We start from the raw sequence: 72089 nt of genomic DNA, 5'->3' as shown, positions 1-72089 counted from the left end.
CCTACCCCTACAGTGACACACTTCTTCCAACAAGGCCATACTCACTCCAACAAAGCCATACCTCCTAATAGTGCCACTCTCTATGAGAATATGGGGCCCAATTACATTCAAATTACCAAATGGTCCTATTTTCATTTTAATTTCTTTTATGCAAAAGCAAAAGGTTCCATGTTTTTGTATGAAGCTGAACGAACAAAATGATCTCAAGCATATCTCATATTGGAAAAGCAATTCTATTCTATGTATATATTTTAATATTAAACCAATTTTCCCAAGAATTACAATTTTGAAAGTATTCCATAGAGCAGAAAAAGTATGATCATGTTTATAAAAGCAACTTATTAAACTAAAATTTGTAGCAATTTGAAATTAATTTTAATGAAAAAAAGAACTTTAAAATTGTTTGTTTGCAGTTTTTTTTGGCGTTGTATTTTGATGGTCTAAATATTATATAGTAGATTTGTTTGATAGCTGAATGGTTCCATGGCCACATATGATGAATTTTACCCTAAGATACAGGATTACAATTATATAGCTTTTTATTATTCTCTGTGCCTAGACTTATTTATCCTAGTGATTCTGATTTTAAGAATCTACATTTTAAATAATATTTTATTTATTTTTTGAAAATTTCATACATATGTACAATGAATGCAGTTTTATCATATCCACCCTGTAGAGCCTTATCAACCCATCAAATCCCTCTCAGGGCTTTTTAACACATTTTCTTCCTAATTTCATGTTCCCTCCCTTCCTCTTCCTCCTCCTCTTCCTCCTTCTCCTCCTCTTCCTCCTTCTCTCTATCTATCTATCTATCTATCTATCTATCTATCTATCTATCTATCTATCTATCTCTATCTCTCTCTTTCTAAAAATTTGTAATGCACTGAATCCAATTAGGGCTGCCAACATGGGTATGAATGTGAGGTCATCCACTGGAACAAGAATAACCTACCAGTGGCCATGCCACAAAAAAAAATAGTTATCCATCCCCTAGAATCCATCAACTGTCATAATCTCCTATTATGGGTGGGGACTCAGTAGACCTTACCATCCATGCTGGGATTTTTAACTGGCTTGATCTGAGTCATATCTTACATAGGTAGCTATAGCAGCTGTTCGTTCACATGTGCGTCAGCCATGTCATGTCCTGTTGATATTTTTCAGCACTCCTTCCCCAGTCTCCTCTTCTTAGATTATTTTTCCCCTATCATCTTTAATATTCTGAGTCTTGTGGAGGAGGAGTCAATGTAGATGTCCCACCTGTGTCTGAGCAAGCAAAGTAACTTATTCTAGGCACCATGAACAGTTATGAATCTCTAAAGTAGCCACTACCCACTTCAAAGAAAAGCTTCTCTGGCCAAGGTTTAAAGCAACATAAATCTAGAGGTATGAACAAAACTGTTTAGAATAAAGTTTGACAGCATGACTATTTAACAAAACAGTAACAGTAGGTTCCAATCTACTGCCTATGACCTCCCTTACCATGGAGTTTTAGAAGTTTTATGCTAACAGACAGAAGTTTCTTCTTGTAGAGAAGACTCAAATGCAATCAGAAAGTTCTTGGTTGCTGTTGCTATTGCACCATTGGGCATATCTTGTCTGGCAGGATGCAACATGCAGGAGCCAATACCAAGTCATCAAGAGCATTAATGACTGTCTTCCAAGCACCATTCCTGGAACATTCTAGTATTATGAAATCTATACTAGATTCACATAAAGAGAAATATACTAGATTCATATTAAGAGAAAGGGCTGCAAACACCGTTCAAGCTTGGTTTCTCTATGTCCTACATCGAAAATGTACTGTATCTTCAACAAGTGTCTTAGCTTATAGTTATGGTGGACAACCAAAAACAATGGTAATAGCCATTTCATAAAGTCTCTTCATACAGCCTGAGTTTTGGTTAGATCTCCCCTATCCCAGCCTTTCTTTAACCCCTACCCACATATCTTCTTAAAACTTTAATCACCAGTATTATACCATATTTGATATCACATGTGTTTTACGTTCTAAACCCTCTTACTATATTTTCACTTGGTTTTGAAGGTAAATTTCTGTTAGTTTTCATTTCATTTATATTTTACCTGCTCCATCTTTTTTTTGTACTTTCTTACACTATTCATTGCTTGAATCCTTCTGTCCTCAGCATTTCCATACTCAATTTTCATTTTACTTATACTCCCCTCTCTTACTATAGCCCTCATCCCAGTGTCCAAGGTGAAGTATCCTGGCCTCTGCATGTACACCATATTAAACACAGAAATCAGAAGTTTGAAGCTAGGACCAACAAATGTTAACCATGAGAAGAGAACATGCAGTGTTTACCTTTCTGTGCCTGGGCAATCTCACTCAGTATAATTTCTTTTCTGTTATCTATTTGACTACAAATTTCGTAATTGTACATTTCTTTACAGTTGAATGACATTCTATATTTTCCTCATACATTCATCATTGGTCAGCTGATAGACATCTAGGTGGATTCTATTTCATAGCCATTATGAATACAACCACATTGAAAATGATGTGCAAGTATCTCTGTAGCAAGACATACAGTCTTTGGGGTATATAACCAGAAGTAAAACTGGGTCATATGGCAGTTTTTCTTTTTTTTTCTGTAATTTCCAGACTGAGTTTCAAGGTATTGTATTCATTTCTACTCTTACCAACAGTGTACATCATGACTAGCATTTGTTGTCATTTTTCTTCCTGAATATGGCAGTTCTGACAGGAATGACATGGAATCAATTTAAAGTCATATAAGACATCCCATACACACAGATTAGAAGTAATTCTTAAAAATGTCTACCCTACCAAATTTAATCTGTAGATTCAATACAAACCAATAAAATATCAGATCTTTCTTCATAGACACATGAAAAACAATCTCAAAATTCATAGAAGAAAAAAAGACCATTGATAAACAAAGCAATCATGGACAAAACAAATACTGCTAGAGGTATCACCATATTTGATTTCAATAGAGTTGAAATAATAAAAACAAAATGTTATTGGTACAAAATGGGACTAGATCAATGTAATAAAATTATATATATATATATATATATATATATATATATATATATATATATATATATAATCACCCAAGTACGGTGGCTTAATTTTTGACAAAGATGTTAAATTACATACTGGAGAAAAGACAGCATCTTCAACAAATTGTGGGAAACCTGGATTTTGAAGTGCACAAACAAAAAACTATATACTTATCTCTCATCCTGAACAAAACTCAATTCTAACTGGTTCAAATACAACAACACAATTCATGAACCATTAAAACTTCTACTGGAAACAGTAGGGAGTGCTTTTCAAGGTCTAGACATAGGTGAGGATGTTCTGAAAAAAAATTCCATTTTTTAAGGACTCTCTGAACCTACTAGGGCAGATAGTACTGAGTTTATTCAACTTATAGGCACACATATGACTTTCTGAATGGGACGCAGTAGCATAGTAAGTAAGTCCAAAAATTGACAAATAGGATCTCAGGAAACAAGAGCCTTCTGTACAGAAAGTTAGAGAGCTGACTAACAGTAACTAATTCATGCTTCTCTTCTGGAGGACCCTTGTTCACTTCCCATCCCCATATCAGGAAATTCATAACTACTTCTAATAGAGGATCTGAGTTCCTCTTCTCAACTCTGCTTGCACCTGCACTCATACCTGCACCCCCCCAACACACATACATGTGCACATACACATGCAATTTTAAAAAAATTAAAGATATTTTAAAAACTGTTGTATTTGTATGTGGCAAATTCAGAGAAAGTGTTCTATTCTCTATCCTGTATTAGTGAGTCCAAAGTTTTATATCTAAACCACTTTCTATCATAACTTGTATTACCATTCTAAAAAAAATCTCTTTAGACCTTAAAACATAAACAAACAACTTAAGCTTTTATGTTTCTCAATCTTATAAACCTCACATGTCTTATGTAAGTTTATTTTCTGAATTTTGTAAATAGGAAAATTGTGAACTATCTCATCTTCAACTCCATCAGAGACCAGAGAAGGATACAATATTATATGAATAAACATGAAGTGCAGAGCAAACAGTTTCCCAACTGTAGATATGACAGAAACAGCTGACTGTCTGGAAAGTAACCCAAGGTACCTCTGCAACATTAGGGCATCAGTCTTCAGCCTATAGACGTAGAATATCTGACAGACTTTTCTGTGAAGCAGGAGCTTTGAAGGACTGTCCTACCTTGTCTTGGCAAAGTTTGGCAGTCACCTTCTTTTGTGTCCTGCTTGTCCAATTTGAACAGTATATTGTCAGCAGTCAGGGCAAGAACAGTTTATCACTCAAATGGCTAGCTTCGCTCCATTGAAAGCAAACTCCATATGGAGGTTTTTCAATGCCTATCATCCTTTTATGAAGTAAATTGGTGATGCAAGAAGCAGAAGTATATCACTGTCATGAAATGCCTTGTGTTATTAAAACATTCAAATGCCATGTTCTGTAGATCTTTGAAGTGTTTGAAGACCATCTATTTTAAATATATCTCTGACCTTAAAACATACCTAACATGACTATAAGTTTGATTGCTATAGATGACTAACTACTAACCCATATGTAATAGCTTTCAAAGACTAAAATCTTATATTACATGGTTGAATGAGCTTCATAGGTATATAGCTTTAAACAAGAATGGAAACATTAAATTTGTATCAATATATAAAAGTTCATACCAGTGTAATATACTTTAGATTAATAGTTGTTTTACTAGTTTAAAAGTAGATTTAATAGTCTACCCTTTATCCTATCCTTTCTATTCTGTAGCTCCCTTTTTTCCTTCAGAAAGAGATTCCTGAATCTAATATCCTTTGTTTATTTTTTTCCCTGACCATGATCAACAACAATTTGCAATCAACCCTCCCCCCAACAATATCAAACATCCATAATCCATTGAACAACCAAAAATCACCTACCCCACATCTTGGGAAAGTGGGCGTCATTTTCTCTTGACTGCTTCCTGTTTTTCGGGGTTCATGGCCTCTTTGGGGGACCCTGAGAAATTTGAGAGAATGGTCAAATCCTGGGAGAGCTAGCTATAACATTTGATGTCCAGTCCTTGTGTAATGGGAAAGTGCAGGGCTTATCTGAAGTCCTGGCAAGAGTAGTCTGTGAGGCTGGACCATCAATCAGCAGCCTTGAAGTTGTTTTAGATGCAGAACTTTGAGGAAACAGCAATAGAGGCACTCTGAGAAGCTGGATCACCTGAGCTACTTGTCTTTATTGATGTCTGGTCCTTAACTGAAAACACATAAACTTTTAAAAGTTTTATATATATATAATGTGTGTGTGTATAGTGCAGTATGCACAAGTCAATTAATGATGATTTTTTGTTCTCTGTTTGAGCAGATAAAAAGCATCTGCAAATTGTGTAAGTCTATTTGGACTGTATAAGCAAACCTCTGTCCATGCCATATGAAAGGATGACATGTAATAATGAGTCATGAGGACTCTGTAGCCAACAAGATTTATCATGTCTCATCTAGTCTCAGAGTTGTTCCCATATAGAGGGACCAGTGTATGCATCACCTGTCCTGTAGTCTTTCTTGGTTTCATTTTTTATGTCTGTAGCCAAGATTTTCAGGAGGTCATCCCCAATCAAATCTGGGATTCATTTATCTTAAAGGAATCCACAGTTTTTTGTTTCCTCTGGAAACAAAAGCATAACATCCCCCCAAACCCAATACATTTTTTTGACTTCTGTTCTAAAGTTAAAACATTCCTAAAATATATAGGCTGGTTTAATTCGGCGGTCCCTTCTACAATCTAATGTCTCTGAGTAGTTGCTTTTTTCTGTTTATCAATATTTTAGAAAAATTCAAAATTAACAATATACTATACAAGGTCCAAACTCCTTGTGTTACAGTCTTTCCCATCCTTATGTGGCTTATCCTTTTTCTATTATTTTACTCCTTTTTTAAATACTTTGCTATTATTTTTAAACTATTTATTTTTCTATAACTGTCTGTATTTATTTTCTTTCTTCAGCACCTAAGCATATTTTTAAGCATACTGTATCTGTTTAGAGGTTTTCTTGGTCTGGACCTGACTTTTTGAGCATCTGCTATGTTCTCTGACGGTATGAGCCAAACCTTAATCTGCTAAGTGTCTAGGCCCTCTGGTGTATGGCTGTTTTAGCACATAGCCTGGTGGCTGGCTCTCCTTCCTTTGGATCAGTGAGAGTGGAGCCTCATGCCTGTTGGCCCAGGCATAAAGCCAGTCTATCTGTTTAGCTCCTGTAGGTGCTTCTACGTAGTCTCCCACCACTGAGTAGTGCTCCGCCTGTGCCTGCTGCTCATAAACTCCATTCAAGTGTTCCATAGTAGGGCCTCCTAAACGATCCCCACCTACATATGCTGAAAGGACTGAACCTAGTGGGAGCTTTTTTATCAGCTTTTTCAGGCCCTATGTGGACTTCCATGCAGCACATTGGGCACCAAATATAACAAGTCTTTCTCTTTCCAGCCAGCTCCCAAATAATGATGTGGAGACTTACTAATTATGAAAGCTCAGGCTATAGCTTAGGCTTGTTTCCAACTAGTTCTTATAAATTAAGTTAACTCATCTATATTAATCTACATTCTGTCCCATGGCTCATGGCTGTTACCTCTCTTCCTGAACAACCTGTTTGCTTTGTGTCTCCTGGTATCTCCATCTTTCTCTTCCCAGAGTCCTTGCTATGCCCAGAAGTCCCACCTGCCTGCCTAGCTATTGACTATTCAGTTTTTTATTATACCAATCACAGCAATACATCTTCACACAGTGTATAAATATCCTAGAATGTGTGTGTGTGTTTGTGTGTGTGTGTGTGTATGTGCATGTGTGTACATGTACATATGATGTGGTTTTTGAGAGTTAGTCCTCTCCTTCCCCCCTGGGGAACCATGTATCTGGAAGTTTCCTGTGTCCCACCCAGCTCCCTCAGTCCTGCAGCCATTCAGACCCAAATAAACACACAAAGGCTTATATTATTTACAAATGATATGGCCTAATGGCTCAGGCTTCTCAATAGCTAGCTCATATCTTAAATTAACCCATTTCTATAAATCTATACTTTGCCTCATGGCTTGTGGCTTACCAGTACTTTGCATCTTGCTTCTATTGGTGGTAGCTAGCAGCATCTCCTCTGCTCTGTCTTTCTCCTTCCTCTCTCTCTAGTTAGAATGTCCCACCTAACCTTATTCTGCCTCACCATTGGCCAAACATCTTTATTTATCAACCAATCAGAGCAACACATATTCACAGCATACAGAATGACATCACCCATCAGAACCAGAGGATCAAACTCAATTCACCATGCTAGTTGGTTAGTGCCTTTACCTGAGGAGCCCTCCTTCTATCCCAAAACAATACTCTTATAAAAATCCCATAACTCAATGAAGAAATACCAAGGATTTGTCTAAAATTTGAATTAAATGGAAATAAAAATATAACATACTACAACACATGTGATAGAAAATAATCAAATTTTACACTAGTAAGTGGATATACAGCATAGGATAAGTGCAGGTAAAAGTAGACATTTTAAAAATCGACATTTTGCCAGGCGGTGGTGGCGCACGCCTTTAATCCCAGCACTCAGGAGGCAGAGCCAGGCGGATCTCTGTGAGTTCGAGGCCAGCCTGGTCTCCAAAGCGAGTTCCAGGAAAAGGCGCAAAGCTACACAGAGAAACCCTGTCTCGAAACCCCCCCCCCCCCAAAAAAAAAATCAACATTTTGAAATTGATGAAGAAAAAGTTAAATATTATAGAAAGAAACATAAAAATCAAGTAAATCAATAGTATTTTTTAAAATATTTAGCTTTGAAGACAACCCAGAAAAAGAAAAAAACATTAAAAATAAAATGATGATAATTTATTATTGATCCACTATATAAATAAAATGACAAAAACATAATTACTGTAGACAGGGTTAGAGGAATGTCTCAGTGGGGGAAGGCACTTGTTTGTGAAGACTGAGGACCAGAGTACAATCCTTGAGACACTCATGTTGAAAGAAGAGAACCAAGTATCAGGAGCTGTCCTCTGCCATCCATGCAAATGCAAATGCATTCAGGCAACTTCCACACACATCCACACAAATATAGTAAAATAATTTTAAAAAATAAATAAAAAACTGACTGTAAATTACATGAAATTAAAATATTTTACATGAAATTAAAAAAAATTACATGACTATAAATTTCATGTTATCTGAAAGTGAACCAAGTCACTGAAAAATGCAAATTATCAAGTTTATAAAAGTAGAGATAGGTAAGTGGAAATTTACATTAAGAAAGTAGTTTGATTCCTGCAGGTTTTTTGTATGGGATTTAGGGCTCCTGGACTTCCCTCTGCACATGTCAGCATGTCTATTGATATTGTCCTTGTTCAGCTCATGTTAAGGCAGTGATGTTGGTGAGACTTTATAGGTGTAGCTTCTAACATTCTTAAGAGACTACAAAGAGCTATAGGCAGCTTAGGAATACCAAGAGCTGGAGAAATAGTCTTCTGCAGGGAAGTGCACCAATTGGTTGCCCAATACTAAATGGTCAGCCCTAAAAACATACACATCAGTAATATGAACAGGATATATATATATATATATATATATATATATATATATATATGGCCCAGGCATAAAGCCAGTCTATCTGTTTAGCTCCTGTAGGTGCTTCTACGTAGTCTCCCACCACTGAGTAGTGCTCCGCCTGTGCCTGCTGCTCATAAACTCCATTCAAGTGTTCCATAGTAGGGCCTCCTAAACGATCCCCACCTACATATGCTGAAAGGACTGAACCTAGTGGGAGCTTTTTTGTCAGCTTTTTCAGGCCCTATGTGGACTTCCATGCAGCACATTGGGCACCAAATATAACAAGTCTTTCTCTTTCCAGCCATGTCTATATATATATACACCATATATATATACACCTTTGTTGCATATATGTATATAACAACAATTAATGAAAAATATGTCATAAATTTGAAAAAAAGCAAGGAGAGGAATATGGGAGGGTTTTGGAGGAAAGAAAGGTGTAGACGAATTTCTAAATAGTTTTATTGAATAAGAAACACAGAGCCAAATAAAGGGGTGAAAGCTGTACAGATCAGAGTGATAGCCACCAACTAACCTTAGTTCACCACGTTGCTTTAGTTTTCCGGGAGAGAACCAAAACTAGCTTCTTCCTGTCTAACATGTGCCTTTATTGCCTTGCTGTTCTGACTTCTCATTGGCTCTTAGCCCAGCCACCTCACTTCCTCATCACTGCATGTCTATACAGACCTCCAGGTCTCTATGGTTGGTACTGGGATTAAAGGCATGGGTCATGACACTTGTCTGTGTCCTTGAATGCACAGAGACTCTGCCTGCCAATGTGTGCTACCACAGTCTGACTTCTGTTTATGACTGGCTATGACTTCTGATCTCCAAAAAAACTTTAAAATATCACCACAGAAAGGGCACAATGAAATTACATAATTATATTATATTCTGAAAAATAAAAGAAATAAAAATAAAACTGTGACATATCTGTTGGGATTGGACTCCACAACTCTGCATTTGAATTGGTTGAATTGGTCTCCATTGTTGCAAGGAGAAGTTTCCTTGATAAAGGATGAGGATTACACTTACCTATAGATTTCAGTACAAATATTTAGAATTTAGTTGGGGATATGCTCATTTTTTTTTTGAGTGACAGTCATTATCTTTACTCCAAGATCCATGACTCTACTAGTCCAGGTTAGTTGGCTAGGTTTCCAGTTCCTGGCATGATTTCTATCTTGTTGGGTATGTCTTAAGTCCAATTACAGAGGTGTTGCTTACCTCCAAGGTATGTGGGCTACTACTGCAGCCTTAGGGTTATTCTGCCATGCTGGATTTTGTTCTGATTCATTGGAATCATAGATTGGTAAAACTGTTGGTTGCTTCTGTCCTTTAGAAGCTTGAATGATGCTGTCTAGTACTATTAAAGAGAATTCTCAGGGAGAAAGCTTTAAGGTCAGTTCCAGCTCAGGGGCCTGTGTTTGAAGGGCATGGTGTCTTCATCAACAGGGACTTACTTTCCATTTCTGGGGGGACAACCATGGTAATAGAAAGAGCCTATATTGTTTTATGAGTCTACTGGACAACCCTACAACTTCTGCTCCCAAAGCTGAAGGATCATTGTTGAAGAAAGAGCTAGAAAAACAAAGTTTGCTGTTACATTTTGTCTCCAAGGAATGTCAGACTATAGCCAAAAAGTCTCACCAATATATCTGCCTAAACATGAATTGAACATGAATGATAACAATAGACATGATAAAGTGGATGAAAGAAAGCCCATGAAACTTCAATCCCACACAAAGAACTATAGGCAACTAAGGAATAATAAGAGTGGGAGAAATAGTCTTTGACAGGAAGTACACACTCATTGTTCATTCATTACCAAATGGTAAATTCTTCAAAATATACAAGCAGCATTATACAGCCTAAGTAGTATTTATTTATTTAAAAATATGTATGTATGTGTGTATGTGTGTATACAACCATTGCAGAATAATCTTTTTGTATACTGTGAAGATGTGTCTTTGCCGAAGCACCTACTGATTGGTTTAATAAAGAGCTAAAAGGCCAATAGTTAGGCAGGAGGTAGAGACAGGACTTCTAGTCACAGAGAGGACGCAGGTAAGAAGAAATTCAGAGAAACCAGCCAGACATGGAGAGGAAACAGGAAGTGCAAGATGAAAGAGAGTAAAAACCATGTGGTAGAATGTATATTAATAAAAATACAGGTTAATTTAATTTATAAGAGCTAGTGGGACAAGCTTCAGCTAAGGCAAATAATAAATATCATTATTTGGGAGCTGGTGGTACAAAGAAAGACTTGCTGCATACAACAATTAGTGAAAAAAACAGGCTGGAAATTTGAAAGAGAATGAGTATTATATTATTGGTCTGATTGTGTTTTGAAACACAGGTTTCTCTGTTTCTTGGTTGATATCATTATCTTGGCATAATACATGTTCTCTGAATTTCTCAGATAGATGGTAGGAGGAAAATTTCAGATTCAACATGTATAAAAATTTTTCTGATTGATTTTTGGCCAGGTATGGAATCTCTAACTCAAAATGAACATTATTTAGCATTCAGAGGACATTTACCAGACTATTTTCTGAATTTCTTCTGTCAGTACTGAGCAATGTAATGCCATTTCAATGCCTGATCACTACAAAATTGTTGTTGCTGTCATTGTCCAGTTTTTCTGCCAAAACATCTTATCATGATATGATTTCATAATAGTCTCCAAATATACTGTCAGTTTTTCTTTTAAGTAAGTTATGTGGAGCTCTGTACCCCAAGTTCATTATCATTTATTTATATCCACACTATAGTTTGAATGTTGATAGAACCCCAAAGGCACATATATTAGTGTCTTGGTTCCAGACTGGCAGTCCTGAGAAGTGGTGGAACCTCTAAGAGCTGAGCACTGGTGGGAAGACGTCAGGCTATTCGAGATGAACTGTGGAAGGGCATTGTGGAGCCTAGCTTCCTTCTCACTGTCTTCACTGGCAACAATGAGGTCATCAGATTTCCTGTGTTACTCACCCTGCCATGCTGTTTTCCTTTACCACATAACCCTCCTGCCACCTGGAAACACAGCCCATGACCATGGATGAGAACCTTACAAACTGAGATCAAGAATACCCTCCTCCCCCTAAAACTGACCTTGTTTATTTGTTATAGTGATGGAAAGCTGACCAACACTCCCTTCTGTAGTCACCTGGAATTCCGTTTGTTATGTGGGGAAACTCTCAAACACCACCGCTCTATTGCCACCAAATTTTTTATTGGGATAATCTACCTTTAGTTACTTAACTCCCTTCTATGTTTTGATACAATAACCACATTTTATTCTTTAAGCAGAACTTACTAAGCAGGGAGATATGTGTGTATGTCAATCTATCATTCTAATTGCAATTTTGTGCAACTAACTTTAAACTCAATTTAGTAACGTATTTCCTATAAGATGGTCAATTCACTTATTTTGCAAACATCTGTTGGTCCAATAGTGTTAGTGTTTTCAAAAAATCTAATTTTATTTTGATCAAAATATTAGCTCCAAATACAGGCCTTGAGTATAGCATGTTGGAGGAAAACCATTAATTCTGTAAGATAGTCAATGAACTATTGAATAAAAGAATTGTTAAAACTAAATGCAATTTTTTAAAAATTTACTGTGAGCTAAAGGATTATTTTCAGTAGAAGTGTTCCTAAATTCTTGGTCACTGACTTCACAATATTTGGAAATATGTACACTCAATACACAGTTAGCTATTTTTAGTAACTCTCATCTAGCAAAAATAATGACGAGAATTACAGGCTTCATGCAGCTAAATTACATAAGGAACCCTGTTATGGAGAAAACACCAGACCGTTATTAACTTGATGCTTTTTCCTCTTGCTTTTGATGTCAGCCCTTATAGTTATCTTTCTTATTTTCACTTCCCTCAGGCTCTTGTTTGTAATCTCTTCTTCTCCACTAAAATATATAAACCAAAGGAAAATCAAATTATAAAAACTAAGGCAAAGCATTTATTTAAAATATTGAAGTCTGTTACTATACTACTAAAGGCCTCATGACTTTAATGTAGTGTAAATTTAATAATGGGCAAATAAGAATTTTTTATTTAAAATATTTATGTCTGTCTCCTTGTTACTTCTGGGTTTCATGTCAGGTTTAATTTTTTTCAGTAGGTGTTTATTTATTGTGTGTTTGTCTGGATATTATAGCTCTCCATAGATCCTCATTAAAGTTGACTTATCAAATGTATCTTTTCCTGATAAAGTTGAATTATCAGGTACATCTTTGCCTTTAGCAAAAAAAGAAATATTTAAATTTCTTAAATAATTTGTGAAGCACACAGTGCTACACAGTATTTACTGAAAAGACCTATCTGGTATTGGGCTCCTGACTCAGCTTCAATTCACATATATGGTAGAAGTACAAGGCAACTAACCTTTCAAAACCTCGGTTCCCTAATACTGAAAGCAAAGACAGTAACAACACTTCCCTCAAGGAGTTTCAGTTAAGATAATTAAACAGCTCAGGCAGTTCTGCTTCCCACATGATGACACCCCCATTTTCACTGTTATTTTAATAAAGGTCTTCAAACTTTAGTTTATGCATATGAATATTTTTATTGCATGATCATCTGCGCACCACATACATTCAGTACCTTGGGAAGGTGGAAGGTGACAGATCTTCTGAAACTGGAGTTACTGATGATTGTGAGCCATCGTTCAGGTTCTGGAAATCAAACCCTGGTTCTTTTGAAGAGCAGCAGGTTCTCTTAAACCTGAGCCATGTCTCCAGCCGTTCACAACTGATATTGTCATTGCATTGTTTCTGTGTCAAGACTTGACCCAGGTGAACAGTCCAGCCAAAACACTACTCTAAACATCTACTCCAATAAAGAATGATTAGTCCTGTGATAGAGGGTACATTAAATGAAGGCAGTTCCGTAGAGTTCAACTGGAATTTGAGTTCTGTTTCTGATGCTTTCTTGTTACTTTTGGCAAGTTATTTAGGCACTGAAGACCTTTGTTTCCTCAATTATAAAATGACCGTTCAAGTAGCACCTTCTTCATTTGGCCAAAAGAATATCTGAATGAGAAAATGGCCACAAAATGACTCTTACAGCCCATTTCACCAAACTTCCCATATTCCTTCCAGGATCACATTCTAATGTATTAAAAAAAACTAAAGGCAAATTTTCAATGAATTAATGTTGTACATTTTAACCATTATTTGAAGAAAAAAAAAGATATATGTAGAAATTAAGTTTATAAATATTTTGTGACCAGTTCATTTTTAAGTCTTTTCTGATCTCTAAATGGCATCTTTTGAAACCTGTTCATTTTTATTATTCTGTATTACATTTGTTGATTTGGTTTATGCATGTGTGTGGACATGTGTGCCACAATGTGCATGTCAGAGGTCAACTGACTGCAGTCAATTTTCTCCTTCCATCCAGGGATGGAACTCAGGTCACCAGGTTTAATGTCAAGGACCTCTACCCACTGAGCCATCTCTACTATCCCCAAAGTCATTTATGTTAGAAAAGATTTTGAATAAAACTTTGATTCTGTTTTTTGGTACCAACTCAAGAGGTATACCTTGGACTTCTGGTCAGAAAAGGACTTTTCAACTTTTAATTGGATTTAGTGTCATCCTATCTCTGTTTGTTTGTTTGTTTCTTTAATAGGAACTGAGGGAAAAATCTATGTGCTCCTTCTTGCCTAGTTCTTCTGAGTAGAAATATCTGAATTAGTCATAAAGGACAAAGGATGCAGTTGGCAGAAGCCTTCATTTATCTTTATGAATCATAACAATCCAAATGTTGCTATTTAATTTCAGAAGAAAAGCAAATGTCGCTTTTAGTAAAGTAAATGATGTAAAATTATTACATTATCTGTTCCTCCACAAACAAACCTGCTTGACATTTAGGCACACTTTCCCTAGTGATAGTACTGCAACAAACAGTTCTGTGGATTTAGTTCTGAGAAACTTAGTCATATTAATTATATCTCAGTTTAAAAGCTAGATTGTTGGGCGATATTCGATCATGCTGTGAACTGTGAGTTTGTATTTGCACTAATTAAATAAAATTAACCTTGGGTCAGGAGACTGAGTTAGCAATTAGTAGACAGAAAATAATCATAGAGCATCTGGAAGAGGTAAAGAGATGGACAGGAAGTAGCCAGTTGTGGTGATGCACACCAGTAATATTTGCTGAAGGAGGCAGAGGCAGTAGGATCTCAAGTTTTATAGTTCAAATTCCCTTTGGGCCACCCACCAGCTCCCAAATAAAGACACAAGACTTCTTATTAATTATGAATGTTTGGACTTAGCTTCAGCTTGTCCCTCCAGCTCCTATAACTTAATTTAACCTGTTTCTGTGCATCTGTGTTTTGCCTTGGGGCTTTTTACCTTTCTTTCATTCTGTATGTCCTACTTTACTGCTTCCTCAGTGTCTGGCTGGCTGGCCCCTGGCATCTTCCTGGTGTCTCTTTTCTTTCTTTCCCTGAGCCTAATTTCCTCCTCCTTGCTTACTCTCCCTTCCCGGCAGTCTTGCCTATACCTCCTCCCTTGCTATTGGCCATTCAGCTTCTTATGAGATCAATCAGGTGCCTTAGCTAGGCAAGGTAAAATAGCAACACATTTTTATGTAGTTAAACAAATGCAACACATCTTTACATAATTAAACAAATATTCCACAACATAAACAAATGTAGCACATCTTTACATAGTTAAACAAATGCAACACATCTTTACATGGTTAAATATTCTGCAATGCCCAATAATTGGTCAAATTATTTTCTGCATTTTCAATAGTATGTCATTTCACCACACATAAACAGAAGCCAGACAGAAACAACTCAACCCATTGTCTATGGCAACATTCAATAGCATCTACAACAAAAAGGATATATTTATGAAAACACAGGCTGCTATTCCTTTCCTTGACTATATCATTACATGATTCAGCTGTAGTGATTCTTTTCAAATAACCCAGAACTTAACCATTATTTAAGAAATTAAAAATTGTAATGTTTAGTGGAACATTTTTATTGTTCTAAATTCTGGTCTTTTCCTATGTAGATAACTAATTTCTATTGGTTACTGTCTTAGTTAGGGTTTACTATTGCTGTGAAGAAACACCATGACCATGAACTCTTATGAAAGAAACATTTACTTGTGGTGCTCATTTACAATTCAGAGGTTCAGTCCATCATGGCTGGGGGCACGGCGGCATGAAGGCAGACATGGTGTTGGAGAAATAGCCAAGTGTCCTAGATCTTGCAGGCAACAAGAAGTCAGTCGACTGACTGTCACACTTAGTGCAGCTTGAGAAAAAGACCTCAAAGCCCGCCCCCACAGTGACACCGTTCCAACAGAAGGTGTGGCCCAGATTAAAGGTGTGCCCTTCAGCCTCAAGGTCTAGATTAAAGGTGTGTGTCATCCAGCCTCCTCCAACAAGACAACACTTTCTTTCACAAGGCCTCACCTCCTAATAGTGTCACTCCCTATGAGCTTATGAGGGCCAAGTATATTCAAACTACCACAGTTACTAAAAAGGAATATAAAGATATGTACTTCCTGGGGAATAAAGTAGCATTTCCATTTCATGACAGACAGGAATTTGTGAACAACCATGCAACAGGAAAAACAGAGAAAACAATAGGGAAATGAATAAGCATTATGTGAACTTTTAGGACAAGGCCAGGGAGATGGTTCAGTGGGCAAAGGTGCTTGATGCCAAGCCTGAAAACTTGAGTTCCATCCTGGGAAGCCACATACTGGAAGGAGAAGGCTCATTCTGGAGAGGTGTGTACTCAACCTGCAGATTCTATGACACAGATACACACACACACACACACACACACACACACACACACACACACACACACACACACACACATACACACACTAAATATACAAGTGTGAAATAAATTCTCAAGACAGAACAAAAGATACTTCCCCATATTGCCCCTTCTAGCAGGTTCAGTGTTTTTTTGACATGTTTATTGATTTCTCAAGTATTACCAGAGAACAAACATAAATTATAAAAGTGTATATATAATTTATCAGAACCTGTTTTTTTTTTTAAATCTGTGTGTAGGGCCCTATGTGTATTATTGAGCTATACATGTATGGAAGTTAGTCTTCTCCTTCTACCATGTTTGCTGTTGTGTGTGGCAGGCTGCCTGCCCTATGGCTTCTGAGGATTCCAGTCTCTGCTTCATATCTCATTGCAGAATTGCTGACACTGTGGACAACAGCTGTCACTTCCGGCTTTCTTTGGGATTTTTTTTGGGGGGTGGGGAGGGTTTAAACAAGGTCCTCATGCTTGTGCATTACTTTACCCATAGGAGCTTTAAATATTCAGTTAATTGCCATCTGAAAGACAACAGTGACATAATTTTAAATACCACCAGCTGGGCTCTCCTGTTTCCAGAGGAGAAAAAAAAACAAAACAAACAAAAAAAAACCAACCAAACAAACAAAACAAAAAAACAGTGGCTTCATTTCAAGATGGAGAAGTTGACCTGTCAGTTACTAGCTGAGCTCAGAATAGAACAGTTTGAGCAGTCAAACTGTTGCATTCTCTGTATCACTTAAGAACACTCTGTACCAAAATACTTCCATTCTTGTGAGCCTTTTAAACAAACTTTCAAGATTTCTTCCATCTCCCAACCTATTTCTCTGCTCACTGAAAAAAAAAATCTAGACAACCAGTGTTGAAAATGGTCAATATAGGTTGTCTTCCCAACGAGAGTGAGCAAAAGCCAAGAAAGTTTGCTGCTGGAGGACTTCGAAGTAGAAGAAATACTAAAGATTCTGCTTTTACTTAATTTTATTATAAAATAAAAAAGACTTGAAGCTCCCCCAGTAGTGTCTAGATATATGCCAGCTGACAGTTCCTCTTACTTTGCTTGAAAGTAAATTTAGCTCGTATTCCCTAGAAATATTGCTAAGTAGTACTCATTTTCCCTTTCTAATTTTACCCAGTAGGATAATAAATTGTATGGCCTGCATGAAATATGTATATATTTTCAGAGAAAACATACCCTGATGTGGCAATAGGGATTTGACAATTCAGAAGGGACCATTAGATCACCTGTCCTACTCAGTCATTTCAGTGCACTCTAACACATTATTATTGGCTAAGCATCACAGAGATGATGACCTCATGAAAAATGATACTGCCAAACAAGGCTGCAGGTTGATGTTCATAATCATCATGTCAGCATGAAAAACAAACAGAGATGGCATAGTTCTTCAGCACTGAGCCTTGAAGAATACCAAAAACAAACCAATTGCAGAAAACCCTAAGAAAAACTGCAAATATGGTTTTAAATCCATTATCATTGATTTCAAACCTTGCTCTAGGAATCTCTATTAACTAACGAAGCTGTCAACCATCCTAATTACCAAATATTTAAAACCATGAAATCAATAACAGCCTATACTTAATCCAATTATTTCATAAAAATATTAAATTCAAGCAATCTCTTTACTCTTTTAAATATTAGTAACTCTTACTTTGTTACAGACAATTTGTCATCAGAATATTTGAACACTCAGAAAGTATTTATTTATTTGGCATTTAAAATGACTTTACAGATGGTAGGTATGACTACCATCCTTCATGAAACTAATTAACTCATAGATCTGGGTATAGTCCACGACAGGGCAAATACTGAGCATCCATGAAGCCATAAGTTCATACTGCATAACTAAAATCAAATAATGAACAAAAAATTGATTCTTCATGATTTTAAATAATTTTCTCAAAAATCACACAGCTATTTTTTGGAGGTCAGTGGTACAATTACTTTTTAAATATTAGAGATAATATTAATATAATTCATGCAAAAACATGTTATGCCTCTAAGACTCATATTGATTCCTTGTATATCATCCATAGATTCAAATTAGTAACCCAGTATAATCTTAGTATTCAATATAAAAATTTATTTCTAAAAACGTGAATGTATCCAAGTTTAGTTATTGCAGATTTTTTTAATGCGATTGTTTGAAAATCACCTAAATAGCTATCATTTGTAGATTAGCCAAATAAATTACAGAACACACACAAAATAATGACAGGTTTACAATCAATGCTACACAAAAGAATTTGGATGTTATTTGCATGTAGGTATATTAGTATTTGTGTCATGCTTGATGTAAAGCAAAGTATAAAACACTGTGTGTCACAGGTTGGATTATTTTTAATTGGTGGGAAAAACATTATATATATTTTCATGGATGTTCACAGAGACATAGAAGTTAAAAAAATGAAAAATAGCAAGGGGTAAGATTTATCTTAAACAAGGCTTCAGAACCAGTGTAGTATAGCTGCATGGAATAGAGGGGGAGACTTTCACTTTGTAGTTTGAGATGTTTATGTGGTCTTAATGTGCCCAAAGTTAAATTAACTCAAATTTTGACATGCACTGAAACACTTTCTAACAACTGCCAGATGAAGAATTTTTTTAAAGTCAGAAATTAATTTATCATGATTAAACATAATAGTGACAGATAAGTGGTGTAAAAAAGCCTTCTCACTAGAGTGGCTTAAATGTCAGAACCACTAAAAGGAAGCAAGGAAGAATGGATGGTGTTAGGTAGTGGGGCAATGGATATATTTGCCTGGCTCTCACCAGGGTTCACATGAGCAGAGTGAAATGCCCTGTCCCCCATTTCCAATGATAATTATGTGAACACAGGAAGCTCATTGTTTTCTGGTGAGCCTTATCACATGCATCATGAGACAAGGTTACAACTCCAGGTGTTGTTACCTTCTGTATAGAGAAGATCTCAGCATTTTACTTCAGACTGTTACATTTTCTCCTTTGGAACAATGATGCTTCTGTAAGGACTATAAATGAACACCTTGTCAACCGCTTCCATCTGTACATGAATTCTAAGGATGATGGCTCCTCATTAACAGCACACAGAATCACTATCTTGTTCTACATCTCCCAAAGTTTCAATTTAAGGAAAATTCTTTTCTTCTGCCTTTGGGTCTGTCAACTTGTCCACTCTGGTGCTTGTGTTCTATCATTGATCAACAAAACCCTCTTGTCATAAATATTTTTACTTTGATAGTCATGGCATTTCCTGCTTTAATTTCTTTCAAGAAGTCTATCGTCTTAGTGAGGTATAATGACTCTATTTTTAGATGTTCTCAATTCAATGTGATGTACGTGTTGGGCTCATGCATCCCATGAACCAAAGTTGAATGGATAGTATAAAAAAGTAGTTGTATGTTTTTGGTCTAAGGTTGCTGTTTCACATTAATCTACATAACTATTGTCATGTAAAATACAACACAGACAAGTATAAACTTCAAAAGAATTTTTCAGATGTTATGTAAAAAATTAAGAAACATAGTTTTGGAAAAGATAAATTGAATATAATCAACTATGAATCATGAACTAAGTCTTTGAAGGTCCAAAGACCAGAAGCTAACAAGAAACTTAGGTTCCATTGTGTACTCAGAAAGGACTTCCTGTACCTATCCCTTCAGCCTCTTCTATGGATTGCCCCCCATGATACTTATGTACAATGGTTTTTGTTCCTCTGGTTAGTACATTTTTTTAGAGGACCAAAGATTTATGCTCCTTATGCCAAATCGATGATGCATAGTAGGTCAAAGTCTCTAAGGTATTATCAAAGATGAGTAATGCTTGCTCTTTCTAACCCAGCATTATCTGATTGCATACTTTTTTAAATTATGAAAATAATAGCAAATATACTGAAAGTAATGGGTGGATTTCATTGACAAAAGAAAGTAATAGTGATATATCAAGCTCTACCCATTTAAGATCATTTGTATTGCAATAACAATGACTACTTCAAAATTTACCAAAAATACTTGTATTTGTTAGACACTAGATCTCAGTATGACCATGGTGACATTTAATATTAATGTGGAGCAGAATGAATTTCAAATGAGTTTTTAAATTGAAGATATGGTCTATTGTTTCTGGCACATTAGATTTTATCTTGTCAGTGCTCATTAGAGGGAAAGCTTATCTCAGCTCTGAAAATAATCACAGAGGTCACAAAACATGCTATTATGTTTTTGAAAGGCTCCAACATGAATTCAAGTAGTCAGTCTCCCAATTATTTCAATGCAAGAGAGGCATTGTTATTGTAAAAACATATTAATGTACAGTGCATTGCTATTCTGGACAAATCATTTATGGGGAACATTTAGGAAGATTTTCTTTTAAAGCTCATTTTAAAACAGAAATATTGTACTAGATTTGAATAAAAAGTTGAGAATATTTCTTAGATTTTTTTTGTTCCCTCTTCAGGTGTCTAAGGCCCTGCAGTTCAAGATATTATTGGCTAAAAATTAAGACATTCAATTCTACTGCTAATGAAAATTTCAAAATATATTCAAAATATTTCTTCCCATCCATTTATTTAGATAATTGAAATATGAAGAAGATATTCTTAGTGTCTTTCTGTTTGATTTCTTTATGTTTTCCTTCATTTCATAAATAATAGGGTTGTCAGGAACGTCTTCCTTGATCAGCATCCAATATGGTGCTGTCTAATAAATAAGCATCCAGTTGATGTTTTAGAGTACTACTTAACATTGTTTTTCCATAGCATTTTTTAAAGTTTTTCTCACTCAGTATTTCTCACCCATAGATCCTTTCTATGATTCAGACAAATGGTGTTTGACTGCAAGCTCAGTGTCCTACTCAGCCTCCAGCAATTCAGAGATTTACTCCAAATTCAGTGTCAGAGATTCACCACAAGTTCCCTGTGGATAGCATCTATGTGTGATGTGTAGCAGCATCTCTGAAACACTCATCATTATCTTGACACTATGAAATAGCCATCCTTGGTCCAAACAGTGGAAATTTTCAGGGTATCATCCTTCTTCATTTGACATCAGAGAATCTAATCACGCTATTTGAGGTCTTTTCAATCATCAACGTCAGTCAGATTGTGTACTGTCTGTATCTACAAAATGCTGTGTCAAATAGATTATAAATGCTCCAGTTGGCCACATTAGGACTCATTTGATCCCCCTTTCTTATGATCATGAAGTCATTTCCTGTTTCTTGGGACTGAACACATATTAAATTTCTCCCAAATCTCCTAACCTCTGATTTTGCTCTCACCTTCTGCAAACCTCACTTATAGGTTGCAAACAATAATCAAATGATGCCATTACTATTTTCTTTCTTTGGTTCACCTTAGGGATTGTGCAATGACATCCATTTCATATGTATCTACTATGTTCATGGAATCTAAAGCATAACGTTTATTCATAGCTCCATTTCTACATCCTTTTTCTCTTGTTAATCCTAGAATCATGGAATCAAATGCAAAGCTCAGTTTGGTTCAATATTATATTTTCACAAGGTGATTATGGACCAACAGAATTCCAAACAACTATGACTATTTCACAGAAAAATCTGGGTTATATATTTTACTTAGTAATAAAAATATTTATGCTCAAATGTTTACCATATAGATGTGTATGTTAACTAAAAAGATATAAACATTTACATAATTGATTTTTTTTAGGTTTATAGTTAGAAAGACACCATATAGGGCATAAAATAATATGGCTTTTAAAGGTTTTCTCTGAAATTCTGTCAACGTTATTTTAATAGGAATCAATAGACTTGTCTGCCCCTAGGTAAGAACAAAATCAAGCATGAATGGAAGAACAGTTATCTGCTGGTCTCTTCTTAACTAACACTGATGGACTAATGAGGTATCTCTGGAATTTTACTGAGAAATCATCTTGTCTCAGATATGGGGTCCTTTTCTAAAGAAGGAATGGAATGGATAAGCTGCAACTCAGATTTCATAGGTCTTCTGCTCACCTTCCTAGACTCACTTTTTGTTGAGATTCTTCATTGCTCAGTGCAGAAATTCTCTGGGTTTTGCAACTTTATTCCATACATTCATATGCATCCATGTTTTCTCTATAAATTCTACAAACATTCATAAATTTATTCTGTGCTTAACAAATCACACACACATACTCTCTCTCTCTCTCTCTCTCTCTCTCTCTCTCTCTCTCTCTCTCTCTCTCTCTCTCTCATTGCTTGCTTTTGTGACTCTAAATGATTATTTGTACTTATTTACACCATTCTTACTGCTTTTATGGCTACTTTCAATTACAAGGACAGAGCTGAGTAGTTGCAAAGCATCAAACACACACACACACACACACACACACACTCGCACGCATGCACACTTTAGTGTGAAAAGAAAATACAATAATTATAAACACTGATTCAGTATAAATGCTTTTCTCCTCCCTCTTCCAACAGTATTATATAGAAGGAGAAGGCTACTAGCTGAGGGACCAAGGGATGTTATACTAAGAAGGTGATGATATCTTCTGAGACTGGGAGCAGAAGTAAACACTGGACTTCCCAAACGTCAGAAAATAATTTCTCACAACAATAAGGAGCTTGAGGGAATGTTCAATGTAACAAGTTTGTAAGTAACATGCTTGTATTTTTATTTTATTAGAACATAACTGCCATCTACTTAGTAGTATAGAAAGCAAGTGGAGAGCAGGGATTTTTAAAGTACCAAAATGTTCATTAAGGAACAATGTATAAAGTTATTTACAACAGGATTTGGATAGATGGTTCAGCCATTAAGCACATTTGGCAATCTTCAAAAGGACAGTAACAACATTAGGCAGCTCACACCCTCTTGACATTTGAGCTCCAAGAAATCCTCTGTCTTCATTTGATTTCTAGGGACACATGAACACATGTGGCATACCCACATACAGACATGTAAATAAAAAAGTAAATCATGAAGTGATTTTATTTAATGTGTCTTTCATAAATGTACGAACAAATGCCTGCGTAGAGGTTTTATATAACTTAAGCATGAGAGCTGTTCATGAAGAATAATCCAGCAACAGTATACTAAGAATGAAAGGAACGTGTGTAGGAAGAAGGAGATTTTAGGAAGAGTCATGAAAGAAATGAATAAATAGCATGGAGTTGAAAATCTCTGGTAAACAAGAGTAGTAGAGAGATGATACCATGAAACAAGCAGTTTAAAAATCTTCACCCCCTGAGGGGAAAAATGGCATAGTTGTCCATACTTGGAAATGTTATAGTGGCACATCCAGGAATTTAATACCTTTGTTAGAAATTATATTTAATAATGTATGGAGAATAATTTAAGCTTCACACAATATGTTTCTGACCCACTGTCTGGTTACTATGATTCCAAAACCTTGATATCATTGATCAGACTGTGAACCTTTTCTTTGGGAAAACTAGTAAAAATCTGTATGAATATGCCCTTTTGCAAAGAAGATTTTGAAATTATCATATGTCCTATAGAAAAATAAAGTGAAATGATGTAATTCTTGGAGTGATAACAAGTGGTAAATGGCAGATCGCGTCTGGTATAGACTTCCAGGAAATAATCAGAGCTCTAGTCCATGGACACACTGCAGTCCAAACAAAGCTGTCACTGTCTGCTTTTGTAACTAAGTATTTGTATGTGGTCACAGTTATCCTTACTACCAATGACTGCTTTCAACTACAAGGGCAGAAAAACTAGTTGTGAAACCCGAAATACTTAGCATCTGGCCTGTTCTTATTTGAATGTGAAATGTCCCCCAAAGCCTTGAGAGTTGAAGTCATGGTCCCCCAGGTAGCAATGCTCAGAGTTGGACCTTTGGAAGAGTGATGGACTATAACGGTCTTGACCTAATCAGTATATTAATCTTCTGATAGTTTTTATTGCATCATTATTGGGAGAAGATGGAGACACGGGAGGCAGGATATGATTGAAGGCATCCAGTCTTTAGAGACTTACCTTGCTCATGGAGGCTTCCTCTCACTCTCTTTTTGATTTCCCACTACAGTGAGGTTTGCTCTATCACGAGATGTTCTGCCTCACCACAAGCATAGAAAGTATGGGTCATTTAGTTAGTGTAGAATAAAAGAAATACCTCTCTTCTTTCAGATAGTTCTGTCACAAATGGGGGTGTACATTCTTCCTACCACAGTCATATGCACAATCATTACAACACATGGAGGCAGGAGCCAGACAACCACCTGGATTCAAGCACATATTCTCCTTCATAACTGTGTTGTGATTGGTCTGAGTCACTTCTCTTACTTAAATTTTCTTATTTGAAAAAATTATATTAAATCCTACCTCGTAAGAATCCGATGAATGTTTCTCTTTCTGGTTCTTACAAACATTAAATACCATAACAATGTTTTAGGTTCTTAATCCCATGCTATACCTATAAAACAGAATATTGACTTTGGATGATCAAGAAGCAGAAAATAAGATTCATTTCAGGGAGTTTCAAAGACAAGCATTTGAAGGTTTTACTTGGATGTGGATATAAGCTATTGTAAAATGTGCTTCTCTGCTTACTCCAATATGCTCCATTTGCCGAAGCCACATGCATATCATGCTTAATGCATGCTATTACTATTATTAAGCAATTAGTGGCCAAAGTCTTTCAATAAATATGCCTATATGTATCTATATCCATACATTGATATATTTATATCATTTACAAATAAATATGATAGTAAAATAACTTTTCATGTATGCCACATGATACTAGAATTTAATACAGCAACATTGACAGACTTCTAACAAAACAGGTGATGTCCCAACCTATTATTAACCAAACTTATTAAGTAAATTAAGGAAAAGTATTCTTTGCTTGTCCCAACAAAGGAAAATATTTGGATAGTTCTATAGTGTAATGTGAACCATCTAGGACCAGGGATTTCAGGTGGAGAAAAGCAACAAGTTGAAAGAAATGCAGAAGGTCAACTATTCTGCAGGCTCCAGGGACATAAAAATGTTTGTCTTGTTGATGTCTGGATTCCAGCACCCATAATGTTTATCTGTAATAAACACGACACCATAATTGTTTGATATGTGAGATGATTAATTATAATCATAATTTTACATTAAATCTATATAATATGTTAACATAATTGAATATAAATGGATAATGTTAAATTATATGCTAACTTACGTACCATGAAGATCTTAAGCTATTGAAAGAATTAGTTGAGAAAGTTTTACACTTTATATGTTGATGAAGTTATATTAGTAAATGTATTCTTATATTTTTCTTAAATATTGATGAGAGAAGAGTAATCCTAAAAGAAGAGTATTCTAAAGGTTTCATCTTATTAGGAAGTATAGGAAAGCAGTCTGAGCCATTGGCACTTTGCAAGCAAGAAATTTGTATTTTTTTTCTATACTAGTTTTGTTTTTTCTGAATTCTAAGGAGCAGGAAGTAAGTAAATTCCACAATCAACAAGAGAAAAAAGTTAATTAATGTAGTAAATGATAATATTAAGGTGAATAAGTATGAAAAAGAAAGTTACCTGAAATTTAATACATGTACTTCATGTCAAATGCAAATGCCATTGGAAGATGGAAATAGAAAAGTTGGCGAGAAAAATCAGTTGCTTGTACAATTTACAGAAACATTAAAGTGATTGGAACCTGGGGTTGGAAAGGTAGCTCAGGGATCTGTAGAATTGACCTCTTTCTCAAGTGAGTCAATAAGCCTACTTTTAAGGCCTCCATTGCTATTATGATAGAAGGAAAAAAATAGATGGCCAGAAACTCTTTTCTACAGAGTAAAACTTACATTTCAAATAGAGGAAGAATATTAAAAGGAAACATGATGTCGTGGACAGCAGATAGACCCTGGTATTAGGATGAGGAGTAGGGTGACAGCAATAAGTCAAAGGGACATAAGGAAGAGAAAAAGTAGCAAAAAAGAAATTCATGTTAAATATGTTAAATAATTAAAACACAGAGGATAGACTTTTCTTGAAGAATATAGTTCTAGATATGCCCTGAAGGATTAGTTAGCAAATCCAATTATACAGTCACATATATTTTTGTAGGATGGATCTTTATTTTCTCAGTACATATCAATTATTTAACTAAATCAAAGTGAGCTCGTGGTTTACAGCCATGTGGATTTCCTCAAATATTAAAGATAGATTTTCACATAAAATCTGTATTTTATTACTTTGCTGTAAGAAAAATATTGCATTGCCTGACCAAATAGGAACTTACTGTTCTCTATGTGCTAACATTCTTCCAGAGTGGGGGGCCCTCTCCTTAGTTTTGTTTTATAGTTGATAGAAATTATGTGGTAATCACCAAATCTCAAGCTCCCATTGTATTTAAGGTGAAAACAGAGTTTGCAGTTTTACTTTGCAGATCTACTGTGCTTGTTTCAAGTGTTTGAATGGTATTCAGTATTTATAAAGAAGTCTTCATTTTTAAGGTAGCTTTTGCAGTTCACTAATTACTGCCTTTCTCTCCAAAGGACTTTTTGTGTCACAAATGATCATATTAGCAAGTGAGTCAAGACTGTGATATTTCTACTAATGAGATTTTTGTAAATCAAATGTCTTTGTAATAAAAAGGCCAGAATGTTATTGAGATATTAATATTATGATATATTATTCTATCTCAGATAGTTTCCTAGTTACAGTGTGCATATGATAGAAATAACTCTTAATATGTTCCTTCGAATGGATTAATTCTGCAAGTTTATAAATACCTCATCCCTCAATAAGAGTTTGTTCTTCTCACCATTCCTAGGAAGAATTCACTGACTATCATTCAAGACCAGAACAAAGAGGTGAAGATGGCTGAGGGGGGACATGGGCATATATGTGTAGACTTAGCTCATCAGTGAATTACCAGAAGGAGTATTTCCTTTCTGTCACCCGGGAGCCACAAATGAAACCTTACTCTGCTAACTTCTGGTTCGTGGTCAGGCCCAGACCCATTGGGGAGCAGGAGGGTCAGGCACAATGAGTCATTCAGGCCTGAGCACAAGGAAGGAAGTGCTTAGATGGCCAAAGTGCTATGTGGAGTTCCATTCACATCACCACACATTTCCCTGAAACTTACTTAGGAAAACATTCTAATGCTGTTTTTAGTGTGTTCTATTTGTCATTTTGAATCACAACACATTAGCTTCTTTGAACTCCTGGGCACTAAAAATATTTAAGTTACATAAGCATTTTGAGTGAAAGACTAAATGGAGCTTTTAACTCAACAAACTCAAAAGCATCTCCTCATTGCCCTAACGAATAGTGAAGCTCTTGTAAGCCACTGTGGAAAGCTGTGCAGCCAGCCAACCCATGTTGGACAGTGCAGAGGGGCAGGAGAACCAAGATAAACAGCCATGCATAGTTTCTGCCGCTGGACTGAAAGCAGTGTTTTGCAAAAATATAGACTCCTTTTCCTATTGCTTTTTACAATTCCTGCATGACTTTCTTGTTCAATTGTTGGCTTACTGGAATGCCCTAAATGTTTGAAGTGGAAGGAAATCAGAAGGAAGAGATGTTGCTCTTGTACCCTATGTGTCCTGTACACATATGGAAAACAGACAGTATGTAAATATTATAGCACACTATCTGGATTTATGAGATGCTTTTGTCTGCATTTTTTCATTTCCTTCAACATTTCTGGAGCTTTCATTTACAATCTAGAATCTTTATGTGTGGGTAGCATTTCTATATTTGGTAGTGCTCTGTAAGACTTCCTTTAGATACCCACCAACCAGTAAATCTGAGAGATTTTAAATGGACATTTTGTGTGTGCGTGTGTGTGTGTGTGTGTGTGTGTGTGTGTGTGTGTGTGTGTGTGAGAGAGAGAGAGAGAGAGAGAGAGAGAGAGATTAAATGCAGAATGATGGCTCTTTATAGAGCCTTCTGTTGTAAACAAGTTTTATTGTGCACATGAAAATAAACTGTAAGGAAAGAAAGCATAATAAACTTATAATAGTCATAATATAAATCTCTTCTAGCATGACTGAAAACTAAATGTGAAACCCTAACATACACACCTACACCTCAATAAAGTAGACCATTCACTTGAATAATTTGCTCAGAAAAAGAAGAGAACTTGGTACATAAAATCTCAAAAAATATTTTAATTCAATTTTATTCTTTGATTTTGAGTTGACTCTTTTGGGTCAATATATGAAAACTCAAAAGGAAAGCTACAATTGGAGTTTGTTTTAAAAATCATAGCTGTGCCTAAATTAATAATCATATTAATAATAATAATTATAAACAAATATTTACTAACTCTTCTAAGTATAGATCCAACTTCAAAGTAGTTTCTGGAAGAATGACCTCAAAATATTCTTACTCTAGGAAAAAACAACAAAAGATTTCAGGTGGCCAAATTACCCTGCACCATATTAAAAACATACTGGTGTAGATTAGATATTTTTAAGTGGAGATGTTTCTAAAGCTTTCATGTTTGAAGAAGAAGAAAGAAATGGCATTAATAAGTGGCAAACACAGATGTGAATAAAATGAGGAGGACACGGGATATAGGAAAATATTTGAACTATTTTAGCACTTGAAAATGTCACACAATCGATTGAGGGTTTGGAAGGTCTTAAGAACTTGCTATAAAAATATCTAAAGGCTGATTTGTTATGATGGAGCCAAATGACAATATGAACAGAGTATTCTGGAAAATTCCACATGCATAGGAGAAGAACAGAGTAATTACTGTTCATATTTTAATCTTAGAGATAGGGGCAAAATAATTAAGGAAGCCAATGTGAAAACAGGAACATACTATCTTAGAAAAAAAGACTAGACCCTCCTCACAAATGCCTACACTGGCCAAAAAAGGACCATAGCCCATTTAACTTACTTACTTCACAGTCCTGCTTGAATTTGCAAGAACTTTTGTATTACTTTGTAATACTTCAGGTATTAAAATGGAGCCAACATAAAAAAATACTCTTATATTCCACAGAAATACGTCCAACATACATAAAATAACTGATGTCTAACTACTTTGAGATTTCAGGAACGAACAAGGAGTGAGCATAATTCATTCAAATCACTTAATATATTTAAAATACCAAATAATGCAGATAAATTCCTACCTTTCTGAATATTTACCCATCCAATTACATGCATTTATATATGATCTCTTAATCCAGACCTTATAACTTAACAAAACTATTCCTTCCTGTAGAAAGACAAGATGTTAATCGTAATGAGTGACCAGAAGCCCAGTCCTATTGTCTGAATTCAAACTTGTCACTATTTAACTACCTTGTCTTATTATTATTCAGTATCTCACCTAGGTGTAATTTCAAGAGACTGGTTTAAGACACAGCAAATCTCTGCCCCAAAGCATCCTTCTCCTATTTGGAAGCTATCATACTGAGTTGAGTAAGTACACACAGTGGCCAAACACAGTGCTCTCCCCAATGAAAATTCAGTACTTCATGATTCCTTTACTAACATAATAACTGGAACTAACTCACATCCGTGGTCAGAGGGTGCAATACAACTCAGTGTTATGTTCTTCATAAGCCCTGAAATGCTTACACAAGTTTTAATACAATCCATTAATGTACCTATGGTATTCTCTGCCGTATCTAATGTTTTTTTGTTTTGTTTTGTTTGTTTGTTTCCTCCTAGGTCTAATGGTTCAAGGGAGACATTGGGATGGAAAGAAAATTTCTTTTGAAAATCCAGAGTATGATTATATTGTTGTGAGATGTATATATATATATAGAGAGATATAGATATATAGATATAGATATAGATATATATATATATAGATATATAGATATATAGATATAGATATAGATATAGATATAGATATAGAAAATGGTGCCTCAAATAGTGTAACAGGCGAACCAATTAGTTCAAAATTAGAAAAAAGAGAGTATAATGGATGCCAGTAAACTTTGGGGTTGGTTTGATTTCTCCTTTTGTCTTTTAGTGAGTTCTAAGTAAAAGCAGTAGTGAATAACACACATTCAAGAATGAAACAACCCTATCTTGGTGAAGAAATGTTTTGACAGGATACACAATGAAGCCTCATTGAAGAGCTACTTAGTTTATCAGAATGAATCATCATCCCACATGTCATATTGTGGTTTCTTTCCTTTTCCTGTGGCTTCCTCTAAGGGCCCAGAGAAAACAAATCTTTATTTCTAAAATGCAACTCCTAGACAGTTGAAGCTTGTTCTCACTAGATACTAATTCTAGCCTTGAGCAGAACATTTTTAGATATAAGTAGATTAATGTTGGAGCTAAAATATCTTATCTGTAGTTCAATATTTTCCATGATTATCAGTCAAGTACACTGTAGTATAAATGACATTTTACACATTCAGCTAAACATTTTGATAAGTTATCAGTATGTATACAGATACAATGATAAGGAACACATTTTACTAAACCTAATATACCTCGTCACTTACAGTATGTGCCTGGTACTTCACCTACTCGTATGTTTGATTTTCTTTCCCCATGCATTTCATCTGCAGGTGTAATAAGTATAAACGAATTGTTCGGATTAATGTAATAATTTTCAGAGACTCTGAGGAACTCACAGAGGTAGCTTTAGGAGCTGATGTCTTTTTTATACCTCGGTACTGGAATAAATACGGAGTTGAATTAAGCACACACACATTCATCTGAAAAAGCACTCACATTCAGAACAATGTATCTAGCTTTCCTTTGTTATTATTTCCCATAAAGTAAGTTCGAACAATTTTCTACTGCACGGCCACGCGTGTGCACACTACCTTCTCGAGAACAGACAGGAAACATCAGGGCTTTTTGAGACCTCTGAGATTCAACGCCTGGTAGCGGCTTTCGTCCGACTCGGCTTGAACCTGTCTGTGGCCGCAGAGCAAGCAGACTGTTTAAAGTTCCTGTGGTTTGGGTGGAAGCCAGACTTTACAGACACGGTTTCACAGGAGAGAGATTTTTTCCCCCCTGCTCATAATCGGCCAACTTTTAAATCTTTCAGTGGTAGAAACTGATCGCAAAGCAATGGGGGAAGGTGAGATGGAATTCGGGAGCCCATTAGTTACTGGGTTTTGCTGTATAAATAAGTCATTAGGTGAAAAAGAAAAAGTAGGCCAAGGATTTACAGTTTCTATTAGAAGCTAAAAGATGGACTACTATCCAGTCATTGGTTTCTGTCTCTGTATGGGTGCAGCCTGGACATACAACAGAATTCCTGCAGCATCACCAGAGCTTCGGTAACATTGGCTGTTGCCCTAGGTGGACTCTGAGGAGGCATTCTGTCCATTCACCCACTTCCTTATTCATTCATGCACTAACTGGCACATCCCTCACATTGTACCGGAGACTCAGTAAAGCGTTCTACAACCATTAGTCTCTAAGAATATCTGAATCTAGTCTATAATCACTTAATCCCCAAACCACTGAATTTGCCCAAGCCTGGTATAGTGTATAATGACAACCTTGAAAAACAGTTCAACATGACTTATTTTCAGAAAAATATGTTTGATGCTTATCTTCAATTCAAAAGCGTTGATGAAAATACATATGTGTTAAAAATGCAACTATCTTTGTTTGATGGAAAGATATATATTCACAAACATGTATATATGATAAAAATAATGAAACACAATAATAAAATAATACATACGATACAATTCAACTTATATGAACATGCAAAATCCGTGGTGGAAAAATCAGGAGACAATATTTATCTCAGGGTTCGTGGTGGGGATATTAAATCAAAGGGTATCAATCGTCTTATTTATTGAGCTATAGTAAGGACCAGTCCTACATGATACTTATGGGTGCAATAGTAACAAGAATATTAGAGAGGATTTAAGGTCTACTCCACAGGAAAATGCACATTCCTGGTCCTGTAACTCTGGCCAAGAATCTATGTCGGAGGAGTCTATGGGTCCCATGAGATTACCTACTATCATTATTTCACTAAATGGAGATAGTATCAAATTGCCCTCTAACTTTGTATCTCTGTACCCACAAATGAGTTCAGCTCTCAGACTTCATCCGAGAAGTTTCTTTGTGTAATGGACAGCAATTAATGCAGATACTCACAGCTGATAAAAGTGCAAAAAATACGTATCTATTGAGTACTCAGGCACAAATGAGACATGTATGACATGTTCCTTCATTCTAAGACTTAGGGATCATAATGGAAGCGAGGACAAAAAAGTTGTAAGAGCCAAAATTTGGGGAGGACCAGAGTAAAACAGTATGTTCTGGATATAACAGGACTGCTGTACAGCAGCTGTGACTGCCTCTACAGGATCTGCATAAGATCAAGTCTGTCAACATCTTATCCTGGAGAGAGGAGAGCCATGTGATGCCTCATTCCTGAGATTCTAGGGGATGGAGGGTCAATTTTCTTTAAGGGTATGTTACCTGGTAGCTTGAATAGGCCCCAGTGGGCGGCCCACACACCCATGGGTATGGGCAGCACAAAAATTGAACTTCAGTAGATTTTATATATAGATACATCTGGACGATATAGATTTGGATATAGATATAATATATCTTGTTTTCACTTCCACAGTGCTGGGATTTCAGCCACATACTGCCACACCTGACGTTTATACATAGATTCTGAGGATCTGACCAAGCACTTTTACCCATTCAACCATTTCCTAGCCTCAAAGTATTGTCATTATTTAGTAAAGTAAATACAAAATACCATTATTGAATTTTATTATTTATCAGTGGTATTATAAGTAATGTATATGATTGCATCATTTAAAATGTTTTATCATATGGTAACTATTTTCAAATATCAATACAATTATAAAATTTAAATTTTAGCTCCACCTGGGGCTTGGCCATGGATCTCTGCATCTGCTTCCATCAGTCACTGGATGAGAGTTCTGTCACGACAGTTAGGGTGTTCAGCCATCCGATCACCAGAGAAGGTCAGTTCAGGCTTTCTCTCTACCATTGCCAGTAGTCTATTGTGGAGGCATCTTTGTGGATTTCTGGGGACCTCTCTAGTACTCTGCTTCTTCCTATTCCCCTGGGGTCTTCACTTATCGTGGTATCTCTTTCCTTGTTCTCCCTCTTTTTTCTTGATCCAGCTGGGATCTCCTGTTCCCCTAAGCTCTCTTTCCCCCGACCCTTGCCCTTCATTACCCCCCCCCCTCATGTCCAGTTTGCTCATGTAGATATCATCCACTTGTCTGTCGTTGGGCAAACCCTGTGTCTTTCTTAGGGTCCTCTTTACTAGGTAGCCTCCCTGGAGTTGTGAGTAGCAGTCTAGTCATCCTTTGCTTTACATCTAGTATCCACCTATGAGTGAGTACATACCATGTTTATCTTTCTGAGTCGGGGTTACCTCACTCAGGATGATTTTTTCTAGATTCATCCATTTGTCTGCAAACCTCATGATGTCATTGTTTTTCTCTGCTGAGTAGTACTCCATTGTGTATATGTACCACATTTTATTTATCTATTCTTCAGTTGAAAGGCATCTAGGTTGTTTCCAAGTTCTGGGTATTATAAACAATGCTGCTATGAACATAGCTGAGTATGTGCCCTTGTGGTATGATTGAGCATTCCTTGGGTATATGCCCAAGAGTGGTATAGCTGGGTCTTGCGGAGCAAGAGATATAGAGAGTATGATTAGAAAAAGCACAGTGACAAATAGCCAAACTAGTGGAAACACATGAACTATGAACCAATAGCTGAGGAGCCCCCATGGAACTGGATCAGGCCCTCTGGATAAGTGAGACTGTTGATTAGCTTGAGCTGTTTGGGAGGCCCCTAGGCAATGGGACCCGGACCTGTCCTTGGTGCATGAATAGGCTGTTTGGAACCTAAGGCCGGTGCTGAGACACTTTGCTCAGCCTGGGTGAAGGGAGGAAGGGACTGGACCTGCCTCAACTGAATCTACCAGGTTGAGCTGAATCCCCAGGGTGTCCTTGCCTTGGAGGAGGTGGGAATGGGGGGGTGGGTTTGGGGGAGGGTAGGGGGTTGGAGGAGGGAGGACAGGGGAATCCGTGGCTGATATGTGAAATTAAGTTAATTATAAAATTAAAAAAAAAAACTTGTTAAGCTCAGTGGGTCACAAAATAAAAACAAAATAAAACATAGGGATAGTATAGTTGTGGGGAGTTGATAAGGAGCAGGTTGGTAATAATGTGAGAGTGCATGTGTAACTAGAATGTATGATATACATGTATAAAATTGCCAAAGAATAAATTAATGCAAAATTTTTAAAAAATTAAATTTTAGTTTAAATTTCATACTAATTAAAATGATTTTTTTCCTACTATAAACCTCAAAACTCTTTAAAAAGACTGAATAATATGTTTGCAAAAACATGGAAAAGCTTTGCCTCCATGTATGAATTGCTTTTCCTATGGAAGCATATTATCTATAAAGCTTTTGATACCTACAATTAAGAACATTTATTTGGCCAAATTTATTCATTGTAAACTTTAGTAAATTATCTAAACTGTGGGAGATTCTGACTCTTTGAAATACTATTCTTTCCATCATCCTGTTGAAAAGGACTTTCCCTAAATCTCAGCCCTCTCTTGACATTCTTATCTCCCAATATCTCTTCTTCTTGGTATCTACCTTTTAAAAAGTTCCTTGCTACAAAGTGATCTTCTTTTAAAAATGTATTTACTGAAGATGTAGAAATGTCTCTGTAGTTAAGAGCACAGGCTGCTTGACTAGAGTACCTGGGTTCAATTCCCAGCATGCACAGGGCAGCTCACAACCATCTGTAACTCCAGTTCCAGGGCATCTGACTCTTGACTTCTTCAGGCACCAGGAACTCACATGATGCATAGACATACATGCAGGACAAATGTCCATAACTATAATATAAAAATAAATTTTTTTTTTTTTTTTGGTTTTTCGAGACAGGGTTTCTCTGTGTAGCTTTGCGCCTTTCCTGGATCTCGCGCTGTAGACCAGGCTGGCCTCGAACTCACAGAGATCCGCCTGCCTCTGCCTCCCAAGTGCTGGGATTAAAGGCGTGCGCCACCACCGCCCGGCAAAAATAAATTTTTAAAAAAGTATTTATTTATTAATGTGCATGATGTGGGTGTGGGATGCATATGTTTTGCAAGGACACATAGAGGTCAGAGGACAACCTAGTAGAGTTGGTTCTCTCTATCTGCCTTTATATGGGCTCCCAATGACAGCTCAAGTTGCCAGACTTTTGCTGCAAGCATTTACCCACTCAGCCATCTTGCTTTTCTATTTTTCTTTGCTTTTCTATTTTCTCATGTACTGTGGAGTCACCATATATATATGTTTTTGAATACTAAACAAGTTTTATTATTCATGAAGAGGAAACCTACCTTTTTGCTATTAACTACAAAGCAGGTACAAAATGTGAGGTACGTCTTAACTATATCTCTGAAAGGGACAAAAGTTCCAATTGTCACTACCTAAGACTGGTCAATTTTATTCCCCCTTAAACACCCTGAGAACCAAGGTTTTTCATTTTCCCATCTTAGTCATACTCAAAATCTTTCTGAATATGTATTAAGAGGTTAGATAACATGAAGTAAAAATAATGAAATATAATAAGAGAGTCTAGATTGTGATTATATGGGCATTACTATAAAATCCATTAACCTTTTTCCAAAGTTATAACTTGAATAAAATTTTATGAATATATTCACTCAACCAAATGTCAGACTTGATCTAAGATTATTATCTGTGATGATAGTCTTTCTAAAACAAGAAACACCTGTGGAAATGTGTCTTCATTTCTATTTTTCCACCCAATGATACCATATCTAAAGTGGTGGTTCTACAGACAAGCTATTCTTGGTTTATGATTATATACCTCTGTGGATGTGAGTTTATTCTATATAATTAGAAAGTGAACACCCTAATGCATATTTTTGATACTTACATTAATCTGTACTGAATGTAGTCCTTGCATTATAAAATGAGTACATTTGAACCTTAAGTGAATGATTATGGAAGATGTCTTTTCTATGTTTTTGCTTATTATTTTTAATGAAATCATTATGTTAAATGGATAGTGATAACTTAGTCTATAATATGATGTATTTCTTCATAATTAATATCAGATCATTTGTCACATGCTAGCTGTAAATAAATAGCACCGTTGTCCAGTAAAAAAAAAAAACAAGAAAAGAAAAAGTTATGTGATCAGCAAATGCATGTTACATTAAATTGTATTCTTTTCTGTACTCTTTGACAAATAGCTTTTTTCATATTGGGCATAGTTCTTAACTTGATAGTTTTGCAAATTAGTTACTTTATATATGTCTATAGCTAGCAAATGGTATCTATAGCTATAACAATGAATTTGTAATTAGTAATTAGGAATTTGATATTTTCCTTTGATATCTGTGACATGACAATAGAAGGAACTAAAACAGTAATAGATTGACAATACAATTGTAGACTTCAGAACCTCTCTTTCAGTCACTGATAATTAGACAAGAAAAGAAGCAAGAAGACAGAACACTGCACGACATCAATTATCATTTATAATAAAAAACTCCTACAGCAATAAGATACACATTCTTCTCAAGTAACCATAAAACTTGTGATAGTAGTTACACATAGAACATGGTTCTTATTCTAGGTTATTTAACAAATGTCAACACATAAAAAGAACTGTAATCAGAAAGAGTAAGGTCTCCATTCCCAATATTGAAATAAATGCAATATATTCTGCAAAGATATGGGTACTAAGCAACCCAATTGTAAGTAATCTATAAATCAAAAATCTCACAAACTAAGGATGTTGTTCAGCAGTATTATGCACACACACACACACACACACACACACACACACACACACACACACACAGCTACACAAAGACCTTAAGGAAGATTAAAGAACCATAGTGAACTAATTGAAATAAAAACAAAAACCACAAAACCAGAATTTTTGTACAAAAACTGAAGCAGTGCTGAGAAGTATCTGAAGCCTTAAGTGAACATATCTGAAAGAGAAAAGTATTGAATCGATGATTTTAAATGACAGTTCAATAACCTGAGAAGAGAAGAATCAAAATAAATCTAATTGAACCTAGAAAAATAGAGAAAAATCAACAAATCAATGAGGTAATTTTCTAAAAAAGTATTAAGAAGGATGGCATGTCTAGCAAGATGCGCAATGAAAGTAGAAATCAATAATACCAGAAATGAAATTAAATATCTTTTACAGACCTATTAGCTAACAAGAGGGTAATACAGACAATGAACAATTCTACCAGTGTTACCTTGACAATCTCTAATGATACATTGGCCAGAATGTGCCACTCCCTTTTAAAATGTAAAGAGCAGTCCCACTTGTTGATACTTGGAACTAGTCCCTGTGCTTTTGAAATCTGATTCAAAAGTTCTTGCCTTGAAGAATATTCTTTATGTTTCCTGGTAGCAAATTCAGGGTTTCAGGTTTTATGATAAGGTCTTTGATCCATTTTGAATTGATTTCCATATAAGGTGGGAGATGTGGACCTAATTCTTATGCAGGAGAATATCCAGTTTTGATAGCGTCATTTGTTGGGCAGAATATCTAAAAGTTTACACACACACACACACACACACACACTCTTTAAGCAAAACAGATATCTCACAGAATGGGGGAAATCTTTACTGGTTAAATTTCAGAAAGAAGCTAATATCAAGAATTCAGCCTTAATGCAGGGGGAGGGGCTTGGTCCTTCCTCAATTTGGTAGGTCAGACTTTGTTGACTCCCCAAGAGAGGCCTTACCCCCTATAAGGAGTGGATGGGGGGAAGTGGGAGGAACAGGAGAAAGGGAAGGAGGGGGGACCACGGTTGAAAAAAATTAAATTAAAAAAAGAAACTAAAAAAAAAAAGAATTTACTAAGAGCAAAAAAAAAATAGACACCAAGGAAACAAAACTTCCAAACAGCAAATGAACTTATGAAATGAACAGACAGTTCTTAAAGGTAAAACAAATGGCAAACAATTATTTCTAAATGTATCTCATGTTCTTAAGCACCAGAAGAATAGAAATTAAAACTCCTTTTAGGTACCACCTCCCCCCAGCCAGAAGGACTGTGTGTCAGTCACTTTTCTTTTTTTTTTTTTTTTTTTTTTGGTTTTTCGAGACAGGGTTTCTCTGTGTAGCTTTGCGCCTTTCCTGGAACTCACTTGGTAGTCCAGGCTGGCCTCGAACTCACAGAGATCCGCCTGGCTCTGCCTCCCGAGTGCTGGGATTAAAGGCGTGGGCCACCACTTTTCTATCCCTACGATAAAATAGTATGATAAAAAACATAGCTTCCTAAGGAAGAAAGAGTTATATTGACTTAGGCCTCCAGAGGGGTAAGAGTCCATCATGATGGGGAAGTGTGACAGCAAGCAATAGGTACAGGTACGTTGGCCAAAGCAACATGTAGAGAGTTCACATCTTCAACAACAAATACAATCCAGAGGAAGCCACCTGGAATTAGGGTACAGATATAAATTCTAAGAGCCCACACCCAGTTACATATTCTTCCTGTAGCAAGGCCACACTTCCTAAACCTCTCCAAACAGTACCACCAACTGGGGCCCAAGTATTGAGATGCTTGAGCCTATGGGAGACATTTTTCATCTAAAACACCACAGTATCTTATCAAGAAATCAAAAAAGAACATTTGTTCATTGATTTGGAAGGGCAAACTTACAGTCACTCTGGAAATTAGTTCAGATTTATACTATCTGATATTCTTTGAGCATACAGATGATCTGCTTTAATGTCTGAAAATTCTAGAAAGTTCTTGATTTTATTACTTCAAATTATTTATTTTTTTATTATTTCTTTGTTCTTAACCCGGTATTCCAATTAATTTGTTATAATTTTTAAAATTTCCCCACACCTTTTTAATATCTCATTTTATATGATTTCTGTTTTTTAATTACTTCTATTGAGAAATGCTCAAAAGAAATTGGTATTTCCTTGGCCACATCCCGTCTACTCCTGAATTGACCCAAGTATTCTTCATTTCTGTTAGAGTATATTTCTAGCATTTCCATCTCATTCTTTCTCCCAGTGGGAGAAATTCAATCTCTGCTTGAATTAGCCATCCATTCTTGCATGCCATTTCCCCTAACCACTGGATCCATTAATATTTTATGCATACATATTGTACATTTCCAGTCTGGTAATTCCTAACATCTTTGCTGTTTTCCTGATCTGGTTCTGTTTGCCTTTTCTTTTCAAGGTGCTTTTTATTCTCTTGTCATACACAGAAATTCTCTGCGAAAAGCCAGATCTGACTTCTCAAATAATAGTGCCTCCACTAATAACACATGTACAACATTGTGTTCACCTGGCTAGGAGTCTGACTAGGCTGTGTGTTTCCCACACTTAAGGTAGAAGAGGTTATAAATTCTTCTAATGGTCTTGATTTTCTTTCTCTTTCATTTCTGAAAGTTTCCTTAAAAGTTGTAAATCCTTCTTAAGTTTTTAATCTTTTTAATACATTTTTTTAACAAACAAGGAATGTCCACTCCTTGAGTCTCAGCTTCCAAATTCTGGGATTATAGGCATGTACCTTATGCCCCGACAAACCTTTCTTCTTAGAGCTGGAATCTCCCAGTTCCTTAAGCTCTAGCTCAGTGTTGGTATGCTGCAGTCCACTGATAAGTCAGACTTGGGAGAAGCATTCTACAACTCTATGAATAGGTTACAGTCATTTGTGAACACATGTTCCTAGCCTTTGGCCTTCATGGCTGCTCCTGAGAATTTCCTTCTGCTCCTATGTGAGACAGGGAGTCTGGAGATCACTGCGGTTGGGGAGTTCCCACTGTCCAGTATCATATGAGGCTCTAATAAAGACATTAACTTGGAGTATTGGCCTTACTGATGGAGAACAATCTAGAAATATTTCAAAATTGCATTCTCCCTCTGCTTGGCAGAAGTACAAGGATTTTTCTTGGCTCTTCATTGTGAGAGCCTGCTAGGGCTCCTGGAGCTAAAACTTAAAAAAATAAATAAAAAATAAAATAAAATAAATAAAAAAGTTTCTCTTCTCTCGCACAAATGCACACTGTTTCCAGTGATTGACCAAACTTACCAATTAAGTCTACCTATCAGCTCATGGCCTCAGCAACAACTTCTTCCAAGAAGTTTTTCTCAGTTTTGATGTTCTTTAATGCCTTTATTAACAGATATGGAAGGAGTCTGCCATAAGGCCTCAATTCTTTGAAAACTCAGGGGAAAATACCAAGTTAACTTCATTTAGTTGTTTGGTTTTTGTTTGTTCATATTTGTTTTTTTTTTCTTATAGTATGGGTGTTGAGGAATGAGGAATGATATCATTCCCATTAAGCACTCACACATATCTCAAAAGAGGTAAAAAATAATGTCTCTCTGTCCAGATACCAGAATATCTGAATAAACTTCAAAACAAAGAACCAGGAAAGGGAAGATACAAAGAAAAAATAACATTAAAACACAAAATAAACTGCATAAATCACAAGAACATTGTGACTTATAGGATTGCAGACATAAATTCCAAAATTAAAAGTAAACTAAAATCATCAACTACTCAAAAAAAGATAAAAATGTATAACCACAAATAAAACGCTTTTGGGAATTAAATGCTTTTTTTCACCAATTCTGATAAAAGAAAGCAAAGGCCTAAATTAATAGTTAGAATTTTATATCCATGGAGGGATCGTTATTTAAAAAATAATTAAAGTCTAGTATACAGAATTAATGTATAAAAATCTTTCAAGACAACATTAAATAAAATGAATATTTCAAGGTGAATATGAGTAAGAGTCAAGTGTACAATGGTGTACACCTGAGAAAATATACACATAATAAATAAATATATCAAAATATATAAAACATTAGACATCTGATTAATATGCATTAAACTCTAGTGATACATTACTACATACTTTTCAAAATACAAGTACCACATGTAGTTATTAAAATACAAATGAGGGGGGCTGGAGAGATGGCTTAGTAGTTAAGATCACTGCTTGGTCTTCCAAAGGTCCTGAGTTCAATTCCCAGCAACCACATGGTGGCTCACAACCATCCTTAATGAGATCTGTTGCCCTCTTCGGATCTGCAGGCATGCATGCACTGTATACATAATAATAAATAAATCTAAAAAAAATACAAACCAGAAAACATCAAATTCTGGTTAAGATATACAACAAGTAAATTTCATACAAATTAATAGATCCCACACAAAATAATGATGGAAATGTAAAATAGTACAGTGCCTCAGAGAGAATTAAAAAAAATGAAAGTACAAAGGAAAAAATCATCATAGGCAGATCTTGTGTATCCTTATCTAATTCTTGCAATATTATAGAATAATGTCATAAATAGCATGTAGAAACCAGAAAGAATTCTTTAAACAGTAAACATATTCCACCTTGCGACCTGGCCTGTTTTCTTGAATCCTTACTCTAGAGAAATAAAATTTTATTTTCTTGTGTTCATGAGGGCAAATATGTTAACTCTTATTTGAATATAATATGTACATGTATTGGAATGTCACATGGTATCAAAATACATGCAATTTTATGTTTGTATGTGTGTTAAAGTAAACTTAAATAAAAGACTTTAAATGGGCTCCTCTTTGCATGAAATCCTACCAAAATTTTATAGCAACTTTTTTCCATGGCACTAGAGCACAGAACTAACTCAGATATCCTTGAAAAGGTTATTGCTATTGTGTATCTGTACAGAGAGCATTAGTCATATTTAAAAGGAAGTGCAGACCTACGTAATAACTCATGACTCTCCAGAGAAAGACACTGTAAAAAGCCAATACAGAATGGTCACATTTTGCATTATTCCATTGATATTTCTTCATAAACACAAAATGAAAGAAATGTGAAGCAGGTAAGTGTTTTCAAGTGTTTGAAGGGTGAGTGTGAAATTTGAACTGTTCTACAAGGATTTATGATGTTATTCTATAGTATTGCAAAAGCTGGGTAAGCAGTACACAGTTTTGCCAGTGATGTTTGTTTCTTTGCTGTTTTCTTTTCTTTCTTAGAACTCTACTAATCAAAAGAGAACAAAGAAACTAAAACTCTTGAGGTCTGTATTTTTCCTTACAATTTCATTTAAATATACATTTCTCTCAAAAGAAAATACTTAATTTAAATTAATGAATAATTAATTGTGTCTGCTGAATGGAAAATGAACCAATAAGTGGAAAGGGAAATAAGAAATGAGGAAGATTCATTAAAATACAGTACAGGTAGTCTTCATTTCAGGCTAATTAAACAGAATTCTTCATTTTATGTGGTGCAGAACTGACACTTGCTTAGTGGCAACTGTTCTTCAGATTTTGAATTTTTATCTTTGCTAAGACTAGCAATACGGTTCAGACACTCTCTGATGATCATTGAGCTACAGATCCTGGCCAACCAAAGGACAAGCATAAGCAACCATCACTCTATAATGTCCTCTGTTTCTAAACTATGTTTGCTAGATTTGATTACTATATGCATTTTACATGCTATACTTGTTAGAATGAGTTTATTTTTTTGCAGTCAACAAGTGTCTATATAGGAAGTTATGGGAGGATGAATGCAAGGTATACTGTGAGATGGTAATGGTAGCAATTACAAGTACTGGACAGATTCAAAATGAAGCCGAGATGGAGGGTCAATGACCTGCTTCATTGGGTATGGGAAGTAAGGAGGAAGAATAAATAAAGGATGACTCAAGATTCTTAAAGGTCAGTCATTAACAGAGATATGAGCTGGGTGAGAAAGCATAGTAGGAGGCATCTGATGGGAAAATGCAGAGAAATTACCATGTTCCTCTTCAAAGTGTGGTAGATACATAGAGAAAGAATAATTGAATAAAAAATAGTAACTCTAATTATTACTGATGTATTTAAATCAGTTAAAAAGAACTGGAGCACTTACAGACCAAGAGAAGTGAGTGACTAAGATGGCATACGAATGAATATCACGCAGGAAAAAATTGTCACTGAGAATCCCCAGGAAGACTGGCGGTCACCTGAAATGGTGGCATGGCTGGCGTAACAGGAAGAATGGCATGATACATTTGCAAAAACACGGAATATATGGCTGATGACAGCAAAGAAGCAGGTTAGAATTTTGGATGAAAAGACAAGGTTGTTAAAAGCAGGTTGAGACACATTGTTCCATAAGTGACACTGTCTATGTTCTAACTTAATGGTGATCCCTTGGGTGTGATAACATCAGCAAGAAGTGGTAAAACACCTAAAGGAGGTGATTTTACTTAAAGAAAATGGGGACATTTGGTATAGGTATTGAGGGTGGTAAAAATGATGTCTATCATGGAGAAAAATTCATACTCTATACAACTATTTGTAATTTATGATTTCTAATTTGAATTAGAAGAGAAGTGTTCTAGTTTCATTCCTCTTGTCGTGATAAAACATACTGAGACAAAGCAACTTAGAAGAGAAAGAGGTTTATTTCAACTCACAGTTGCAGGTTACAGTTTGTTCCCATGGGGAAGCCACAGTAACAGGAGGTTTGGTCATATTACAGCTGTAGGGTCCAGAGATTACTAAATGCATACATTCACTCTTGATTTCTCCCTTGCTTCTGCTCACGTTCAGTTCTCCACACTTACACAATTCAAGACCCTCTGCCTGGGAATGATGTTGCTCACAGCTTAATACCTTATTAAGCCTCTCTTCCAAGGTGATTCTAGATTCTATCAAGCTGACAAACCAACCATTCTAAGAAGCATATTTTTTGGTTATGAAAAAAAAAGTAAGAGAGATGACTGAATGAGTCAGGAAATATCTCATATTGAAAAACAGATGGTATCCCAACCTTAAGAATTAGAAATACAACCAGACTAACAACCATCTTGTTTTTACTATACACCACAGGATGGTTTCCTGTTTCATATATGGAACATTTATGAATAATATGCTTGCATGCTCTTCATAATTAAGACACCCTGATGGTGGCTTATAATTGTCTTCCCTGATGGAAAACCCTGTACACTGTATAGAAATAGAATGATGTTTCTATTTTGACATTGAAGTAATATTCCTAGGGTTAGTTCTTCAGATTGTCCACAAAGGACTCTTTCTGATATGTGAAACTGTCCTTGACATTGACCCAGAAACCCTCCTCAGTAGAAGTACAGTAGTGTGTTGAACACCAAACTAACTATTTCAAAAGCTTTTGGAAATAGCCTGAGTAAAATTCTTTAAAAAAATCACTTGACTTATAGCATGTAACCTGTCACTTCCTTGCTCTTTTGCCCATCATTTGCTATTATTGTAAAGATCTGCATCAAAAAATTTACCAGGATAAGGTGTTTTATGTCAACCAGGTCTAGGTCAGAGCTCCTGGTGTAAGCTTTAGAAACAAAGTACAGCATATTTCTGCCAAAGTCACACTCTGGTGTGATAGATTTCATTTGTCTTACAACACAACTCATGCTTATCATGTTGGAGATAGAGCAGTTCCCTTGTGAAAAGTTTCCAACGGCTTTTTGTTTGGCTACTTGAAAGTTTTAATTTGGGTTAGAGTCTTGCAACAATTTTTTGCACAGAAAACAAGTTCAAGATCCTTAATCTGATGTTCAACTCTATGGAAGCATGTGTTCTAGTAAAGTAAATAATCTATTCCTGGGCAAGGTATATTATCCCACTGCAACTTCCTTTCTTGAAATTAAATAGATGCTTTCCAGCACACAGCTGTTGAGAGTATAGAGGCATGAAAAGAGTGTGTGGAGGTCTTGAGAGGAAGAACATCTTCCAAACATGGCAAAATACCTATCAATGTAGAGGAATGAAAATGAAATCTAACATGCAAATGAAGTGTAACGGGTTTTTTATCCATTTCATAGTTGAGCTGTAGTTTTATGTGTGCAATACCGGATTCAGACTGATTCTTCTTTTATGATCGATAGCTTTGCAGTTACCATGAGAGTCTGGGGAGTTAAGGATGGACATCACAATTGATACATTGATGGGGGAGAACAAGATCTAATTCAGCTGTGATGGGTGGCTCTGTGAAGATTATTTTTTGTGTTTCTTCTTCCAATTATCGTTGTACTAATGCTGGCTTCATGAAAGCCAACAGCTGAACTTCTGAGACCATAGGTCCTTCTAACAAGCATGGCTATGGTAGACTTGAATTAAATAAGGTTTCTGTAATTCTTAATGACAGTTCCTCCAACTTTATTTCTAGGATAATAGAGCAATTATTTTCTTATCCACAAATTATTTTAAATAATTAATTAGTAAAAACATATCATGTAGTTTAGGAGGAAAACTCCAGAACAAAAAAAAGTGTATGAAATAGTTCATCACTTTTAGAATCATTAAAATTTGACTTTGACAAAATATTTAATATTAAATATATTAATTATTCTCATCCTTTTTTACTTGATTAAAAATCTACTTAGAATCCTATACAGTGCTTCTTTTTGCTTATATTCATTAGAACCAACAGGAAAGTCCCCAATATTGGTTCATGTCTACATTGGAGCACAATGGGTTTATTAATGATTGAAATGTATAGTCTAGGGCACTAAGCTTTTACAGTCTTCCTAGATGAATGCAGATTTCTACGATGAAAGAAAAAAAACAAAAACCAAGAGACCATCAACATGTACACAAATGGGGCAGAAAATTAGCCATTTAAGTACAATATCAAATTGCAGTTGGCTTTTCATTTGAATTCTTTGATGGAAGCACTACGTGAGAGATAAAATACAAAGACATCATTAGTGAGTTAGAGGTTAGGAAGGACCAGGAGACAAAAGCTGTATTTATCATCTATGAGCAGCAATCACGGAGCACCCTTCCCATGTTGCTGTCTTTGTTGCTGTGCCTTGTACTTCAGACGAGGAGTACAGGGAACTGGTTTCCTGGCAACAGGTGAAAGACCCAGGGTTCCCCATAAACAGAGACCACAGCTGGTTTGAGGTAGACCCATTTAAATTTAGTATTTTATTGCTATGTTGTTTGTAGTCATTTGCATTTCAAATCAACCCCAATTAATTAAAAGGTAAGCAAATGCAAGCCACAAACTGAACAACAGTTGTGTATGATGTTGCTCATCATTCTTCCCATTTATTTCTAATAGGAGTCCCCATTCCCAACTCTTAGTCATAACATCAAATTTTTTTTTAATTTATTTTAATTTATTTTGCAATACAATTCAGTTCTACATATCAGCCACGGATTCCCTTGTTCGCCCCCCTCCCGTCCCCCTCACCTTCCCCCCAACCCCCCCCCCCATTCCCATCTCCTCCAGGGCAAAGCCTTCCCCACAGACTGAGGTCAACCTGGTAGACTCAGTCCAGGTAGGTCTAGTCCCCTCCTCCCAGGCCAAGCCAAACAATCCTGCATAGGCCCCAGGTTTCAAACAGCCAACTCATGCAATGAGCACAAGATCTGGTCCCACTGCCTGGATGCCTCCCAAACAGATCAAGCCAATCAACTGTCTCACCCATTCGGAGGGCCTGATCCAGTGGGGACCCCTCAGCCATTGGTTCATAGTTCATGTGTTTCCATTCATTTGGCTATTTGTCCCTGTGCTTTATCCAACCTTGGTCTCAACAATTCTCGCTCATATAAACCCTCTTCATTCTCACTAATTGGACTCCCAGAGATCCACCCGGGGCCTAGTCATGGATCTCTGCATCCAGATCCCTCAGTAGTTGGATGAGGTTTCTAGCACAACAATTAGGGTGTTTGGCCATCCCATCACCAGAGTAGGTCAGTTCAGGCTGTCTCTCGACCATTGCCAGCAGTCTGTTGTGTGGGTATCTTTGTGGATTTCTGTGGGCCTCTCTAGCACTTTGCTTCTTCCTATTCTCATGTGGTCTTCATTTACCATGGTCTCCTATTCCTTGTTCTCCCTCTCTGTTGTTGATCCAGCTGGGATCTCCCGCTCCCCCAAGCTCTCTTTCCCTCAACCCTCGCCTTTCATTACCCCCACTCATGTCCAGGCTGTTCATGTAGATCTCATTCCATTTCTCTGTCATTGGGCGATCCCTGTGTCTTTCTTGGGGTCCTGTTTTCCAGGTAGCCTCCCTGGTGATGTGAGTAGCAGACAAGTCATCCTTGTTTCATGTCTAGTATCCTGCTATGAGTGAGTACATACCATGTTTGTCTTTCTGAGTCTGGGTTACCTCACTCAGGATGATTTTTTCTAGATCCATCCATTTGTCTGCAAACCTCATGATGCCATTGTTTTTCTCTGCTGAGTAGTATTCCATTGTGTATATGTACCACATTTTGTTTATCCATTCTTCAGTTGAAGGGCATCTGGGTTGTTTCCATGTTCTGGCTATTACAAATAATGCTGATATGAACATAGCTGAACAAGTGCTCTTATGGTGTGGTTGAGCATTCCTTGGGTATATGCCCAAGAGTGGTATAGCTGGATCTTGGGGGAGATTGATTCCCAATTTTCTAAGAAAGCGCCATATTGATTTCCAAAGTGGTTGTACAAGCTTGCATTCCCACCAGCAGTGGAGGAGAGTTCCCCTAGCTCCACATCCTCTCCAGCATAAGGTGTCTTCAGTGTTTTGGATCTTAGCCATTCTGACAGGAGTAAGGTGGTATCTCAGAGTTGTTTTAATTTGCATTTCCCTGATGATTAGGGATGTTGAGCAATTCCTTAAATGTCTTTCGGCCATTTGAGTTTCCTCTGTTGAGAATTCTCTGTTTAGTTCTATAGCCCATTTCTTAATTGGACTGTTGGGCATTTTGATGTCTAATTTCTTGAATTCCTTATATATTCTGGATATCAGTCCTCTGTCAGATGTGGGGTTGGTGAAGATCTTTTCCCATTCTGTAGGCTGTCGCTTTGCCTTGTTGACCGTATCCTTTGCTCTACAAAAGCTTCTCAGTTTCAAGAGGTCCCATTGATTGATTGTTTCTCTCAGAGTCTGTGCTACTGGTGTTCTATTTAGGAAGTAGTCTCCTATGCCAATGCATTCAAGACTACTTCCTACTTTCTCTTCTAGCAGGTTCAGAGTAGCTGGATTTATGTTGACAAGAACTTTAAGTCCCTGAAAAAAGAAATTGAAGAAGATGTCAGAAAATGGATAGATCTCCCATGCTCATGGATAGGCAGGACTAACATAGTAAAAATGGCAATCTTACCAAAAGCAATCTACAGATTCAATGCAATCCCCATCAAAATACCAACACAATTCTTCACAGACCTGGAAAGAATAATACTCAACTTCATATGGAAAAACAAAAAACCCAGGATAGCCAAAGGAATCCTGTACAATAACACAACTTCTGGAGGCATCACGATCCCTGACTTCAAGCTCTACTATAGAGCTACAGTAATAAAAACAGCTTGGTACTGGCATAAAAACCGACATGTGGACCAATGGAATCGAATTGAAGACCCTGACATTAATCCGCACACCTATGAACATATAATTTTTGACAAAGAAGCCAAAAGTGCACAATGGAAAAAAGAAAGCATCTTCAACAAATGGTGCTGGCAAAACTGGATATCAACATGTAGAAGGCTGCAAATAGATCCATATCTATCACCGTGCACAAAACTTAAGTCCAAGTGGATCAAGGACCTCAACATAAATCCAGCTACTCATAACATCAAATTTTAAAATTAAATACTTATATTAGTTCTTTGGGAATTATGTACAGTATATTTTGAGCATTTCCACCCCCCTAAACACCTCACCTTAACACCATATCAGTCCTCTACTCTCCTGTTCTGTTCCTTCACACTGGACTTTGAAATTCCTTTTCGTTTTTCTACTGTGCCCATCAATTACAGTTGGTGTTGCCCAGCCTGTTTTGGGACTGTGGCCTGCTGTGATGTATCATCAGTCTAACAGGAAACTGACTCTCACTCTCTCAGCAGCTCACCTATGCCAATGGCCCTTCTGCTAGTGGTGAGGTTACATGTCTACCTTCCCCTCTCTATACTGGGACTTTCATGTGGTCAGAGCTTACACAGGTCTTGTACATGGTGTCACATAGTGTGAGTTTTATGTATACATCTGTCTTATTGTGCCAAACTACTTTTTCTTTTTGATTTTTCAAGACAGGGTTTCTCTGTGTAACAGCTCTGGGTGTCCTGTAACTTGCTTTGTAGACTAGGCTGTCCTCAAACTCACAGAGATCCACCAATCTCCATTTCCTGAGTGCTGGGGTTAAAGGCATGCACTGCCATGCCCAGTTGTGTCAATTTGTGTGTGTGTGTGTGTGTGTGTGTGTGTGTGTGTGTCAAATTTTTTTAACTGGATGATTTTCCCCTAAAAATGTTGACTTGAACTTTTATATAGCTAGAATAAGCATTCTGGATGGAAGCCGTGGATCTTCTGCTTTATAGATTTTGGGTCTGGTTAATTTTAGCCTATTTTATTTGCAGTATTTTATTTAAAAAGCATATAAAATTTTAAAAAATAAAAATATAAGCCATTTCCTACTCTAAATAAAAAAGAGAAAGAAAATATCTAACTTGACTACATTCCATATTATCTCAAATGGTAGTATCTATTTTGGCTTTAACCACATGGAGTTTGAACAATGAATTGGCAACCTGGTTGTGCTATGGCCAAGCCAACTTGTTACCCCTTCCTTCCCACTTTCTCACATGCCATAGGCTACTATGCAGCAACTGCTCAAGATTTTCCTAGACAGTCGTGCCTGAAATTCAAAGATGATGTAATCTTCCACTTCTTAACTTATTTCTACATTGTTTTCTATGCAAATTGCTTAGCAATTTTGCTGTGATATTTCTGAGACTTTCATCTACATTTATGTGTTTTATACACACTCTTCTTGCACATGAGGAATTATTTGGTGCCCTATAACTTCAAAAAGAAATAGTCACCTTACCATAATAATGTATAAGTAATTCTTTGGCTTGTCTGTTACATAATGATCTGAAACAATTATGGTATACTACATTACCCCAGGACCAAATTTAACAGCCTAATTTATCAAATGACAATTTTTGTGTGTGTATATTTGAGAAGTTCTAATAAAACTAGAACTTTGTGAGACATTCAGGTCTTTCAAAAGTACTGTTTTAGGCATTGCTAACAAATTTCATATTTTTGTGTACTTGCTTACTGTAAATAGACTTATGGTAGCCATGGGTTTGGAAAGAAGGAATAAAGTGGCTATTTATCTCTTCCGGTTACTTAGAAGTACTGCAGATATTAGGGAAAATTATGTTACATCATTAAAGTATATCTATATAACATTTCAAGCAATATACATAATATATTAACTCACATAAGCATATTAAACCATAAATATCTAGGTTTTTTTCAAGTGGTTTATTCACTCCTAGCAAGAATGGGAATTGCCAATAAAATATATAGAAATGGGGCAGGAAACGCTGACAAAATCTAAGAAGTCAGCTAACCAAATTACCTATTGTGATTTAAAAATGGCAGTAGTGGATCCCAGTGTACTGATACAGGATAATCTTCCAAGTCCAAAAAGGATTACCCAGAAAGCAAGAGGGGGCATGGTGAAGAACTGTCACAAAACTGGCAAAACAAGATTTATGTAAAATAATAAGTGTTTATTCCTCAGTGATGTACCAGTTATTTTCTGTTGCTCACGTAAATAATCCTCACCTATACCCATGTAGTCAACCCTGATCAAATATAGTCAGGGCACACATACAAACTCAAAAGGGGGGACTTAATAGATAGAAGAAAGGGTTTGATAAGAGTGGGAAGGGATAAGAGAGGATAACAATGGGAATTATGATCAAACTATACTAGACATGCACAAAACTGTGAAAGAATAAAAGATGGTGATGGTGATGATGGTGGTGATGATGATGATGATGGTGATGGTGATGATGGTGGTGATGGTGATGATGGTGGTGATGATGATGATGATGATGATGGTGATGGTGATGATGATGGTGATGGTGATGATGATAGTGATGATGATGATGATTATGATGATGATGACCATAGTAAATAAGCATAACTAAACACTGTCAAAAGTATAAACTAAGCCTTTTTTGGAATAGTTTGGGAATTTTCAGCTCAAAGTTAAGGACTCTGTGGCTGCATTCCTGCCGAGCTACTCTTCACCTGGCTCCAGAGAGGAGCACCTAGCCCTAATCCATCTTTGTTTAACCAATACCTTTTGCTTCTCTTATCACCCTATGGGAATCTTGTCTGAGAGTCTCCAAAGGATCTAAAGCCTATGCAACACTTGGTTCAGGAAAACTCAGAAAACTGTGGTACCTGAGAAATCAAGGAATTTGCAACTGGTATTTTATCTTTGGTGGCGCCTTTCAGGTTGCTTTGAAGGTACAGAAATTAACAGGCTAAACTGTAAGAATAGAGAAAATAAAAATACCATGGGTGAAGGGAAAGACTTCAGTCCTTTGAGGCTGGACCACCCTGGAGCCATGAAAGGCTAAATTCATTCTTAAGGTGCCTCTGAGTCTTCTTTCCACAGATCCACGTGAACCCGCACACACTTGTGCTGCGAGACTCTGCAACAGGCCTCAGACTATTTTGAAAGACATATAATTTCTTTCTCTCAAAATATGAATATGAACAAAAATAACTCTACTTTTATCCTTTGGAATATCATAATATTGCAGTGCGACAGAGAATAAAATTGAGAGAAAATACGTGCCTGTACATACAAAGTATATAAAAACTATTTTTATTTAGCTAACTTAAAACCGTAGTCTATTTGGGTTTTTTATGAACTTTCCAGATTTTAATTCAAAATAAATATTTTCAGTGGTAGACATACATAATAATTCGGTATAATTATGTATTTTTCTTTGTTTATTGATGAGAGTACAGTGGTATTTATTTTTTTATTCTCTTTTATGTATATGTGCATTTACCTGCACACCTCACATGCATACCTGGTACTCATAAAGGCCAGAGAAGGTCAGATATTCCCTGGAACTGGACTTACAGATGGTTGTGAAGTGACATGTGGGTGTTGGGAACTGAATCCAGGTCCTCTGTAAGAGCAGCAAATGCTCCTTACAGCTCAGCTGTCTTTCCAGGCCACAATCGTGTTTTTTAAATTGTTAATATTACACAACATTATGCCTAAGAACTGCTAAATGGATTGAGAGGATTCTTTGAAACAGTATTTGTATGACTTTTAAAAGCTATTTCAATTTTTGAAATTAAAATAGAAGTACATCACTTCTCCCTTTCATTTTCCTTCCTCCAGCCCCTCCCATGTGCTCCCATTCCTTTACTCTCTCTCTCTAGTTCATGGTCTCTAGCATCCTTATAATTGTTGTTCACACACACACACACACACACACACACACACACACACACACACACCACATCATCATCATCATCATCATCCTAAATATATAGATAAACGTGCTTAGTTTACATAATGTTATGTTACTTGCATGTATATGATTTCAGGACTGGTCACATGGTATTGCAACCAATTGTGCAAAAGAGCTCTTCTCTGGGGAAGAACATTTCTCCCACTCTCAGTAGTCCTACATGGCCTATAGATCTTTGTTTACGGTAGGAGAACAGTGACATTTCCCCTTCTGTGTTAGTATGTCTATTGGTCCCATCCTTGTTCAGGTATCTTCATGCAGCCATGGTGTTGAGACTTTGTAGGTATAGCTATCCTGCGAGTCCTAGGAGATAGAGTCTCATGTCAGATATCCTATCCTGTTCCTCTGGCTCTTATAAACTTCAATGATGTTCCCTGAGCTTAAGTGCAGAAGTAATGTTATATATGTATCAGTGGTGGCCGGACACCATGTGATGATTTGTTCTCTGAATTTCAATCAGTAATCTTCTGTAATGGTCTCCATCTGAATGCAAAAAGAAGGTTCTTTGTTGAGAGTTGAGTGATACACTCTCTTGTGGGCTTAAGGATAAACACTTAGAATACAGTTAGGGACTGTGTTGATTTAGTAAAGTGATGGCTGTAGGTTCTCCTACAAGACCCATGACCTTACTAGCCCCAGGTCATTGGCTAAGTTTCCAGAATCTGACATGATGTTGGTTCTTCTGAGCAGGCCTCAAGTCCAATTAGAGACTGTTGTTTACCACCAAGATATGACTCTCACTATTGTACTCTCAGGATCATCTTGCTATGTTGGTCATTGTTGGAGTTCACAGGCACCATATCTGGGTAGGATTATTGATTTCTTTCCTCTTCTAGAAGCTTGAAGGGCAACTTCTTGTACCATGAAATCTAGTCCTTAGAGAGGATTCTTTCAGGTCAGACATAGTTGCGATCATCTGGATCCTGTGACTGATGAAGCAGTGTATGGTGTGTCCTCGGCAATAGGGACTTACCTTCAACCTCTGGGAAACATTCAAGGGCAAAATTAATATCCCCTAATTTGGGGGGAACCTGTTGGACAACTCTTACCAACAACTCAAAAGGAGGTTTATCTGGCCATGTACTGGAGTTTTTGTTAGATGGTCTCACTATTCTGCATGTGAACATCCAGGTTACCCAGCACCATTTGGTAAAGATACTTTCTTGACTGGAGAGATGGCTCAGTGGTTCAGAGCACTGGCTGCTCTTCCAGAGGTCCTGAGTTCAATTCCCAGCAACCATAAGGTGGCTCACAACCATCCATAATGAGATCTGGTGCCCCCTTCTGGCCTGCAGGTAGACATACATGGAGAACTCTGTATACATAATAAAGAAAATCTAACAAACAAACAAAAGATGCTTTCTTCTTTCCAGCTTATGCTTTTGGTGTCTTTATCAACTATTAAGTGGCTGAAGTTACATGTGTTCATGCTTGGGGCTTTGATTTTATTCCACTGGTCTACATGTCTGTTGTTGTGCCATCACCATATTGTTTTTATTACTATGGCTTTGTAATATATTTAAGATCTGTAATTGTAATCCCTCCAGAGTTTCTTTTCTTTTCTTTTCCTTTTTTTAAATTTTAATACCTGAGGATTGCTTTGAATATTTGGGATCTTTTGTGCTTTCATTATGAAGTTTGGAGGGTTTTTTTTTCTGTTTTTGTGAAGAATTAGATGGGAATTTTGATTGGAATTACACTGAATATGTAAATGGCTTTGGTAGAACAGTTATCTTTACAATGTCAATTCTACCAGTTCATAAGCACAGCATATATTTCCATTTTCTAGTATTCTTCTCTATCTCTTTCATCAGAGGTTTATGTTTCCATTGTGAGGCCATTTACTCCCCTAGGTTTACTCCTAGATATTTTATTTTTGTTCTGACTATTGTAAATGGAAGTGTGCCCATGTTGTCCTTCTCTGAGTGTTTGTCAGTGGTATCTAGAAAAGCTATTGTTTTGTGCAAGTTGATTTGGTATCCTGCCTGGCTGCTGAATATATTTATGGTTATAAATGTTTTCAAATAGAGTTTATGGGATCTCTAATGTATAGTATCTTGATGTAGCATGAATCTTAACAGTTCTTATTAATAAGATCAAACCCGAGGCCAGTTATTGGGGTAAATGCTGGAAGGTCAGAGAGACAGAACAAGCCACAGCTATCTCACCTTGCCAATTCTTCAGCTGTTCCTGTTTCCTCAGACTGGAAGCTTCTGTGTCCTCATCCCAATGGCTCTCAGCTGAACTGCTGCTAGAAGCCTGAAAGCTTAACCAGCCAAATGCTTAACCAGCCAAATGCTCCCAGTTTCTGGTCCTCACACCTTATAAACCTTTCTGCTTTCTACCACCACTCCCTGGGATTAAAGGCTGCTTTCTGGGATTAAAGGTGTGAGTCACCATGCCTGGCTGTTTCCAATGCGGCCTTGAACTCACAGAGATCCAGAGGGATTTCTGTCTCTGGAATGCTAGGATTAAAGGCATGTGCTAACATTTTCTAGCCTAAGTATCTTGTGGCTTTTCTGTTCTCTGACCCCAGATAAGTTTATTAAGGTACACAATATTTTGGGGAACACAATACCACCACATCTTGGTTCCGGGACCTTGGACGGTGAAGGTGGGCCAAGCAGAGCTCCAGAGAACACCGCTGGACTGTGATATACCTTCCCCAGAACCCGCGACCTATCCCTTAATTTGTAAGTTACGCCATTAAATAAATCTCCTTTTAACTACGTGGAGTGGCCTTAATAATTTCACCAATATCGTGTCCTCTGCAAATACAGCTAGTTAGACTTCTTTTCCTATTTGCATATCTTTAATTTTCTTCTCATGCCTTATTATCCCAGCTAACACGTTGAGCACAACATTAAAAGGGAATGGGGATAGCAGATATCTGTGTCTCATTCCTGATGTCAGTGGGATTGTTTCAAGCTTTTCTTCATTTGAGATGATCCTGACTGTGGGTTTCCTGCATATAGTTTTTATTATGTTGAGATATGATCCCTGTAGCCCTTTATTCTCTAAAGAAAATTGTCATAAAGGCATGCTGGATGTTTTCAAAGATTTTTTTCTGCATCTATTGTGATGATCATGTGATTTTTGATAGTTTATGGTTCTTGAGGTAACCACTGCCATTCTAGGTGGGAAATTTTTATTTAAACTATCTATATGCACACAGACAATTGTTTTTAGTTGTAATTTTAGGTTAAGTAGATAAAATAGGATTCCATAAGACTTTTTCAGCCACCCTTAAGACCACTCAACCATTCATGTAATAGCAAATAGGAAAGGATGCATGCAGACATTTCGTTTTCAGCTGCTGGGATATGGGACTGTTTTGTAACTCTAAATAAACCAATTTTGTATTTGAGACATATTTAATGCTTACTAAGATGTACATAAAGAGCCTACTTTTGTGAACTGAAAAATCTATGGCTCCTAAGATAATTTTTCTTCTTCTTTATAGTCTACAGATACAAGGTCACTGTACAAGACTTTTCCATTGGACTGTGTGCTTTGAAAAGATAACAAGCACAGATTTAAAAGCATGAGGGGAAGAGGAGGAACAATGCTGATGTAAAGCAGACCTTCTGGATTAAAAGCTTTAATAGTGAATATGATGCTTTGGATTCTAGAGAAGCCCAATAAACATCATCCTTCTGTCCCTGAGTTCAAAGCCAATTGCAAGTTAAACAAGCAGCTGAAGAATGATAATATTAACTTTATTACTGATAAAAGCTGATCTGTGAGAACACTGCTGACATCTGCAATTTAGTAAATTGAACTATTAGCAAATAGTGAAAAACAGTCCACTAGAATGATGGACTCCAGGTTTTTGTGGTACTGAGGAAGCCCTTGGGACACGGGACAATAAGTGACATTCAGTTCTTCTGACCTGAACCTACAGTTGCCCTATACATGGATTCTGCAATGACCTCTTCAGAGTTGGGGTCTGAAACTATAAAATTCATAGCACAGTTTCCATTGAAGAAGATTCTCCACTGCCCATGATCCTTGATACTCTGGGAAAAGGACTGTCTCCAATCAGTGTTTTTCTTTCAAGAGCCCACCTTACATTTACTTGATTATCTATGACTATATGACAGTTCTCTGTCTCTCTCTTTCTCTGTGTGTGTCTGTCTGTGTTTCTGCTCTGCTCTCTGAATGTATATATTCATAGGATAAGAGTTTCTTCATACAATATAAACTATTTAATTGCAATAAAATACTCACTTTTGAGTCTTATTATTTACCTTCCTCCTTAATAGATTAGAGGTTTCTCACAAGAAGGGACCATGGCTAATCTTCTTGATATACCATATTACACACACACACACACACACACACACACACACACACACACACACACCTAATATTTATGTCAATGAACACATGAATTGAGTAGTATTCCAACTATATCAGTCTGAGCAGTAGTCTGAATTAAAATTTATCACTTTCTCAAAACAATACTGTATAGACTGAAGTCTCTCAGCCAGTTGGTGCTTTTCAGATTTTTCCTCTTTCTATACCAAGACCTGGGGACATTCAGAAATCCACTATTTGGTAAGAAGAAAGGTCCATAGAGAAATGTTCTCTATCACAGTGATTTGTTAGTTTGAAAGTGTACATATTATTTATGTTCCAGTGTTCAAAAGGATTTAAAATTCTGTAATATACACAAAGCAATAGTTAAATACTAAAAGATGTGTCTAATGAGTAATTAACATATTAATGAAAGTGAGAAATAATTGAATGAAGGACTTTTACTGATGTTTCTATTGTAAAATTGGAGTCTTCAAGCTCCGGGAACAGTGTGCAGTGCGCATGCACCTGGGAACATGTGAGTGAGTGTGCATGCATATGGAGCTTAGAGGTTGAGAGTGGGTCCCTTCCTTGACTGCTCTCCACGTTAAAAATCAGCCAGGTGGATCTCTGTGAGTTCGAGGCCAGCCTGGGCTACCAAGCGAGTCCCAGGAAAGGGGCAAAGCTACACAGAGAAACCCTGTCTCGAAAAACGAAAAAAAAAAAATCGATGCAGGGTCTTTCAATAACTAAGAGCTTGCTGATTTGTCTAGTCTATATAGCCAGTTTCCTCCTGGGATCCCCTGTATCTGCCTCCCAAGATAGCTGTTGCAGGAGGTCACAGTGCCTGTCCTGCTTTTGGTATGTGGGTACTGTGGATCAAAACACTGGTCCCTAAACTTTGGAAACAAACATTTTACACACTTAGCAGTCCTGTCAGCGCCTGCAGTAAGCTTTCTAAGAGACATTTTTATTGCTCTATTCATTCATCTATTCAGTATATTAAATATCTATATTATTATTGTTTTACTATTATACATAAAAATGACCACAGACATAATTGCTTCTCTCAAGGAAACAGTCCACGTCCAGAATACAAATTTAGTAAACTAAAAACATACAAGGTGATTCCAAGAGAGGCTACAACAATAACTGTAAGTATTCTATACATTTTATGTTTTAAATTTTATTATTTATTTATCTATTTGAGAAGAGTCTCTACATGTAGCCCAACCTGGCTTCAAACTCATGGTCCTTTTTTTCATATTCTTCTGAGCACTGACCCAATTTACAAAATTTGCAGTGAGGACAATGAGCTTTAAAAGTAGGTAACAACTTAATAAACTATCTGATAATTTAATAGAACCTGGAAGTTCAAAACCCAGTAGAGACCAATGAATGGCTTGGACAATGCTCACAATATGAATATCAGTTAAGTTATTTATATAAACTGCTACCCACCCCCATGTCACTCACATTGTGTATCCCTTTAAGTGCTCTGGTCAGAAAAGGATGTGAGTTAGAAAGTGCCACCACAGCGCAACATACATCCCAGAAGCCCTGTCATCCTACAAGTGAGGCAGTGACAGTTCACTCAGCATCAGCGTTGTGGAATACGCAACTCCAAGCATGACATGGCTGTTGCCCTCCTCAACTGTACACAGCTGTGATTACCAGAGAGAGACCTGTACAAGATTGGGCTAACTAACTTTCCATCATGATGGAAGTGGGGAGGAACTCTCCCCACCTCCTCACCAAGGACGATAGGCAATGGAAAGTTTCTGTGAGAGGCACTTTCTCCAATGGTGTACCTTCCCTTAAGTTACCCATGTTCCCGTAAGTAGTTCCAGCCAAACTATCAGTTCACAAGCCACACTTGGACAGGGTCATTTATTTTGGTTTTGTCATTGGTACCCTGTCTGGGGTGAGTAGAGCCTTGTTCACGTTTAAGAGAAACTGCACGTAATGAAGTTCTCCTTCACAAAGATACAGGGAGACCTGTTTCAGATGTTACATGTGTCTTCCTACTCAGGGATACAATGTATAATTCATCATTATTATATTCACACCCACAAAGGCCAAAACCTGATTCTGCTGTAGAGAGTAATGATACCACAATCTGGCAAAGTTAGGTGATGGAGGACCCACAGGGCCTCATGGTAGCAGAAGAATGGGTAGCATAAGGGCTCCCACCCATGCTTTATTTCCAGCCTTAGATGAGAAGCCATGGAAAAGAGGAGGTTGTGGTACTGCAAGAATATTACCAGTGAAATATCAAAAATGGAATCAGACCTTATTATAAATCTGCAACCTGAAGAGGAAGATGTCTCTCCACCTGTAGAAACCATAGCCTCCTTCTAGGCTGGTCTTTTTGAAGTGGTTGAAATGAACTCACAGAGGACTGTTGTGTCCCTAGGCACTTAAGCAGCTTGACAATTGCTTATTAATGCCATTCTTTTTTTAATCATACAACATTTGTGCAGCTGAGTCATTAAGCTACATCTTCGTGTACATGACACACTTAAGGTTGAAAAAACTTGAAAGTTATGTATGAAAACTACAAATGGATTATTTCAAAAAGAACTATAACTTTTTCTAACAGTCACTGTTGCAAAAATGTCTGATATAGCGAGCTTAATATTTAATGTAATTTGTAATTTAAAAAGCTATAGTAGATTATTTTAAAATTTCCTTGCCTAATGTAGGAAATAGGTAGTTCTAAGTCTAGTACTCTCTCCCTGTACGTGGCCTTCTCAGAGGCACACGTTCTCAGAAAAGCATAATCATGAACATCTATTCTTTCACTGGTATTTTTTCACCGTAATACATTAAGACACTGCTCCATAGATTCCTATTGAAATAGAAATATGAATTTGTGTGTGGACTACTGGGACATTGTTTTACAAAGCACTGCTGAAATGTGGAGAATATGTAAAACATGTTGATTTACTATGTTTCAAAGAATCTCTAAGGAAGCATTCAAAAGCTTGACTGCCTCTAAAAACAAAATGAAATCCTTCTAGAGGCACATGATTTGAGAGATTCCCAGGCCAGTGTTGGAAAATTATGGTCACTTTTAGGCACTCCATAGCCATCAGCTGAATTCAGTTATTGAGAGGCTCTTGGATGGGGATGTGCAGGCATTCTTGCATTTATATTGTAAAATCTAAGGTTTCATTGTATGAAATTATGAATGTTGACTGTTAACATACAGGAATAGGCTGAGAATAGTTCTGCCATGAGACTTCTCTGTTATAATCTTGCATTGCCCGCATGGGATGCATTCAGCCTAAAGTTTACCAGAGCCTTTTGGTTCAGCTGCAAGAACATTTGTGTCATTAGATCATGTGTTTTTCCATGCACATCATTCTAAAAGAAACTGCCCTTGTTTACCAGCATGGAAAATCAGGATGGTGCATGCACAGTAGCTTTTTTTTTTTTTATCTCTATCGCTTAATATATTCAGACAATTGGCAAAATCTGACTCGTTATCTAAACACAGAACAACATAAGCAATTTAGAATTACAAGTTGTTTCAGTTTCTCTCTCTCTCTCTCTCTCTCTCTCTCTCTCTCTCTCTCTCTCTCTCTCTCTCTCTCTGCCTATCTCTCTCCTTCTCTCTCACTCTTGCTCTCTTTCTCATTATGGCCAGTGCCCCAGTGTCCAGTTTTCCTTTGTTATGAAAATTATGGACTATATTTAGATCTCAGGATAGCCTTTGATAGGAATTAATTAATTACCCTAAAGATTGCTACCTTACACATTTTTTATTCTATTGTCTTCCTCAAAGGCTGAAGGTAACAAAAAAGTGGCACATTAAAAATTATTAAGGGAGCAAGAGAAATGATTCAATACTTAAGGGAGCTACCTGTTTCTCCAGAGGACCACAGTTTAGACACCAGCCCCCACTTCAGGTGGTTCACAACTACCTGTAACTTCAGACCCCAGAGATCCAACACCCTCCCCAGGACTCAGCCAGTACTTACATGCACGTGCACAAAGACAACACAAACACACTTATACACATAATTAACAGTAAAAATTCTAAAAAAATCTTTAAAAATGATTAATAAAGAAAAATACTATGTGGGCAAAATGTGTCAAAAATCTTATCAATCAAATTATTGCAACAGGTTGTATATAAAGTTCTAAAGTATAGTTACAAAAATGGTGCATAAAATGCTTTTGTGGTATTTAATGGATAAAAATATTGTAACAATTTACATAGAACATAATTCCCCTGAAAATAAATTTTATAATAAAATTATCAACAGCTTCATAATGAGATTACTAATTGATAAAACACTATAAAGAACATTTTGGCACAAAATTATTGTTATATAGTCTTTGAAAATATGATGCCAAATACATAGTAACACATAGTTTACTTGTACATATCTGTGAGAATTTGGGGGAAAAGAAGACGGCATTGATCAAAGATGCTGACACATTATCTCAGCAGGGATCTCCAGTGACATAAGACTACATAATAATGCTCTGTAGAAGTGTATATGTCTGGTTTTATGGGAACAGAGTCTTTAGGTTTGCGAATGTAGTTCGATAATCTTCAGTGCAAGGAGTGAATTATTATACTTGATGGAAAATTCTTCCAAAATCAACATTTTGGGTCATTTTTATGAAAGTATAATTTATGAACAGTAATATATTTTACTGGAAATTTCTCTGTTGTCAACACAGAAATTCCTGTTAAGCAAGCCCTGTTAGCCAGTAATTTTAATTACATCAAAGTTTTTTAAACTTTACTGTGTATCAGAATACCTTGAGGCCATAGTAAAAACACACCTTACTGTTGTCCATCTGCACTCTTGAAGTCTGATTTAACCAGCTGAGGAGGGCCCTGGAATTTGCATCTGTGATAAATTCCTGAGAGATGCTCAATTTCATGGTCTGGGGATCTTACTGAAAGTCAGTGGTCTGTAACCATTCTTCTTATCCCACCCACAAAGCACAATTATCTAGGAGACCATGCCCAGGACCATGGCCTTGACTCCATCCTCTCAGTAATGCATACTTAAATGATCCAGAGTGAAGCCCAGACACACAGTATTTCAATAAGTCCCCGAATAATTTTAAAATGTAGGCAACTATGTAGCTCATTGCCATACTAAGGAGTATGGATAATATTTCTCCTTTTTTTTCCTCCAAAGTGTACATAAACTCTATAAATAGACAGCAAGGAATCAAGTCATCCAACCCCCAAACAATATCTTACAATTCCCTGGTATTACACTGAAGTGTGTGTGTGTGTGTGTGTGTGTGTGTGTGTGTGTGTGTGTGTGTGTGTGTGTGTGTGTGTGTATGTGTGTGCCTCTATATATTATGAAAGAAATTGAGACACAAGTATATGAAAGTTTTGAGAACATGAAATTAGTAAAACCTAGAGGCAGAATAAAAACCATTTTTCCTTGAGTCTATATCATGGTTTGAAAAATCAGATGATTATGAACAAAAATATTCCTTCCTATTGAAAATTTCCCTCATTTTATGCATCACATTTTATAACAATATGAATTATTTAAGTACCTATGAGGAAAATTGAATGTATTTAATCAACTGATAAATGTTAGTTTCTACTCCAAAGATATTCATTGAGATTAATGGGAGAAATTATTTTAGCTTGGGAAGACTGGAAGAGTGGATGTGTTTATTTTACTGTGTGACACTATTGTGTCACCTCAGTAGTATATCTGAATTTGAATACTATAGCCATGTGATCAGGCTATGGAGTGTGACTTCTTTGTAGCTGTACACAAAATCAAGGTTGTTTATCAGAGTAGCCTCAGCATTCATTGCACAAGTCTCCTCTTGTGATGTGCTCCTCTCCCACAACTCAGAACAAGTTAAAAACATCCAGCTATGAAAGATTCACGGCATAGCTCCCTTTCTTCAAATAAAATAAGTATTTGTTTTCAACCCTGATCAAACTTCTAGTTTGAACACCTGCACTTCTGTTAGCATCATCTTAACTACCTCTGCGTTTTAAGTCCACACATCAAAACAGGTTAGTGAAAAGAAAGTATGGCAGCTGGAGAAGCTCTGCATGATTTTATTGGGAAAACGTGGGTATTTCACTTGTGTAGAAAACACACACACACACACACATACACACACACACACACACAAGATGGGAAGAGAAAAGAGAGAATCAGAGAGAGAGAGAGAGGGAGGGAGGGAGGGAGGGAGGGAGGGAGAGAGAGAGAGAGAGAGAGAGAGAGAGAGAGAGAGAGAGAGAGAGAGAGAGAGAGAGAGAGAGAGAACCACTTTTGCTAGGTTGCATTTATCAATGGCCCTCATCCTTTCCCTCTACCACTTTCACTAGGTTACATTTATCAATGGCCCTCATCCTTCCCCTCTACCACTTTTGCCAGGTTATATTTATCAATGGCCCTCATCCTTCCCCTCTACCTCCATAGATGACCATTGCATCTTGTTTTCATTTTCATTCTCTCTTTGGCTCTTCCCTATGGAATACTTTGACCAATGGGATGTTAGCATGTGAAATGGAGGTGGAGACTTGAAGAGCATTTGTGCAGCTGACTTCCTAGCTCTTTTTCTTCATCATGAGAAGATTTAACCTGGGGGAAAAGTCATAACAGATGAGTCATGTGTTGCAAGTTATCCCAAGCCAGACTAATCAACATTTGACCTACTTGGTCACTGCCAGACACTCGTGATGGACCAACCCAATCCAAAGTAATAATACCCTACATTTTTAAATTAAAGGATAATCTCATTGTTTTTCTTCATGCAGTTGTATGGTTGTTGCTTTATGATGTTGAAACAACATTTGTCTGATGATACTGAGCCTAGACATCTGAGCTAAAAACAGCTTAAAAAGAGGTCTAACGGAGGCACAAAAGATCTTGAGACTCACTGTTGTGGAGAGAAAACTTATGAGAGAACACGATTTCTAAGATTTGGCATTGTTTAAAATCTTTTAAGGTATATTTTAAATTTATTTGTGTTTAGCATTGGTTGTGCCAGTTTGAGATTCTCATGAATAGAACCCATGCCAAATCTGGCAAACCTATGGAAAATGGACAAGCGTTAAGAAAGTGGAGGCCCAAGCATAGGCCAAAGTCAAGATGTACTTAGAATATTCCCAGACTTCAACACAAGTTTGGGTTACTTCTCAAAGATGGTCAGGGTTATGTGAACACGGGAAAAATTGATCTGGGCTTAAAGGGTTTAACTACTATAATTATTAGTTAGTATGGGTAATGGGTTAAAAAAAATCTTAAGACAAAACACATACAAAGAGGCAATACCTTATAAAGTTTGGAAAAGTCTTTTTGATTAGGACTCCATTTGCCCAACAATTGATAAGATAAACAACATAATGAAAAATAAAGCTAGCAAGGATGTAGGGAAGAGGAACATTCATTCATTGCTGGTGGGATTACAAACTGGTGCAGCCACTCTGGAAATCAATGTTGAGAATTCTCCTATATGACCCATCTTTATCACTCCTTGGTACATGCCCAAGCAGTTTGACATACTATTTCACAGATACTTTCTCAGCAGTGTTGACTGCCATGAATGGGAGGCAAATCATGCCTGGTACTGGAAATCTACCCAACTTTCTGGGGCTAGTGGAGACTTCACAAGATCTAATTGAATTCCTGGAGCTGGATCCTGGCTTGTTTTTAACTAGCTCTTACAACTTAAACAAACCCATTTCTATTAATTTATGTGCTGCCACGTGGATCACAGCTTATTACTTCATCTCCTGAATGTCATGCTTCCTCTGAATCTGACTAGTGACTTCCTTTCTTTTTCCCAGCATTCTCTCTGCCCTGAAAATCCTACCTAGCTGTTGGCCATTCAGCTTTTATTAAACCAATCCGAGTAACACATCTTCACAGTGTACAAAAAAATTATTCCACAATGTTACCCAACATGGGTATTTGGGGTTGAACTTGGGGCCTCTACAAAAGCTATTCATCCTCTTAACTTATGAACCCTCTTTATCCCTCAAATTAGAAAAAGTTAATAATGATAAAGGCTGGGAGATAGCTCAGTAGGTCTATTGCTTGCTGTACAAGCATGACGACTTGCATTTCGATCCCCATGTAAAATAAAAGCTGGGTATGGCACCCCATTCAGATCCAGAAAGAGACCTTGTCTCAGAACAGAAGTTGGAGAGCAACTAAGGATCACCCAACATCAAACTCTGGCTTCCCCCACATATGCATTTCTCCCCCCACACACACACACAGAGAGAGAGAGAGAGAGAGAGAGAGAGAGAGAGAGAGAGAGAGAGAGAAAAATGCACACGGACATATAAACACATTCAGCTTCCCCAAGATGTTCCATTTTTGTAAGTTGTAATAATTATTACAGTTAAAATATCAATATTACCCAACACTACAAATGCAAGCATTGTGGAAATCCCATGTTGTATTTCATAGCAACAGAAAAGCACTAAATTCCATAGGGAAACACACACAAACAGCAAAAGTAGTTAGAATTGCCAAGGTTGAGACAGTAAAGCAAATACAGTAAGTAGGATTACATAGATCTAAAAGAAAAACGTGATCAAAATAGGTGACAGGAAGCAAGAACTTGATAAAGGAAAATAGAAAAACAAAATGTTGACTTTATAAGGATCAATAAATTGGAAAGTCTCTATCTAAACTAATTATGAAAGGAAACCACAGAAGTACAGACATTACTAGCAGTCTAAATAAAAAGCCCAAATCATTGTCAATCTTTCATTCATTAGGATGACAATAAGGGGATGGCAGTAACAACTCTGTGGCCACAAATTTAAAAATCAAGATGAAGTGAATCTGTAACTTCCAGCTATAAATTACCATCATGTAAAATTATTAAACATAATAATATGTTTAAAAAAGAATGTAACATAACGAAGTGGGATTTATTCCAGTCATGCAAGCCAGGTTAACTATCAAAATTAATCAATACAGCCCATATATCAAATGTTTAAAAAAGAAAAGCACATAATCGTATCAGTAGATAAGAAAGAATCATTTGAGAACATCTAACATTAAAGAGGCAGTCTACTAAGAAAGTAATAATCTTATTCCATTAAAATTAAAAGTTCTTTGTGAAAGACAATGTCAAGAGAATAGGACAAATTAGAACTAATGAAAGAAAGGTATTACAATTTTGCAAATAGATGTTTCTAATAAAAATACTCATCCAAAATATATGAGGAAACTCTTAAAACAAGACAACAACATGGAAACAGTCTGATTACAAACTGAACCAGAGCTGAGCATGGATATAATCTGTCAGCAGACAAAAGTTTAAAAATTTTTATTCCAACTTGGTTTTGTCAAAGGCGTCAGCAAAGTATTAAGGTAAATCATAGAACAAGAAAGAAATAATTGCAAATCCACATACATGGCAAATGATTTATACCCAAAATGTGTAAATAGTCATTGTGATTCAGTAGTGAGACAAGGGATCAAAACAAATTTCGGTGAAAGGGCACAGGTATATGAAAAGCTAGCAAAATGTTAAATCATTTTAATTTAATAAAATGATTAAATGTTATTATATAACCCCAAAACGTAGAACGTCAAAACTTTTCAAAATTATCAAAAAAAAAAAAAGCTAATAAGAGTGTAGAGTAACTGTTTTTTAAACGATGCTAGTTTGAAGTAGAATTCAAATTCCTTACAAAATGAAACATAAAGATATTTTTTACTTACCCATCAGACTCCCATATATGTATCTAAGAAGACTGAAAAATGTATGTCCATATGTAAGCTTGCCCATGGCTGTACAAATATCCTTGTCTCTATGACTTAAACTTGGACAAGTCTTTAACAATATAAGAAATGATAGAAAGCCAATTAGGAACATCCATACAGTGAAATTTGCATTACCAATGAAAATGAAGTGCTATTTTCTCAACACATAAGCATGCCTTAAGATTTATTCAAAATTGAAAATATCAGAACATACTCTGTATGATTGCATTCATTTAATGTAAAAATGAACTTATAGCAAGATATAAGAGACCAAATATATTAGGCCAGGACGAAAGGAGGAATAGACAGAGAAAGCACACATTGATTAGCCTGGGGGTGATGGATTAGTTCTGTATTATAACTTTGATGGTAATGTTACAAATGTACAAAGTTTTCAAACTTGTTGAAGTACACATTTTGAAGACACAGTATATTCACACTTATTAGAATTGATGAAAAAAGGTATCTATAAAATATTATTTGTAAAATTCTATCTGAAAGTTCAGATAAATCTACAGGAAACTTATAATTGGAAAGAAGACAATGGCTTCTTTCCCAGGCCATTGGCCCACAGCTTATTCAGATAAGGGGCTGCTAAATTGCTGGGGAGAAGCACCATGCTGCCCTGTTCATGTATTGTTGGGAAAGAGTGGGTAATATAGAAGCTGCTGTGTATTCCGGAACCACTCAGGTAGATAGTTGGTGGAGAAATTGTAAAATGAAATTATATAATATGCCACAAGAAGTGGTAGAGATGAAAGTTAAAGTCACATCAATGCTTTGCTTCAAAAAATGGCTCCGCCGGGCGGTGGTGGCGCACGCCTTTAATCCCAGCACTCGGGAGGCAGAGCCAGGCGGATCTCTGTGAGTTCGAGGCCAGCCTGGGCTACCAAGTGGGTCCCAGGAAAGGCGCAAAGCTACACAGAGAAACCCTGTCTCAAAAAAAAACCAAAAAAAAAAAAAAAATGGCTCCTTCTGTTTCCTTCTTCCCTTCTGGTGAAGGGAACAAATCATCGAGAACTGAAGACCTAGTAATATTTAAAACATGATGGAACAAGTCCCAAATGTATGAAGACAACACATTATTATGACTGAATAATGACAAATGACTATACTGAAGATTGATTAATTAAGGAAATATTTTTTTTAATATTTAGCTTAAATTTTAGTACTTTTCCAGGGGTTAATAGTCATAATTTTAGATTTTTACATAGAGTTACTTATTTTGTGTGTGTAGGCAGTGTCTATGTGTGGTATGCATGGAGGTCATGTGACAACTTGTAGAGCTCTTTTTCTCCTTATACTTAATGGGCCCTGAGGACTGAACTCAAGTCATCAGGTTGATGGCAAGCACCACAACCCACTAGACCATCCTATCAGCTACATAAAAAAGTTTTAAAGTGCATTTTGTCAATATTTAATATCCAAAGCTAAAGGAACAATGATGTAATGGCCCACTAACAACTTCCATGTCTTGAATGAGACTTTGGTTTTTATATTTGCTTTGCCTCATGACTAACCTTCCCAATTGCTTCTCTACCATTCCATGTGAGAAGCTCCACTCCCCTGTGATGCATGTCAACACTGAGATGCTTCCTTATGTTAAGTTATAGTGTCCTTCTGTGGTCAGTACTTGAAGAATTTGAGCTTTCTCCAACTAAAGAGTTTGCCCAGGAACATTGTGAGCTAGTTTGCATCACCCATTTTCAGTTCATTGCTGAGAGATTATGTCTGAGTTATCAGAGTTCTTTTTGGTTGTTCTTTGATTCCTAAAATCTTTTTATGTCCATAATACCACAGAGGACACATTCTGAACTTTAAAATAATATGGTGTTATGGTAGTATCTGGTTTCCTTTGGGTGATTGATTAAGATAGTATATATCACTGATTCTGTCATTTAAGTGACTTTTGGGACCCATGGAAAAAAAGACATTGATTGTAATGTCTAACCCAGAGTCGTGTCTATCCTTGACCCTGGATTGGATTATAATACAATGCACACCCAGTACCAGGAACCCCACTAGCCCACCAGAAACTCTAGTAGTTCTCTTCATATTACATTGATACCACTAATTTATGCTTAAAAATTTTAGAACCATACAAGCATTAATATTCTATTTTATTTTACCCACCAAAGAGAAATTTTATTCTTTACAGCAAAATACTATTTACCTCCAGCATTTCCCTGCTCTATCCTCTCTGATCGCTGATTTTTCCTTTTCTTGATCCTCTTGTCTCACTTCAAGGCTTATGCTTATTGATTTGTCTATGACGTGTATACATGAAACACCATCTCAATGTTTCCCTTGTTAATGTATCTTGAGGCAAGTGTTGCAACTGGTTGACATAACTGTTGTTGCAGAGTTATCATTCCAACCTATATTGATGATTCCACAACCTCCAGCTGAATAACTCTGGGCCAATAGCACACAGATTACGTAATATGAAATGTGATTATCTGAGAAGCATAAGCTGTTGGAGTGGGAAGCATGGAAGTACTGGGAAGTAAAGATTATAGAACCATCTCCCCTTTCTAAAGGCATTTTTAGAGCTGAAGAAAATTTATAATGATTTCTCTAACATTCTGATTACATTTCTCCAGAGGTAGTCATATTGCTTCTGTACTTCCCAGATCCTTTTTATCTTTTCTCTCTCTGTGAATTAATGGGGCATATATCCAAATGGCCTTACATAAAGCACATGAAGTAAAAGACCCCTTATAATCTGCTAGGTTATACACTAAGTTCTCCTCCAACCCTAACCTCATGAGTATGATATATTTTCAAATGACTTACATAACTCCCTTTCATCGTCCTCTTCCAAAAATGAGTTTCCCTTGTATTTTAAATTCAGGCAGTCCTCCCATATTTAAGATCAATGGCATACATTTTGACAGCATTCGAAAGAGTATCCAGACTAAAGTAGTTTATTATACCCCTTAGCTTTGCTTTGCCTTAACACCAATAATAGGGTCAAATTGTCTCCAAGTGAACCATGTCTAAATAAGCCTAGCTCTTTCCCTCCTTGTTTCTGCTTGGCAGGCCAAAGGATCCAAGGTCAGGTCAAGAACATATCTTTCCAAATTGTGATGGGGATTGAAGTGCAGCCTCCTCTTTGCTCCATTCCAGACTATTAAGCGCCTTAAAAAATAATAATAATGTAGCCAGATGGACTTTTTTATATCCTGTACACAAGACTGTTTGGATTCAATTTGTCGAGATGATTCCAAGTTTAACCTCTCAGTGTTACAGAATCTTTCCAAGGAAACATTTTTTTTCTAACCACTGTTTTGCATTTAAAATGTCTAAATAATTGTGTTTTATTTTAAAATAACTGCTATATGCATACTTCCTTATATCTGTAAGTGTGGAATCTCAACATATATCAAACAAGGACAGATTGTGCATAGGTTACAGCTCACAATTAGTTGAAATGGGGAAAAGGGTCAATTAGAAAAGTCACAGTCAGCCAGTGTCTCTCTTGGTTTGATTGATAAGAAGCAAGTCAAGTGCAAGTTGAGCCTATTTTTGCTTCACTATGGGACTGAAGGTTGAATTGAGACTCCTATTGGTGAGTAACATAAACTATTTAAATGACTATCTTGGGTGAGAGGAGGTCAAGGGATCTGAAATGAAGGGTTTGCAGCTCTAATTTCAACCTTTTCTCCATGGAACTTAATCAGCACAGACTTGAAGAAATCCCATGAACTATGTCTAATAATGGTATGTAGAAGACTGATATTTACTTCTTCCTTGACCTAATGGAAATCCCAGGATACAGTTAAGAGGGGAAAAAGCACCATGCCTATTCAGCATGCTGACTGTATCTGTGATGTCTCGAGTGCCCTTTTCTCACCCTCTAAAGCATCAGCATTCATCACGTTGATTAACTGCCATGTTGATTATGCAACCTTAATATGCTATTTTTCCAGCAAAACAATCTAGATGATAGACTTTTGATGTAATGCTACATTGAAAGATGCTGTTTCTGAGCAAAATAATTCAGTAACACAAAGTAGGTAGAAGGATCAACTGGCAGAAACAACTCTGCCAAAACGCTAAGCCCACTAGGAGATAAGCTTCCCGAATGACAGAGTCCCTTCGCTTGTGGATTGACACACATTCATTAAAAGTAAATTACTGTTCCCATCTGGTCTCTGACTCATTTGATGGGAACAAGAAGTTCCTTTGGAAGTACAAATAGCCAGGGAGGGTGGGAGTTGAGAAGGCAGGAGAGCATGGGATTGTTTTGTGTAATTTTCCCTGGTCTCGGAACCTCATATAAATTTTGACATATAATGAAAATTTTCTGAGAAAAAAAAATTATCCAGTCCACCAATGTTTCCAGATATTTATTTCTCCTGGGTTGCCCCATTGATCAATTGGATTTTCAATCTCTAGCAGCTGTCCCTCAATCAATCTTTTGAAACTACCTCCAAGTGTTAAATTATTGAAGAAAGGAAGGTGTACTTAATGTGCTCTTATTCACTTTTGTAAGATCTGTGAGGGATTTCATTTTAAAAGTTAATAAAAATGCAAATCGCTTTAGTAGGGGCACTTGAAGTTTGTAGCCTTGAACTTCATTCTCTAAGCCTCACATACCTGCATGACAACCTGTAATCATGAAGGGAAGGAGGTCATGCAGAAGAAAAAATATGGATAGACAGTTCTTAATTACCATGGCAGAAAAAAATAGTATAAATCAAATTTTACCTATTATTCTTTTGGCAAGGAAAAGATTATCTCAGATTTTATATGTCAAGCAATTATTTTGCTCATGCACTTTCCAAGTTCTTAAATTATATTCTATTTCATCTCAATCTTTTTAGCCTTTATAGACTGATAAAACTTATGATGTCAGTAGAATTTATTTGAATTATTTTCCCTGTTTTTAAGTGCTTAATCAAAAGATTAAAATTTCAAACATATATTTAAATATAATGAATTAAAGTAATACAGAAACATAGTAACTTTAAACTATAGAAGTAACACCGATAAAAGTGTGTCTGATGTTCTTATGGGCAGTCTTAGCTGGGATATTAAGGTAAGGTTTCCATTAGGTAGATACTTTTACTTTCTATATCATTATATCTTAAGTAATAAAGATCATGGCTAATAAGCCAAAGATATTTGCCATTCTTGACATATTTTTTCTTTCCTACGTTAAATGGAAAAGGGATTTTTTAATTCATTATTTTTCTTTTAAATTTTTATTTTTTTCTGACAACAACCACACAGCAACAGCCTTTAAGATATGTGTGAAAATAAATTTGTCCATTACATCAGCAGAAAAAAACAAAACAAAACAACAACATCTGGGTGTAGTGGTGCACACCTTTAATCCCAGCACTCAGGAGACAGGGGCAGGGGAAACTATGAGTGTG

Source organism: Peromyscus californicus, unplaced genomic scaffold (genome assembly GCF_007827085.1).
Source record: "Peromyscus californicus insignis strain IS unplaced genomic scaffold, ASM782708v3 Scaffold_11__1_contigs__length_118956290, whole genome shotgun sequence".
NCBI lineage: Eukaryota > Metazoa > Chordata > Mammalia > Rodentia > Cricetidae > Peromyscus > Peromyscus californicus.
This window is presented reverse-complemented; position numbering follows the sequence as displayed.